Raw genomic sequence first — 71,101 nt, 5'->3', positions numbered from 1 at the left:
TAGTAGCCCTATCTCTGCTGGCCTTAGATTTCTCCTCCTGTCTACTTCTTGACAACTCAGATGAGGTGGCCGAGTGGTTAAGGTGATGGACTGCTAATCCATTGTGCTCTGCACGCATGGGTTCGAATCCCATCCTCATCGGATGTATTTAGTCTTCACCCTCCTTTATAGACAACCATCTCCCCATTTGGTACAATGACAGATCCAGCAATGTTGCTTCTGTTACCCAAAATTGGGCCAGATAGTAAGCTTAGGGAGGACTAATGACCCCCCCCCCCAGAGTTTGGCAGAAAGCAGCATGTTTATTATACTAACAGCTAAGCTCAAAAGAAGACGGGGGGGGGGGGGTCACACACTCACGCTCCCAGGACAGGCTCAGCACTGGAGATGTCAGGATTCTGTGCATAGTAAGTGTCCCACAGCGCCGCAATGGACGGTGCGATGAAGGTAAGTCTTCCTGAGGCACAATGAAATGCAACATGGTGAACCACTGGCCAGGCGGTCGGGGTGAAGGGCATTCACTGGAGGTACAAGCTTGTGAGTGACTCCTGAGCACAGGGCCCCTTCCCCTTTTAAGGACCTGCTCCTCATGGCCTGCGACTAGAGATGACTTGGCTGCATCTGGTGGGTCACACTCCACCTCAGCCAGTGTCCATGCTCTGGGTGTGAGTGCTGCCTAATGAGAGTCCCAGACACCTTGTCTATCTAGGAGCTCTTCTGCTCTGCCAGCTGTTCAACCAGCCCATTCATCCCACAAGCATTGCAGGAGTGGGGGGAGGGGGGAAGCCACTTCACAGGCATTCAGAGAGGGAGAGGAGACAAGCGGGAGGATGGGGGAGTGTAACAGACCTTCTGGGCATACAGGTGATACGGAGCACACAGATCACTGCTGCTACTACAACAGGGTAAGTTCTCAAGCAGCATGTTTCTTACTTTGCCCATCTGCCAATTTTGATGATTATCAATGGAAATATTTTGCCATTGGGTTGTGTATTTACACAGAAATTGACATTTACCCACAAATACGTAATTCTTCCAGTCCTGCCTAGTCTGCAGTTGGTGGGTTTAGAGAGACACATTCACTCGCCCCAGGCCAGGCCTGTGCTCTCAACTTCCCACACTGCTGGGATCCTTCCCTGGTCTCCCCCCAGACCTCTGCCCCACCCCCACTTCTGGGATCCCCTCCCCACACTGTCCAACCCCCCTGCTGGCAGGATCCCTCCCTGTTCCTTTCATTTCCTGTCTCCACTCTGGGCAAAAGCTCTGCACGGTTCCCACAGCGGAAGTTGAACCCAGGTCCCCTGGGTGAAAACCAGGAATCCTGCCCACTAGCCCATATGGGACTATTGGTGCATCTGACGAAGTGGGGATTCACCCACGAAAGCTCCTGCTCCAATACGTCTGTTAGTCTATAAGGTGCCACAGGACTCTTTGCTGCTGTTATTACTACAACTCTCTAAGCCAACCCCTCATGAGCGCAGCAAGGACTAGCGTGACCGGATGTCCTGATTTTGGGGCCTTTTTCTTATATAGGCTCCTATTACCCCCACTCCCTGTCCCGATTGTTCACATTTGCTGTCTGGTCACCCTAGCAGGGGCTGCACACAGGGCTGCATTAACCCTTCAGGTGCTGAGGTTTCCCTCTCTCCATCCCCACTGCCTGTGATCAGGAAACAGACATCAGGGCTCCCAGGGGCTGCACAGACCATGACTGAGATCGGGACCCCATATTGCACTAGGTGCTGTACAATCCCTGGCCAACACTGGACACCCAGGGGGTTCCCCTCAATTTCCCTGAGCCTCTGCTGCCCAACTGCTTCTGACTCCATCTGGATCACCCAGGAGCAGCGACAGGGTTTCTGGTGCCCTAGGCAAAATTTAGGGACGGCATTTTGTGCGCTACCCACGGAGCGCACAGGAGCTTCAGTTCCACTCCCATTGCGCTGCCGAAGAAGGACTCTCCGCCGAAATGCTGCAGGTGACAGCGGCAGTCATTGAGCTGCTCAATTGCCTGCTGCTGTTTCCGCGGCATGTTGGTGGAGAGTCCATCTTTGGTGGTGCAACGGGAGCGAACCGAAGCTCCCAGGTATCCGTGGGAGCGCACAAATGCCACCCCCAAATCCTGCCACCTAGGCAACCGCCTAGGGTCGCCTAATGGAAGCGTCGACCCTGGGATCACCCCCCCCCCCCCCAAAAACCCACCTTTCCAAACAGTCCTTTTCCCACCCCCAAAATCTGCTTTCACACCCGGGGCCCAACTCCGAACATCGTCCCACCCCCCATCCCCCCACGTGAGCAGAGATGGAGGGAACTTCAGTGGCTGGAGCCAGCCCCAGCGAGCGCTGCAGCCCGCCCGGAGGGTGTTTGCAGACACAGGAAGGGAGCAGCTGGGAGCGGAGGGTGCTGGGAAGGAGGCAGGAGAACAAATCGCAGAGATGCAACACAGGCAGCTCCTGTGGGTGGGGCTCTGGCACTGGCGGGGGGGGGGGCAGCTCCGGGGGGTGGGACTATGGCACAGCCTGGGGGTGGGGGCAGCTCCAGGGGGCAGGGCTCTGGCACAGGCCAGGGGCGGGGCAGCTCCTGGGGGCGGGACTATGGCACAGCCCGGGGGCGGGGCAGCTCCTGGGGGCGGGGCTCTGGCACAGGCCAGGGGCGGGGCCGCTCCTGTGGCCGGGGCTCTGTCACAGGCCGGGGGCTGGGCAGCTCCTGGGGGTGGGGCTCTAGCATATTGTGATGTGGAGCCCGGGTGGAGCAGCTGCTCCCTGGTGACCACGTGCTGCCAGCAGCGCTGGAGCCGCCCGAGGAGCTGCTGTTCTCAGCTGCAGCCAGGATCTGCCACAGGTGTGATGACACATTGTGCAATGCTCCCATTTTGCAACCAGGTGCAGTTTATGCTGCGCAACGTGACCATCTGTGCTCCTGCTCAGGACTTGCTGCCGCCTGGTCCATGGGGCTGTGAATCAGGAGGGACAGGGTTTGTGGTCGAAAACACTCACATTCTGCTTCCTCCTGGCTAATGTGCCACATTGACCTATTGCAGGGGTCTGGGGGGTTCTGCATTTTAATTTAATTTTAAATGAAGCTTTTTAAGCATTTTAAAAACCTTATTTACTTTATATACAACAATAGTTTAGTTATATATTATAGACTTATAGAAAGAGACCTAAAAATATTAAAATGTATTACTGGCATGTGAAACCTTAAATCAGAGAGACTAAATGAAAACTCGGCACAGCACTTCTGAAAGGTTGCCGAACCCTGATCTTTTGGAAGATTGAGGCATGCTCTTTCACTTTTCTGTGTATGAATACATGAAAAGGGAGGTAAGGTTTGGGGGTACAGAGCACACCCCTGACCTCAAGGTGATAACCAGAGTGGCCCCTTTCATTGGTCCGGGGACAGTTGTGCACTTGACACTGGTCCAGGGATGGTTGCAAATTGGGAGGGATGGGATTTGTGGTCGAAAACACTCACGATCTGCTTCCTCCTGGCTAATGTGCTGGCCTTCTACCTGTACCGAACCAGGCTGTTCAGGAAGTCCTTGCAACTATTCCTTGCATCAGCCAAGCGGATTAGGGGGCAACCAGTTTCCATCCAGCGCATTTCCTGCTGGATCACCTTGTGCATACGCACGTGTTACGACTTGGCAGGGGTTACCCCACCGCCTATAGTGAAGGCGCATTCTACGAGAGCGCAAGCCTCGTTGGCCGCCTATGTCACCCACGTCCCTATCCAGGACATATGTAGGGCTGCCACGTGGTCATCTGTCCACACTTTTTCCTCGCACTATGCGATCGTCTCCCAAGCACAGGATGACGTCGGGTTTGGTAAGGTGGTACTCCATCCTGATAACCCTTAAACTCCTACCCACCTCCATCAGATATAGCTTGGAGTCACCTACTGTGGAATACACAGGAGCAGTCACTCGAAGAAGAAAGGACAGTTACCTGTTCCGTAACTGGCGTCCTTCGAGATGTGTTGCTCTTGTCTAGTCCACATCCCAGCCTCCTTCCCTTCTGTCGGAGTTGTCTGCCAAGAAGGAACTGAGGGTGGGGGGAGTGCGCAGCTCCCCTTATAGCGCTATAGAGGCGCCATTCCAGGGGTCACAGCAGTGCTCCAAAAATTTCCGGCACTGGTGCATGTGGCGGGCACACACACCTACTGTGGAATAGGCCGGAGCAACACATCTCAAAGAACACCAGTTACGGAACAGGTAACTGTCCTTTTTAAAGGATGTCTAGATTTCATTCCTGTAGTAACAGAACTGGTGATAGGAAAGCAGGAAGAGAGAGGGGTGTGTGTGTGCGTGTACAGCTTAAATTGGTTAAATAGTCTAACTTTCAGTACTCAGTGTTTCAAAAAATGTCAGACTGCCAACCTGTGTCGTAGAGATGTCTTCTGTTTTTTAAAAAACCCATGAATAAAGCTACTTTAAGGGAAACTACTGCTTTGTCCAACCCTGAAGAGCTATTAGATCTTTGCTCACCAATTCTCAAAATCTCGTATTTGCTATGCCTTTTTGGTGACTTTAGTATTATGATCTATTATAAATAAAGTGCATTTCATTGATTGATTTTAAAATGAAATTAGTAACTGGAAAAAATGGCCGGTATTTTTTTTAAACCTGTGACAATTATAAGCTACTGTATTCTGTCGTTTAGTTTCTAGAATCAAAAGTATATCTAAGTACAATCTGACGTTCTCCTGCAAAATGCCGGCTGTGCAAATCCTTCTGTGGCTGGATCATTCTTGGGTTTTTATTTTAAGTACAAAGTAAATACGTATAACACATTTAAACGTATGTAATTAGTAATTTGATATGTTGGGTGGTGCCTCTTTTTATGTGTTTACTCCCCTGATGTTAGAACCTGGCTATGCCACTGCTGTAGAGGGCTCATCACCCAGCAGCTGGGGGCCACCATGCGGGCTCAGCAGGGCTGCTGGCCACAGGGCTAATGGGTGTGGGTGGGCTGGGTGGGATCTCGGGAGTCACGTCTCAGGGATCTGCCCCACTCCCCAGCACTGCTCCAGCTCTGAGCTGTCTCCACTGCCTGGGACCTGTGGGGCTCACCTGCCTCCCCGGGGGAAGAGCCACCTGGGACTGGTGCAGAGGCTGGGCCAGTCTCAGCCAGTCACAGGGAACAGTGGGGGTGGGGGGAGGCTCAGCTGGGTCCTGAGGGAGCCTGGCCCGGGTAGGCGCTGCTCCTGCTCCAGCCTGGCTGCTTCCACCACTCCCAAGGGGCCGGAGTTCTCCTGCCCCAGGACCAGCTCTGGCTGCGCTGCCAGCTCAGCCTGGCAGACACAGTCACCTCCCATCAGGGCTGGCTACTGTGGCTGGGGGTTAGGGTGTGGGAGAGCAGGTCTCTTGTGGGTCTGGGTAGGTGCTGGGCACAGGGGGGTGAGGAGATCTGTGTGTGTTGTGGGGTTGTCAGTGGGGGAGATCTGTGTGTGTCAGGGGCACTGGGAAGTGTGGGGGGTCTGTGTGGGGCACTGTGCAGTTGTGGCAGTGGGGGGCCACAGGGCAGTGAGGGGATCTATGGGGGGACTCTGGCCTGGTCTACACTACGCGGGGGGGGGGGGTCGAACTAAGGTACGCGACTTCAGCTATGCGAATAGCGTAGCTGAAGTCGAACTACCTTAGTTCGAATTTCCTACCTGTCCAGACACCGCGGGATCGAACTCTGCGGCTCCCCAGTCGACTCCGCCACCGCCGTTCGCGGTGGTGGAGTTCCAGAGTCGACGGGAGCGCGTTTGGAGTTCGAACTATCGCATCTAGATTAGACGCGATAGTTCGAACTCCGAGAAGTCAAACTCTCCGCGTCGACCCGGCGGGTAAGTATGGACCTACCCTCTGGGTGGGGAGGTGCAGAGCACTGTGCAGCTGTGGGGGTCTGCAGCTAGGGGGGCACTGGGCAGTGAGGGGATCTGGGGGGGGTTCTGAGTGGGTGGGGGAGTGATCTGGGAGGGCCCTGGCCAGGGGGATGTGTGGGGTCTCGGGATGGGGCGGCGCGGGGCGTCGGGAGCGGGCGGGGGGCCGGGCAGGGGGTTTGGGGGGGGCTCTGGGTGGTGCGGCGCTGGGCGTAGGGAGTCGGAGGGGTGCAGGGCAGGGGGGTTTGTGGTCTCTGGGTGGTGCGGCGCTGGGCGTAGGGAGCTGGAGGGGTGCTGGGCAGGGGTTTGTGGGGTCTCTGGGTGGTGCGGCGCTGGGCGTCGGGAGTCGGAGGGGTGCAGGGCAGGGGGGTTTGTGGGGGTCTCTGGGTGGTGGCGCTGGGCGTAGGGAGTCGGAGGGTGCTGGGCAGGGGTTTGTGGGGTCTCTGGGTGGTGGGGCGCGGGGCTTAGGGAGTCGGTGGGGTGCGGGGCAGGGGTTTGTGGGGGTCTCTGGGTGGTGTGGCGCTGGGCGTAAGGAGTCGGAGGGTGCCGGGCAGGGGTTTGTGGGGTCTGTGGTTGGGGCGGCACGGGGCGTAGGGAGTCGGAGGGGTGCAGGGCAGGGGGGTTTGTGGTCTCTGGGTGGTGTGGCGCTGGGCGTAGGGAGCTGGAGGGGTGCTGGGCAGGGGGGTTGTGGGGGTCTCTGGGTGGTGTGGCGCTGGGCGTAGGGAGGTGGAGGGGTGCCGGGCAGGGGTTTGTGGGGGTCTCTGCGGGTGCGGCGCCGGCGTAGAGTCGGAGGGTGCTGGGCAGGGGGTTTGTGGGGGGGCTCTGGGTGGTGCGGCGCTGGGCGTAGGGGGTAGCATGGTGCAGCATGGGCCCGCCCCCAAGGGGAAGAAGCACGATGGCAGTGCAGGGCTGGGCTGGACAGTGTGGGTCTGGCAGCTCCCGGTTTGTAAACAGGGCCCTTGTACTGGGCTGGGTGGAGTGGGGCTGTCTCTGCCGTGCCATGACCCATCTCCCGTTGCCCCAGGCCAGCCCCTCGCTCTGAGGACTCTGCCCCCCTGCCCCATGTCCACATTTCCCCCATGGGGAGCCACAAATATATTTAGCACCAGGCTCACAAAAGGTTAATCCGGCCCTGTTTTGGGGTGCTGGCTGTGGGTGGGTGTTGGGGGGGGGGTGGGTTGCAGGCTATGGGGAGGTTGAGTGAGGGGGCAGGCTCTGAGCTGGGGCAGGGGATGGAGGTGCAGGGGGGGTGCGGACACGTGGGCTCGGGGAGGGAGTTGGGGCGGGTGGGTGCAGGCTTTGGGGAGGTTGTGTGAGGGGGGCAGGCTCTGAGCTGGGGCAGGGGATGGGGGGGCCGGGGGGTGCAGACACGCAGGCTCTGGGAGGGAGTTGGGGCGGTAGGGTTGCAGGCTATGGGGAGGTTGAGTGAGGGGTGCAGGCTCTGAGCTGGGGCAGGGGATGGGGTGCAGGGGTGCAGACACGCAGGCTCTGGGAGGAGTTGGGGCGGGAGGGTTGCAGGCTATGGGGAGGTTGAGTGAGGGTGCAGGCTCTGAGCTGGGGCAGGGATTGGGGTGCAGGGGGTGTGGACAGGCGGGCTCTGGGAGGGTGTTGGGGGCGGGAGTGGTGCAGGCTATGGGGAGGTTGAGTGAGGGTGCAGGCTCTGAGCTGGGGCAGGGGATGGGGATGCAGGGGTTGTGGACACGCGGGCTCGGGAGGGAGTTGGGGCGGGAGGGTTGCAGGCTATGGGGAGGTTGAGTGAGGGGGCAGGCTCTGAGCTGGGGCAGGGGATGGGGGTGCAGGGGGTGCAGACACGCGTGCTCGGGGAGGGAGTTGGGGGGCGGGAGGGTTGCAGGCTATGGGGTGGTAGATTGAGGGGGGCTGGCTCTGAGCTGGGGCAGGGGATGGGGGGAGAGGGGTGCGGACACACGGGCTTGGGGAGGAGTTGGGGGCAGGAGGGTTGCAGGCTATGGGGGTTGAGTGAGGGGTGCAGGCTCTGAGCTGGGGCAGGGGATGGGGTGCAGGGGGTGCAGACACACGGGCTCTGGGAGGGAGTTGGGGCGGGGGTTGCAGGCTATGGGGAGGTTGAGTGAGGGGTGCAGGCTCTGAGCTGGGGCAGGGGATGGGGTACAGGGGGTGCGGACACACGGGCTCGGGAGCTTGGGGCGGGAGGGTTGCAGGCTATGGGGAGGTTGAGTGAGGGGTGCAGGCTCTGAGCTGGGGCAGGGGATGGGGTGCAGGGGGGTGCGGACACGCGGGCTCGGGGAGGGAGTTGGGGGGCAGGAGGGTTGCAGGCGCTGGGGAGGGTGCGTGAGGGGGGCCGCCTCTGAGCTGGGGCAGGGGCTGGGGGTGCAGGGGGCAGACACGTGGGCTCGGGAGTTGGGGGGGGGAGGGTTGCAGGCTATGGGGAGGTTGAGTGAGGGGTGCAGGCTCTGAGCTGGGCAGGGGATGGGGTGCAGGGGCGGACACGCGGGCTGGGGAGTTGGGGTGGGAGGGTTGCAGGCTATGGGGAGGTTGAGTGAGGGGTGCAGGCTCTGAGCTGGGGCAGGGGATGGGGTGCAGGGGGTGCGGACACGCAGGCTGGGGAGTTGGGGGTGGGAGGGTTGCAGGCTATGGGGAGGTTGAGTGAGGGGGCAGGCTCTGAGCTGGGGCAGGGATGGGGTGCAGGGGCGGACACGCGGGCTGGGGAGTTGGCAGCTCGGCGCTGCACCAGGGAAGGGGCTGCGGGGTTTCACACGGACACAGACACTTTCCCACAGTCCCGGGGCGGGGGTAGAGCCGGGGGCGGGGTCGGGCCGGTGTGTCCTGCACTCGGGCTCCCGGCCGGAGCAGGGGCCGCCCGCAGCGCTGGCACAGACCGAGCGGCGCTGCGGGGTCGGGGCTCGGACAGGCGGGGGCGGTGCCTGGAGCCCCGGGAACCCGCCCCGGGCTGACACGCGGCAGAACCGAGACAGCCGGTGCCCCCGCCCGGCCCCCAGATCTGCGCGCGCAGCGGGGGCTCGGCCCGAGGGCCCCTGTTCCCCAAACGGGGTTTGTCCGCACAGGGTCTGGCAGCGGCTCCCCATTTCCCCAGCTCCCTGTAGCAGCTCGACCCCCCCCGGCCAGTGAATTTCTGCCCCGCTCAGCCCCTGTCAGCCCCGCCCCCCCGCTGCGATTTGCCCCCCGGGGCTTTTCACCCCCCGCGGAGCGGGCAGCGAAGCGCCGGGAGCGGTGAGGGCAGAGAGCGGGCAGCGGCCACAGCGGCGGTTACTGCGCATGCTCCGTTCGGCTGCGCATGCTCAGTGCAGCCCAAGTAGCGAATCCGGAGCGGGGGCTGTTTCTGGCGTTACACCGGCCCCGTCACGTGACTCCTCCCCCGCCCCCCCCCCGCGGGGTGCGTCACTTCCGGCCGCGTCGGGGGGAGGCTCCGGGCGCGCGGTAGAACCGGTCAGAGCCGAGCGGGGCGCGGGGAACAGACACCTGGGCCCGAGACCCCCCCCCCCCGCCCTGGGCCCGTCCGGGAGCTGGGGCGGGGGGTCCCGGTGCGGCCACCGTAGCGGTGGGGGGGGGGTGAGTGGGTTCTCACTGCCGCCCCCTCCCCCGGCTCCCTGCGGCCCGTGTGAGGGGGGGGAACCGTCACTGCCCGCGTGCGCGGGAGCGTCCCGTAAAATCCCCCCCCCCCCGGGCCCCTCACCCCGCCCCCGCCCCGCGCTGGGGGTTTGTCTCCCCGCTGCCGGGGGCGGAGTCTGTGACCCGTTTTCCCCCCAACGCTCAGACCCGGATATAAAACATCCCAACCCCCCCCCGCCCCGTTCTCCCGCCTCCGCTGCTGCCGCCGGACCGGGCCGAGCGCGGGGCCCCGCCTCGGTAACGGGACCGCGCGAGCCACCGCCCGGATCGACCCTGTGCCCGGGTCCCGCGGGACGGGGCCTTGGGGGCCAACGGCGCCGCTTTTCCCCCCGCTCCTCGGCCAGACCCTGGTGGGAACCGCTCAGCTCCTATCCCTGATCGACACCTGCCCCCCCCCTCCCGTGTGTGTGTGTGGGGGGGGGGGGGGGGTTGGTTTTTTCCCTGAATTGCCTGACGTTCTGTTGTGGTGGGTTTTATTCTGTGTGATTTGAGGAAATCAGTAACTTTTTATTAATGCAAATGACACTCAGCAATAAGAGAACTTTTCTTCTGAAGTATTGTGAGCATCACACACCAGTAACACTCAGAGAGAGGTCAGGAATCAAAGCACCGTAGCCCTGTAGGAAAGAGAATTCTGGAACAGGCACCTTTTATAAGCAAGATATTTTACTTACAACTGGGCTTTAATTTGTGTGGAAAGAAATACTTTACGCAGCACAAAGGAGAGTTACAAAAATGTATTACTCTTCATTGGCTCGACACACAATATCCTCCCCCAAATTCACCTCAGGAGTGTTGATTGGAACTCGTGTAGATGAATTAATTTTCTTGTTATCAGTTGCTTACCTTGTGACATGTATTCTCTGCAAATCTCAAAGATTCATATAAAATACCCTAAAAATTTGCCCCACTTTCTCTCAACTTGTCTATTTCTAAGTGACTATGCCCTGAGTTTTTCTTTGTCTCTATTTATAAATTACTAAAAAAAATAAATCTCAGATTTACACCTTTTCTCAGATTCTTGACTATGGATACAAAATGTGTCCTTATGTTGTCCATTTCCTCTTTATTCGTTTATCAAATATTGATGTGAACTACACTCAGATTTTACCTCATATCAACAACTGATATAAAATCCCTCTGATGTTCCACTTTCCTTTCACTAATTTACAAAAATGGATCCAAAAATCCCTCTGATTTCCACCCTTTCTTTTTCATTTCTGAACACTGATCTCAAATCTCAGGTTTTCCCTCTTTCTATGTCATCATCAAATGTCAATTAAAAATCCTCTCCGGTTTGGGGCTGTTCCCCATGTCTCTAAATCCCAGCAACTTCTTCATTGGAGGGAACCTGTTGCCCTGAGTCATTCTCCATCCTGGTTGTTGCAGGGAGTTAAATTGCCCAGAGATCATCTTTCCCGTCTCCTTTGAGAATCATTTCTTCCTCCTTTATCTCTGTTAAAATGTTTGCCGAAGAAAGAGACCAGACACACGTTTAATACCCATCAAATTCAGAGGCCACCCCATGTTTGGGGATCAGTGTTTCCCAGCTGATAACAGGAGAGTTGGCTGAATCCTTTTCTCCAGCTGGCACGGGATGAGGAGGTCTCTCTGAGTGCAGTGTGCATCCAGAAGTTTCCCAAATCCCATGACAAATGCTCTTCAGGAGGGGTTGCTTCCCGCAGTGCTAAGATGTAGCCACCTTGGGGTTGGATCCCTTTTCTTTTCTCCAGCTGGCACGGGATGAGGAGGTCTCTGTGAGTGCAGTGTGGGTCCAGAAGTATGCCAAACCCCATAGCAAATGGCCTCTGTGAGGGGTTGATTCCCCCTGTGCTAAGATGCAGCCACTTCTGGGGTGGATCCATGGTGGCCATTATTTGCTAGTGACAGGCCATGGAAGTTTCTTACCTTTCTTGCCCTCCAGGCCTTCCATTCTCCTCTTAAAGAAGCATCCCCCAGGGCTCCCTCTGTCTGTGCGACTGGCCAGCAGGAGGCGGTGATAACTTTCTATCCATTTATCAGACACTGTGAGGTAACACTATTGCTCTGGGGGAAGGGGTGTATGTATGAGGAGATTGCAGCTGGATATGAAGATGCATTGTGGTGGGGGGAGGTGTTTGGGTGGCTGGGCAGGGGGTACCCTAGTCAGGTTGGTGGGTTCTGGAGGTTTGGGGTTTTGAGGGTTGTTGTGATGTGCCCCGCCCTGCGGCTTGGGGTCCTGACGGGGGGTATCGCGGGGGCCCTGTTGGCTGCAGAACCGGGGGAGGGGGGTGTCTCGGGGGAGGCGGGACAGGAAGTTAGAGGGTGCTGTGCCTGGGGCTCTGTCTGGGCTTCCCCAGCTGGCTCCTGGGATCGCTGCCGTGCCCAGTGCACAGAGTGTGTGTGGGAGAATCCCCAGCGCTAGGCCAGGGGGTGCCCCTGTAAAGCATCAAGGGATCCCGCAGGGGGGCGGAGGGGGTGCCAGGCAAAGAGCAGGGCAGATCCTGCTGGGGATCCTAGGCAGGCAGTGAGGGACTGAGTTCCCAGTGGGTGGGTCCCTGGCTGCTGGGGGCTCTTGGTGGGGGGAACCCTTTGGGATTCCCAACCTGACAGTCATGGCTTCCCTGGCCGGTGGGGCTTTGAGGAGTATTTGGGGTCCCTGGCTGGGGACTCTGGGGGTTGCGTCCCAGGGAATAGCTGTTGGGCCCCTGGCTGTGGGAACTTCTGCTAACCATGATCCTTCTCTCTGATCAACTTGTGCCAGAGTCCTGGCTCCAAGCACTGCCGGGCATTCCCCAGTCACAGGCCCTGTCACTGTGATAACTTTCTGTCCACTTATCAGTCACTGTTCGTGTGAAATCACAGATTTTGCTTTTCTCCTCTTTTGAAAACTGCAGGAACTTTTGGTTCCGTTAGGAAAATTTGTGCCCCCCAGTCCTTGTCCTCGATCTGGGGGGTGAGGGAGGTGGGAAGTGGGTCAGCACTGCCGCACAATGGTCTCTTCCACAGCGTTCTGGACTCATTCTTTCTGAACTCTGGTTTCATTGAGACCAATGTTAATCCAGAGTCACTGTATGGAAAGACAAGGAGTGACTCCGAATCGACAGTGGGGCAAATGAGATCAGCAATTCTCCCTGTGAGGAGGGGCTCTCATTAGCTGCTCTCCCCAGAGAGCTAAAGGAGGGAAGCTGCTCAAACGCTCTGTCCCTCTCTGCTCAGGATACTGGGGTTCAGCTTCCTGGGTCAGAGGCTGCAGCCTCCATTGTGATCTGGGAGACCAGGCTTAGCAGCTGCTGCTCCCCCAGTGGGGTTCTGTGCTGGGAAGTGACCTTAATTAAAGCTGCTTCTCTGCCCAGCCCAGGGGATGACTTTCTCCAGCTGGTCCTAGCCCCCTAGGGCAGCCCTGGGCCCTGTTAATACTAAATTCTGAGCCAGACATTCCAAGTAACTGAAAGAAACAAAGGGAAAGTGCTGGGGTCTGGCCTTAAAATGACTCTACACAAACAGACCCCCCTCGTTTCTCATCCAATTAACAATTGCAGGAGCAAATCCAGCCATGGGGGAGCAAACTACCCAGGAATGGGACTTTCCTACCAGACGGGCAGGGAGAGGGGAAAAGGAGATAGAAGGAGAAAGAAAAACTGAAAGGGGCTGTGGGAGAGAAGAGTTTGGAGAGAGATTTCCAGATCTCTAATCTGCCCAGACACATGTATTACTGCACCCTGGATAGAGTCACTTTCCTATGGAAAAGATGAGAATCAGACAGAGGAAAATCCAGTTCCTATCCCTCCTGCTGGGGTGTGGCTTCCGTGGGGTCAGTGTCTGAGGGGATCCCCCACAGTGACTCCTTTGGTTCTGCTTTTTTCTAGCCTTGTGTTCAGAGACTTTGTTAGGGGGTGGGGGGAGGGAGAAGGGAGGTTAAAAATGTCACTGTGGGCTTAGCCTGGCAGGAGAGGCCAGGTCTACACCGTATAAAGAGATCAAGCCTTTCTCAGCATGGCAGACTCTAGGGTGCCTGTCTGCAGGGAAAGGGCCTGGGGGAATCATGCTGTGAAATGAGTTAAAGCCTGTTCTGAAACCTTCACAACTGCCCTTCTCGCCCTGCCAGGCTGCGGAATAACGTCCATGTTTCGCTCCAGTTCATCCCGTCCTCTCGTTGGACAGGGGAGAGAAATGGCTGCAGAGGAGCCGGTTCAGGTAGGTATTATCAGGGGGTTGCTGGTGGGTTCCTTCAGCGGGGGAGAGGGACATCAAATACGTGGGAGATGGGAAGGTTTGCACAGGCTGGTTTGCAGGAAATGCACAGGGTGGAGAAAGGGAGGAGGACGGGGTGTGCTAAACCTGCTGGGAGTTATTTAATATGTGGCCTAGATTCTAGGAACAGACCCAGGAGGTTCGGCGGTGGAAATGCTCTAGTTTGTGGAGCAGAAAATAACCCAGCTGCATGGGGCTGGGAAAACTGACCAGACTCATAGTGCTGGAGCCCGACCTGACTAACCAGCGGCTGCTGTGAGATATGAAGGGGCACCCACCAGTGAGGCTTGAGGAGATTCCTCCTTCCCATCCAGCTCTTCAGAATGGGGAGGGTGTTGGGCTTCCTACCAGGAGCTGTCCCTGGACCCTGCTAGGGGCCCCATCTCCTGTATCAGTCGGTGGCTAGTAGGTGTGTGATGGGTCTGCTGGGAGAGAGGAGGGGCTCTCGCTTCGTCCCCTCCCCCTGGTGTTTCCTGGATGCTCTGAGCAGGGTGGGGGTGGGACTCTGTTGACTGCAATCCACCCAGAGTTTCTGTTTGGCTCCTGTTCTCCATGTATAGGGGGGCTCTGAGTGGGGCAGCAGTTACTGAGTGTTGGACTCTTGCTCTTTCAGGGGCCGGTGACCGTCGAAGAGGTGGCTGGGTATTTCACCAGGAAGAGTGGGCTCTGCTGGACCCCACTCAGAGAGCCCTCTACAGGGATGTCATGCAGGAGAACTATGAGAATGTGACCTCACTGGGTAAGGGTTACTCTCCCCTCTATTCTTGGAAGGGGAAAAGAAGAGACATGGTTCACGCCAGCCCCACAATGCCACCTCTACTCTGCCCTGTTTCAGCATCACCCCAATATGCCAGTAACACACAAGCTACCAGAGACCCTCCCCTGCTGCAGAACACTTTGGGAACAGAGCACAGGAGCCGTATCGCACAGTGTCAAATATCTCCTGTTTGTTCAAGTAAAACTGAGGGTTCGGTGCGGCATAATCAGCAGAAGCTTCCTACTCCTGATCTCTCAAACCGTGAGCCTTCTCCACCCAGACCACAATTATGCTTGGGGTGTAACGAGCAGGCTGCTGGAGTCAGCTGCTGATCCGGGTTACTTATCACACAGACAGTCCGGGCGTCCTTGAATGCTGGCTGGGGGTATCCAGAGAAGGAAGCTCAGTGGCGGATTTAGCGTTAGTGGGGCCCTGTGCTCAGCTCCATTTTAGGGGTCCCTCCTTGGGACATAAGCAACAAAAAGATCACCCTCTCTTATTTCCCTCCCACCCCCATTTTTCATTCTTTTTTTTCCCCCTCCTTCTCCTATAAGTAATAGGAAGTAAATGAAAATAAAGTGAGGTACATTGATTGTTTTTGTCGTCTAACCGATTTTTCCACAGACCACTTGAAAATGACCGAGAGTCTTGGTGCACCACTTAATGATCTTTCCATATATTGTTTGTGCCGTTAGCTAACTATTTTAAAGTGCTTTGGATAAGAGCCCTTTATTAAAAATTAAAAATGTTGGAGTGCAGGGTCTGGCCAGGAGTTAGGGTGTGGGAGGGGGCTGAGGGTTGGGGCAGGGGGTTGGAGAGTGGAGCACTTACCTGGAGCAGCTCCTGTTTCATGCGAGCAATGCAGGTGGGGATGTGGGGGGGCAGGAGTCAGGGCTGGGGGTGTGTGATGGGCAGGGGGTGGGGGATAAGTGGTTATGGGTGGTTGCAGGAATCAGGGAGGGCAGGGAACTGGGGTGTGTTTGAGAGGGGTGAAGGAGTAAGGACTGGGGGTGTGAGGGGGTGCCGGGGTCAGGGAGGGCAGGGTGTTCAGGGTGCAGGAGTCAGGGCTGGGGGTGCAGGGTCTGGGAGGGAGTTGGGGTGCAGGAGCAGCTGGAGATTGGGGTGCAGGGTCTGGCCAGATTTTAGGATGCAGGAGGGGGCTCAGGGTTGGGGCAGGAGGTTGGGGTGTGAAGTGCTTACCTGGGGCAGCTCCCATTTGGTGTGAGGGGTGCAGGTGGCAATGTAGAGGGGGGTGTGCAGGAGCTCCCATTTGGTGCTCAGGGTGCGGTTGAGGATGGGGGGGTGCAGGAGTCAGAGCATGGGGTGTGAGGGCTCGTTATGTGGGAGGGGATGCAGGGGTCAGGTCTGGGGGCTGGGAGGGTGGGCTGGGGTACTGGGGGTGCTCCCAGCCCCCTACCCTGAGTGGCTCAAGCAGGGGCTGGGGGGTATGTGATAGGGGAGTGCTTTGTAAAGCAGTGATCAAGTGACCAGGGAGCTTTTCAAACAGGGCTGCTAATGGGGAGTTTCATGAGGGAGTTTGGAAGGGGAGTGGGAAGGGGGTGAGGTACTCTTGCCATTCTTTAAAACACTTAAGCTATAATACAAACTTCTTGATTGAAACAAAACCCCTGTTCTTAACCTAGGTAGCTGTAAGAGAGAATGCAGGCAGAAGCCCAGCAGCAGAGTGGGGGCTATCCTGTTTATTGCTCTCAATGTAGCATGTATGATTACCTGCCCTGTGGGCGGGTGGCTTACGTGTGCATTCGGTGCAAGGAGCTCCTGGCCCGCAGAGACCGCGTGGAGGCTTTGGAGGCCAGGGTGGTGGAAGTGGAGACGCTAAGGGGGGCAGAGAAGTATGTTGATGAGGCTTTTCCGGGACACTGTAGATTTCTCCCACCTCCGGTCAGACAGCCACTGCACTGTTGAGGAGGATGAAAGGCCCAGGGAAGGAGAGCTGTCAATGGGAGCAGAGGGAAACCTTCCCATAATTGGGACCCTCCTCCCAGATGGTGTTGGGGTAACCTCTTGCACTGAGGTTACCCCAGGCATTAAGAAAAGGCAGCTGTTAGTAATGGGAGATTTGATCATTAGAAACAAGGATAGCTCGGTTTGTGATGACTGGGAGAACCGTATGGTGACTTGTCTGCCTGGTGCAAAGGTTGCTGATTTCTCGAGGCATCTAGATAGATTTATGTGTAGTGCTGGGGAGGAGCCGGTGGTTGTGGTACGTGTAGGCACCAATGACATAAGGAAGAGTAGGTGAGACGTCCTGGAGGCCAAATTTAGTCTGCGAGGAAAGAGACTGAAATCTGGGACCTCTATGGTGGCATTCTCAGAAATGCTTCCAGTTCCATGCACAGGGCCAGGTAGGCAGGCAGAGCTTCAGAGTCTCAATGGGTGGATGAGATGATGGTGTAGAGAGGAGGCGTTTAGATTGATTAGGAACTGGGGAAACTTTGGGGATGGGGGAGCCTATACAGGAAGGATGGGCTCTACCTAAACCAAAGTGGAACCAGACTGCTGGCACTTAACATTAAAAAGGTTACAGAGCAGTTTTTAAACTAAGAGATGGGGGAAAGCCAATGTCTGCAGAGGAGCTTGTGGATCGGACAGAGACTTGTCTTAGAGGAGAGTCTAGTGATAGAGATTTTCTAGTTCTAGTCAGGAAGAGAGGCTGAAAGAGGATAAAGTAGGGGCCAGATCATTCACACACACAAGAATCTGACACATCAGAAAAGGGCAGACAAATAAACAGTGACAAGTTTTTCAAGTGCTTGTACACAAATGCTAGAAGTCTAAATAATAAGATGGGTGAATTAGAGTGCCTCGTGTTAAAGGAGGATATTGACATAATAGGCATCACAGAAACCTGGTGGAGTGAGGACAATCAATGGGACACAATCATTCCAGGGTACAAAATATATCGGAAGGACAGAGCAGGTCATAAGAACGTCCGTACCGGGTCAGACCAAAGGTCCATCTAGCCCAGTATCTGTCTGCCGATAATGGCCAATGCCAGGTGCCCCAGAGGGAGTGAACCTAACAGGCAATGATCAAGTGATCTTCCTCCTGCCATCCATCTCCATCCTCTGACGAACAGAGGCTAGGGACACCATTCTTACCCATACTAGCTAATAGCCATTTATGGACTTAGCCACCATGACTTTATCCAGTTCCCTTTTAAACATTGTTATAGTCCTAGCCTTCACAACCTCCTCAGGTAAGGAGTTCCACAAGTTGACTGTGCGCTGTGTGAAGAAGAACTTCCTTTTATTTGTTTTAAACCTGCTGCCTGTTAATTTCATATAGTGACCCCTAGTTCTTGTATTATGGGAACAAGTAAATAACTTTTCCTTATCCACTTTCTCAACATCACTCATGATTTTATAGACCTCTATCATATCCCTCCTTAGTCTCCTCTTTTCCAAGCTGAAGAGTCCTAGCTTCTTTAATCTTTCCTCGTATGGGACCCTCTCCAACCCCCTAATCATTTTAGTTGCCCTTTTCTGAACCTTTTCTAGTGCTAGAATATCTTTTTTGAGGTGAGGAGACCACATCTGTACACAGTATTCGAGATGTGGGCGTACCATGGATTTATATAAGGGCAATAATATATTCTCAGTCTTATTCTCTATCTCCTTTTAATGATTCCTAACATCCTGTTTGCTTTTTTGACCGCCTCTGCACGCTGCGTGGACATCTTCAGAGAACTATCCACGATGACTCCAAGATCTTTTTCCTGACTCGTTGTAGCTAAATTAGCCCCCATCATATTGTATGTATAGTTGGGGTTATTTTTTCCAATGTGCATTACTTTACATTTATCCACATTAAATTTCATTTGCCATTTTGTTGCCCAATTGCTTAGTTTTGTGAGATCTTTTTGAAGTTCTTCACAATCTGCTTTGGTCTTAACTATCCTGAGCAGTTTAGAGTCATCTGCAAACTTTGCCACCTCACTGTTTACCCCTTTCTCCAGATCATTTATGAATAAATTGAATAGGATTGGTCCTAGGACTGACCCTTGGGGAACACCCCTCTCCATTCTGGGTATTTACCATTAATTCCTACCCTTTGTTCCCTGTCTTTTAACCAGTTCTCAATCCATGAAAGGACCTTCCCTTTATCCCATGACAGCTTAATTTACGTAAGAGCCTTGTCAAAGGCTTTCTGGAAATCTAAGTACACTATGTCCACTGGATTCCCCCCATACTCAGGGGGTGGGGAGGGGAGTGGCACTGTATGTTAAAGAAAATGTGAACTCAAATGAAGTAAAAATCTTAAATGAAACCACATGTTCCATAGAATCTCTATGGATAGTAATTCCATGCTCTAATAAGAATATAACAATAGGGCTCTGTTATCGACCACCTGTCAAAGACAGTGATAGTGAGGATGAAATGCGAAGGGAGATTAGAGAGGGTATCAAAATAAAGAACTCCATAATAGTGGGCGATTTCAATTATTCCCATATTGACTGGGTACATATCACCTCAGGACAAAATGCAGAGACAAAATTTCTGGATACTTTAAATGACTGTTTCTTGGAGCAGCTGGTACAAGAACCCGCAATGGGAGAAGCAACACTCAATTTAGTCCTGAGTGGAGCGCAGGATCTAGTCCAAGGGCTAACTATAACAGGACCGCTTGGAAATAGTGACCATAATATAACAACATTTAACATTCCTGTGGTGGGAAGAACAGCTCAACACTGGCATTTAATTTCAGGAAGGGGAATTATGCAAAAATGAGGGGGTTAGTTAAACAGAAATTAAAAGGTACAATGACTAGAGTGAAATCCCTGCAAGCTGCATGGACACTTTTCAAAAACACAATATTAGAGGCCCAACTTAAATATATACCCCAAATTAAAACACACAGCAAAAGAACTAAAAAAGAGTCACCGTGGCTTAATGACCATGTAAAAGAAGCAGTGAGAGATAAAAAGTCATCTTTTAAAAAGTGGAAGTCAAATCCTTGTGAGGTACATAGAAAGGAGCATAAACACTACCAAATTAAGTGTAAAAATGTAATAAGAAAAGCCAAAGAGGAGTTTGAAGAAGGGGCTAGCCAAAAACTCAAAAGGTAATAACAAAAGCAGGAAGCCTGCTAAACAACCAGTGGGGCCACTGGACGATTGAGATATGAAAGGAGCCCTTAAAGACGATAAAGTCATTGCGGAGAAACTAAATGGATTCTTTGCTTCAGTCTTCATGGCTGAGGATGTTGGTGAGATTCCCAAACCTTTTGTGGGTGACAAATCTGAGGAACTGCCACAGATTGAAGTGTCACTAGAGCAGGTTTTGGAACTACTTGATAAACTTTACTGTACCAAGTCACCGGAACCAGATGGTATTTTCCAAGAGTTCTGGAGGAACTAAAATGTGAAATTGAGGAACTATTAGCTATGGTTTGTAACCTGTCCTTTAAATCGGCTTCTGTACCCAATGACTGGAAGATTGCTAATGTAACGCCAATATTTAAAAAGGGCTCTAGAGGCGATCCTGGCAGTTGCAGACTGGTAAGTCTAACGTCTGTACCAGGAAAATTAGTTGAAACAATAGTAAAGGAATAAAATTGTCAGGCACATAGAAGAACAAAAATTGTTGAGCAAAAGTCAATATGGTTTCTGTAAAGGGAAATCATGTCTTACTAATCTATTAGAGTTCTCTGAAGGTGTCAACAAACATGTGGACAAGGGGGATCCGGTGGACATAGTGTACTTAGATTTCCAGAAAGCCTTTGACAAGGTCCCTCACCAAAGGCTCTTACATAAATTATGTTATCATGGGATAAGAGGGAAGATCTTTTCATGAATTGAGAACTGGTTAAAAGACAGGGAACAAAGGGTAGGAATAAATGGTAAATTTTCAGAATGGAGAGGAGTAACTAGTGGTGTTCCCCAAGGGTCAGTCCTAGGACCAATCCTATTCAACATATTCATAAATGATCTGGAGAAAGGGGTAAACAGTGAGGTGGCAATGTTTGCAGATGATACTTGTGATGATGCGGTTCTGGTGGGACCCAACTGAGAGTGACAAATCGCTTAAAACAGGGCAGTTACAGCCCCAGGCTGGGGTTTTTCCACCTCTAAGGCAAACCAAACCAGCCAGACAAAAATGACTTTAGTTTCACCCTACTGGCTAACCACAAGTCACACAAGCAATTTCCTTAGACACTGCAGTCTCCCAGTATCACCACCAGTCCCACTCGTCCTGGGGACGAATGGGTTATGAAAACCAACACCCCAATAAAAGAAAAAGGTTCTCTCGATCCCAAAGAATCAAGCCCCAGACCCAGGTCAATATACACATCAGATCTTACCCACAAATCATGCTGTTGCCAATCCTTTAGAATCTAAAGGTTTATTCATAAAAGGAAAAAGATAGAGCTGAGAGATAGAATTGCTTAAATGGAATCAATGACATGCAGTAATGGCAAAGTTCTTAGTTCAGGCTTGTAGCAGTGATGGAGTAAACTGCAGGTTCAAATCAAGTCTCTGGAGTACATCCTCTGGGATGGGTCAGTCAGTCCTTTGTTCAGAGCTTCAGTTTGTAGCAAAGTTCCTCCAGAGGTAAGAAGCAGGATTGAAAACAAGATGGAGATGAGGCATCAGCCTTTATAGGCTTTTCCAGGTGTAAGAACATTTCTTTGTTCTTACTCTGGAAAATTACAGCAAAATGGAGTCTGGAGTCACATGGGCAAGTCCCTGCATACTTTGCTGAGTTACAAGGCGTATCTGCCTTCTCTCAATGGGTCAGTTGAATAGCTGATGTCCTTAATGGGCCATCAAGCAGGCTAGGCAGAGCTAACACCAACTTGTCTGGGATGTCTCCCAGAAGCACAGCATAAGTTGGAAATACAGACAGTAAAGAGCCAATACTCATAACTTCAACTACAAAATGATACATACATATAGACACCATAATTATAACCAGCAACCCATAACCTGGTCTTGGACACCTTATATGACCCCCTTTACATAAGATTTGTTGCCACTACAGGACCTTGGTTGCAACCATGTTCTATATGGTCCCAGATTATATCAATAACGTCACAATACTAAACTGCTGAAGATAGTTAGGACCAAAGCAAACTGTGAAGAACTTCAAAAAGATCTCACAAAACTAAGTGACTGGGCAACAAAATGGCAAATGTGTATAAATGTCAAGTAATGCAGATTGGAAAAAATAACCCCAACTATACATACAATATGATGGGGGCAAAATTAGGCTAATCAGGAAAAAGATCTTTTTGTCATTGTGGATAGTTCTCTGAAGACATCCAGCAGTGTGCAGCGGAAGTCAAAAAAGTGAACAGGATGTTAGGAATTATTTAAAAAGGGATAGACGGTAATACAGAGAATATCTTATTGCCCTTGTATAAATCAATGGAAATAACTAATTTAGACCCCATCATTTTCTATGTATATTTGGGATTATGTTTGCCAATGGGCTGCACTATGTGTTATCCTGACATCTAGTACTGCTGAGATCCTGCATTCAATAATATCCCTGCCCTTCCTGTTCCCGTTCTCCACTGAGCCCCACGCTTATGTTTCCAGCTTCCCCAGGACTCTGTCTCTGGACCCATCTGTCAGCAAGAAGCAGTGCCAGGGAGACTTTGATTTCTGGGACGTGGATTTACTTTCTGTGTGTTTTAGGAGACTCTTTGAAATGGAGTGTCTGTGACATTAAGCACAGTACAATCTGGACTGTTAACAGCTGTGCCCCCTCAGTTCCCCAGGCTGGGTTGCCTTTTACACTGCTCTACTGTGAGAGCAGCCACTCCTGGGCAGTTCACACGCAGTCTCCAGCATGTAACTCGCTCCCAGCTACACAGTATTGAGTGCTGCTAGTCAGTGACTCACAAATTACAGTACCCCACAGGAGAACCCCAGAAAATTCTCTGCTCCCAGACTTCCCCCAGAAATGTGCATCTTGCACTGTCCAGCACACTCCTGAACAATGGGAGCTCATATGAAATCTGTTGTTTCATCAGTGGAAAATGACATGCACCAGCCTTCCAAATGGAGTTTCCAACACACTTTAATCCAAACACACTGGTTAGATAAAAAAAGGAAACAAAATTATTAACTACTGAAAAAAAAGATTTGAAGTGACTACAAGTAATGAGGCATAAAAGTCAGAATTGTTTATGAAAGAAATGCAAAGATAAAACACCAACTAATGTTTAACCTAACAAGCTAAAAGGGATTTAAAACAAATGTTTCTCTCACCATGTGCTGAGACAGGCTGGTTTTCCTTTCAGCCAGGACTCCCCCTAACCTGCCCCTGCCGCTCACATTAAGTTCTTCAGGAGTTGTCATGAGCAGAGGGAAAAGGGGGAGAGAGAGAGTCTCATGCATTTTCCTCACCTCTTTTTATAATTCAGTCCTTTGTACTAGAAACCACTTCAGTTCCCAGCTGAGTCGTGTTGACAGGCTGTCATAGGTATGTCGAAGAAAAACTCAGTTCTCACTTTTTGTTTGGATGCAGCAAAATCAAATACTTTATTATTTCTCCAGTAATTACCATGGAGGGAGAGAGTGCCATAGGACACAGGGTCCTGGACAGGTCTCTCAACTGGTAAACAATCACAGCAAGCCTTTATACCTTTTACAGACAATTTCTAGCAATAATACAGACAGTAAAAAACAACAAATACATTTTGTTTATACATAAGCTTTCCTGCTATCTCACTAGAAAAACAAGACTGCAAGACTGCACATTGCAAGGTCGTAATAACTTTCACACAATTCACTCTGTCTTACATTATCTTGCTTCCTCACGTCACCAGGGTCACAGTTAACCTAACTCATGCTAACTAACATTCATTAAGATCTCTTCAAAACCTTGTTAATTATTTACTGGCTTCCACAGGTACGAGCTTCAAGTGTCCCTGTGATGGAATGTAAATGTCATCTTCACACCTTCCCCCTGGTGGAGAATGGCTATTTGACCAGCTGTTTGCCTTGCTGTCTCTGAGGAACTTAGGGTTAGGGTTGCAGCTTTTTCAGTAATATCATACCGTAAAATCTCATCACTTTCCATACAATGTTGCTACACAGTTTAACAGGAGGATATTCAGTAGATTATGTCTTTTCAAATGGTACCTAACAAGCCATACAGTGATAAATGAAGGGGAGGGGAGGGATCTCCCTTATAAACACCCAGCCAGCCAGTGGGCTGTAAAATCCCTGTTGGTGCGAGTTCTCTGCTTGCTCTACCTCTAAAGGGTTAACAAGCCAACAGGGTTTAAAAAAAAAAAAGCATTGGGCACCTGACCAAAAGAGCCAATGGAAAGGCTAGAACTTTGTTAAATGGGAAAGTAACTTTCCCTTTGTCTGTTGTTCTCCGGAGAAGGCGACATGGAGTAGCAATGCTATGTATGGCTTGAAGCGGGTATGAAAATTCATCTTCCATACCTAGAAGAAATGATTTGGATAGGGAATGTTTAGACAGACACAATCAGGTTTATTTTTTATTTTGGCTTTTGGATCTCCTCTATGCTATCCCAGATGCTTTTGTTTGCTTGTAAGCTTTAAGCTGAACCCCCAAGAAAGCTATTTTGGGTGCTTACAAAAATTTTCTTTTAAGATCTAGCAAAAGCCTAAGTTCCAGATGTATTGTTTTCCTTTTCAATTTTAATAAAATTTACCTCTTTTAAGAACAGGATTGGATTTTTGGTGTCCTAAGAGGTTTCTGTGTGTTGTTTGATTAGCTGGTAGCCACAGCTAATTTCCTTTGTTTTCTTTCTCAGCTCCTTCCCGGAGGGGAGGTGAAAGAGCTTGAGGGTGCCCCAGAGGGAAGAATTCTCAAGTGCTCCTTCCTGGGTCCAAGGGTTTGGGGTTTTTTTTGCATTTGGGTGGTGGCAGCATTTACCAAGCCAAGGTCAGAGAAAAGCTGTAACTTTGGGGCTTTAATACAAGCCTAGAGTGGCACAAATTAATTTGTAGAATCCTGTCGGGCCCCCACTTTCTGCACTCGGAGTGACAGAGTGGGGATTCAGCTCTGACACATACTATGAACAAAATTGATCATAATTTTCTAGACGAGTGAACATAGGGGAACAGACTAGCACAGTGTCTGTGTGTTCCCAACATATATGTGGGTATTCTAGTCCCTCACAAGCAAGGTGTTCGGCATCTTCAAACACCTGAGGAACCGGTCCTGGGAATTCACTGGTTTATTAAGTGACACTGTATGGAATTGAGAGACACTTTATATTATTTTATTATAAATACTGTGGCAAATTGCCGATACTGTTATGCTGGGTCTCGCGCTTTCTCTTCTTTGGGGAAGGTTCAGGGTGCCATTGCTTGCCTCTGAATCGGTATTTTAATTACCCCACTAGTGTCCTTGAGGAGGGGAGGGGAGAGGGAGGGACCTGGGCCCGCCCTCTTCTCCAGGTCCCAACCCAGGGGCCCTGAGGTTAGTGGTGAACCACTTGAACTGGCGGTTCCTTCCCCTGGGCTACTTCCCTCTCCTGCCCTTCAGCTTGTGGAGGGGCTTCTTGCCTTCCTTCTACACAAGCCAGGTGCCCCTTACCTAGGGTCTTTGGATTTCTCAGCCCACCGCAGCACTCCTCCAAACTTTCCTTTTGTCTCTCTTCAAAACTGTTCTCTGCTCCAACTCCTTCAAACTGCTCTCTGCTCCAACCAAACCTTCCTGCTCCAACTCCCACACTGTCTGACTGAAGCAGGGGTTTTTATCACCTGACTGACTGCTGGTGCTCTAATTGGCTTCAGGTGCTCTAGTTAATCTATAGCAAACCTTCCTCCTCTACAGGAATAAGGCTCCTTCTAACCCTCTCCTGCTGCCCTCTGGCCATGCTGTATCACACTGTGTACTGAGAACTCCAAGGCTTTTCCATGCCATGTGCTGTGAAGCTTGTGTTTGGGACACAGGAATTAGAAGCCACTTGGCAAAAGGAATATAAAGGGCAGCTGCATCATCTCCATTTTGTCTTCAATTCCTCTTCCTACCTCTGGAGCAACTTCTCTACAAGCTGAAGGCTTGAACAAAGGACTGAATAATGTGGATGTTTACCAGAGAGCCTTTCAAGCCAGAAACTCACCAATACTGCTAAGAACCAGATATATAGATTTCTGAATGTGTCTGACTGCTTTCCCATTTAACAACTCCCTTTTTCTTTTTCTTTTATAATAAACCTTTAGTTTAGATGCTTTCTTGCTTATAAACCTTTAGTTTAGATGCCAATGATTGGCTGGCATCGTAGTATTTTGAGTAAGATCCAAACCTATACTGACCTGGTAATGTGGCTGACTCTGGGGTCACAGGAACACTTTGTTTATGTGAGTAGAGTTTTTAAATAACCTCTCACTGGGCTGGACCTAGGTGCTGATTAGGAGTCAGAGAACTGGGATGCAATAAAGGGGGCCATGTGATTTCTTTTTTCAGTTTCTCGATAACCAGTGTGGGGGATCAGAAGCACAGTTGGTGACTGGTTGGTGAGTTTAACTTCCGTGTTAACGACCAGTTTGGGGAGCCTCTGCTCTCCGTTTTTCAGCCTGCCCTGGTCTTGGCATTTTCAGTGAGGACTAGCCCAGGCACACTGGGTCACACTAAGTATTAAAGTTAAATTAATAGAATGTTTTTATGAGAAAGTTTTATGAAATCAATGGAACTCCTTTGTTTTCTTTCTTCTGAGCAGGGTTTCCATTTTCCAAACCTGATGTGATCTCCCAGCTGGAACAAGGGGAAGAGCCGTGGGTCTCAGACCTGCAGGGTTCAGAGGGAAAACAGACCCTGAGATCTCCCTGCAGAGGTGAGGAAACATTAAACCAACTCTGAGTGTGAAAGTGCCTGAAGGAAACATCTGGGATGCCCTACCAAGCCCTTGAGAGGTGTCTCAGTTCATTATTGTTGCCAGCAGGGGTCATATCCTCAGGGTAACTATAGCTCATGGCTTCCCGTAGATCCTAGCAGACACCAGCAGTAGCTTCCTCCCTTCCCCCTGCGTATTTGGGTGGGATTTGAAAGCCAAATTGATCCCCTCCTCTCTCCTGTTTTGGGGAAGAGTACGGGGGAGTTCAGTTTGTGATTTTTATTTGACCTCCTCCAGCACTTAGTTTGTTTTGGCTTTTCACTTTTCATCCCTGTTTGATGTTTCTGTCTTTTTCACAGCAGGTGATGCAATGGCATGTGAGAAAGAGGAGCAGAATTCTCAGCAGAAAAATGTTCAGCAAGTGGATAAACACAGAGCATTATTGCAAAGATCAAAAAGCAATGTGTCCAGGAGTCATGAGGAGGAAAAATCCTGTGAGATTCAGCACAGACCAGAGAGAGAACAAGGAAACCAGCCGGGGGTGAAAATGGGTAAACGTATTTCCTCTCAGGGAACTCAGAAGGACCTCAAGGAAACCACAACAAAGCAGGAAATCATCATTGGAAAGAGAAAAATACATGCACAGTGTGTGGAAAAACTTATGTGACTACTCAGCCCTTCTTAATCATCAGAGAATCCACACAAGGGACAGGCCCTACGAATGCCGTGAGTGTGGGAAAAGCTTCACTCAAAGATCAGTCCTTTCTAGACATCAGAGAATCCACACAGGGGACAGGCCCTATGAATGCTGTGAGTGTGGGAAAAGCTTCACTCACAGATCAGACCTTTCTATACATCAGAGAATCCACACAGGGGAAAGGCCCTGCGAATGCCGTGAGTGTGGGAAAACCTTCACTAACAGATCAGACCTTTCTAGACATCAGATAATCCACACAGGGACAGGCCCTACGAATGCCGTGAGTGTGGGAAAACCTTCAATCGCAGATCAGACCTTTCTAAACATCAGAGAATCCACACAGGGACAGGCCCTATGAATGCTGTGAGTGTGGGAAAAACTTCACTAGCAGCTCAGACCTTTCTAAACATCAGAGAATCCACACAGGGGGAAGGCCCTGTGAATGTCGTGAGTGTGGGAAAAGCTTCACTCACAGATCAGCCCTTTCTAGACATCGGAGAATCCACACAGGGGACAGGCCCTACAAATGCCGTGAGTGTGGGAAAACCTTCACTCAAAGATCAACCCTTTCTGTTCATCAGAGAATTCACACAGGGGAGAGGCCCTATGAATGCCGTGAGTGTGGGAAAACCTTCACTCGCAGATCACCCCTTTATACCCATCAGAGAATCCACACAGGGGAGAGGCTCTATGAATGCCGTGAGTGTGGGAAAAGCTTCACTCACAGATCAAACCTTTCTAGACATCAGAGGAGCCACACAGGGGACAGGCCCTACGAATGCCATGAGTGTGGGAAAAACTTCACTAACAGCTCACACCTTTCTAGACATCAAAGAATCCACACCGGGGAACAGGCCCTACGAATGCCGTGAGTGTGGGAAAACCTTCTCTTGGCACTCAGCCCATATTAGCCATCAGAGAATCTGCAAGGGCAGTGAACACCATAAAAACCTCTAGGGCTATCAATTTTTTTTCTTTAATATTTTTTCCTGATTCCAACATAGTAACTTTTTAAATCTGTTTGAACTGTTTGCAGCACTGTTATCCCTCAGCTTGGCCAGATGAGTGGCCCATTTATGCCTTTTGTAGTTTGCCTTCTTTTGAGGTTGGCCCATTTGTCCTTTCTATCAACTCAATTATCCCACAAGTAACTGGACTGTGCCCTTCCTATGAGGAACCAGGGAGCATCACATTTATACCATTGCTCCTATTGCAAAGTGATTGTTAGAGTCGCCAGTGACACAGATTGAATCCTTGCCAGTTGTTCTCACGTTGCTCTGGGTTGTGCTAAAGAGCAGTTACATTGGGAATTTTTCATGTTATAGTTAAATAAAGAGGAGCAGGGGAAAAAAGTGTCATTTCAGCCTCTGTGACACTGGAAGGAGATGGGGTGGTTCAGAGATTCCCTCCTTCCCCATCACTCCAGAACTGTTACATTTTGGCTTCTCTGTGCAGAGTTTATTTTCATCACATTCTATCCCTCCACTTCTCAAAATGTCATGTGAGGAAGAGTTCTCAGCTGTCTGTGCTTGGAGATGATGCTTTGATTTCTTTCCTCCTATATCAGAGTCGCTATGACTGGAGATGAAAGTGTCAAAGACCTGGAAGGGGAATTTGAATGGATCCCAAACATAGTGTGATTATTTGGCGTTTAAATTCCAGGTTTCATCTATTGGTAAAGCCACTTCTGGCAAGAGGACTATTTTGTCCCCCATTATGGGATGCTGGGATACTTACAATTTTGTAAATAACATAACTGACTATTGAGAGAGTGCTGAGTGAAGCTGCTTTGAATGGATCAGAGGAGAATGTGATGGGAGAATCTCTTGTCCTGATTCTAACTAATCAGATGTAACCTGCTCTGGAATTTCTCTTGATACTTTCATTGCCATGTATTCTGTCTCTCTGTGATGTGGGTTTCTCTCTTTCCTGAAGGCTGTTTGCTCACCCAATTGGATATTAGTTCAGTTCGATAGGACGTAGCTCAGATTTCTTGGAGAATTGAAGACAAATGACCGATTTCCTAAAGTCCTCATTTGTCACTTCAGCTTTGCTTTTTCCCCACCCCTCCATGATGACACGGAGAAAGTTCAAGTGCAGTTCTGTCAACAGTGGAGAACTCTCCAATTTACTGCACATGCTAACAAAGAAACAGCAGTGATTTAAAATCTCTATTCGGAAATGGTGAACAACAGCAGAAGCCCAACTAACTGAAGGAAGTGCATATGATCACAGTGTAGTTCAATTATTTGTCAGTATTTTCTCGGATGATTTGGGGAGAGAATTCCACATTAAGTGATTTTTAACTTGGCAAAATGCCCATGTATTTGATTCCCAAAGCATTTTTGTAACCCATGCCCCACAGAAGATCTTTCCTATTCGGAATGCTCCCTTTCATGATGCAGATGTTGAGGAAAGAGAAGTGGTATTTTTGTTCAATTTATCCTTAATAGATGCTCAAAATGTGTATAAAATGAAATCAATGTTGGAAATCTAATAGCAGCAGAAAAATATCTCTTTTTAAATAGGAATTCTTGCTCTGGTAACGAAGATTCTGATCCAGGCCTGTATCCAGTCCCTTGCCTGGACCTGTGTCACCAAATTAAAGAAAAGCTGGGCACGTTTCCGGAAGCCATTGCTTACGACACTGCTGAGATTTTGAGTGGTTTTGTAAAGGATTCTACTTCTGAGAAGTGTAAATTTACCCTAAAAAGGGCAAGGAAACAAAGGGCATGAGGAATGTATGTTTTTTCGGATGAGGCAAGAAAAGGGAGTAGCATTATCCCTCTTGGGTAGCCCCTGTTCAATTCCAGGTCAGAAAGCAAAACTCTTCTGCAAGAATATCCAAAAAATATTGTGTTTCACTTCACTTCATAAGTACAGTTGTGTGGCAATTAAATGATGACCCTAAAATTTCATAAAAGCAAAGAACGCTGAACAAAAAAGTGTGGGAAATACGGATGTATCTGAGAAAATGGCTTGGAATGAAGGAAGACAAAAATTGATCGGTCGAGAGAAAAGGCCCTGTTTCCCCCTAGTTTGGAACTTCTCTCACAACTACTGGAATAGAAAAGCTAAACAAATGGTGTCCTATTGTTGCAAAGGAGATTGAAGTGAGGCCATTTTCTCCAGATAAAAGAAAATGGTCATGTCAGGAGTGGGATTTGAAACCACGTCTCTATGCAGAAACCAGAACACCCAAGAGAGAGGAAAAAAGAGCCTTAAAATTGGCACTTTGGACCAGTCCACAATCCTAACGCTACAAAGAATGTGACTTATCAACCCTAGTTTTCATTAATATTTGATGACACTCTTTAGGGAGGCCAAGATGGCACATCTCTTTCAACTCCTAGAGACCTTCTCCAGCACAACTGATTTTTAGGCACACTCACCCAGACCTAAAGTTACACGTTTCCTGGAGTTCCATGAGTTCTGTGGTGTTGGAATCTCCCTGCTCACGTTTTAAGCGAACAAAAGATGGGTGCTGGCATTCTGAGACCCTCAAAATCCTGCCCTGGGGGCCAGACAGTTAAGCAACCAGCATCCACAACCTCTGTCTGCTGGATAATTAATTTGTTGGGTGTAAAGCAATTCAGGTCGTGGGGTATAACTGGTTAGATAATCATGTTACAATATGTTAGGATTGGTTAGTTACATTTCAGTAAAATGATTGGTTAAGGTATAGCTAAGCAGAACTCCAGTTTTACTATATAGTCTGCAGTCAATCAGGAAGTAAGGGGGGGAATGGGATTGGGGGTAGGGGAATTGGAGTTATGTTTTGCTAAGGGGGGGAATAGGAAGAGGGAATGGGAACAGGGACACAGACAAGCCTCTGTGGTGTCAGAGCTGGGAAGGGCGATACCAAGGAAGGAAATTGGAATCATTGCTTGCTGGAAGTTTACCCCAATAAACATTGAATTGTTTGCACCTCTTGAACTGCGGGTATTGCTGCTCTCAGGTCATGCGAGAAGGACCAGGGAATGGGGGCGTGATGGGATAAACCTCTAAGAAGTACGTCTTTCAGGGTGTGAAAACCCTGGAATCAGTATAATTAAGCTGATCTAAGCCGTGGTTAAATAGTGCTAAATGAAAGGAAAGATTGTTCTGTCAATGTAGCTATTACAGGGATGGAAAACCCCTCCACTCACTGTAGCAACTGTCTACTCCACAGTGCTGTAGCACTGTCACAGCAGCATTTTAAGTGTAGACAGCCTCAGAGTGAGACCAGGTCTGGCTCTGTGGATGCTCAGGCACTACAACAAGAGCAGTGACAATACACTAATGCTTCCGTAGTTGGCAGGATTCAAACTTGCCTGGGAGACCCCAATGGATTTTGAGTCCATCGCCTTAACCACTCGGCCACAACTACTTGGTGTATAGGTGCTCCACTACACAATGATTCTGTTCTCATTGAATTGTCACTTCACATTGCTCTGACGAGCTCCCCCAGCACACTCCTGGCTGTGCATTAGTGTAAGTGTGTCCATGGCTGAACAACAAGGGTTTCTGCCCATTTCCCTTCCAGCTGGAGCATGATTAGAGTGTGTTTGTGGATAACGACATTGCTATAGATTGTTGTTCATTCCCCACACTGACAATTCAGACCGTCCTGCTCCTATTCGAATCTCCACCAGATCATGCCAATAGCCGGAGTCAGGATTCCTCTAGGGCACTGAAATGTTTCAGGGGGTTGGTGCATGAACTCAGCCTTGCATCCATCCCTGATGTTTCATGGACTAACAACAGCAGCGTAAAGAAAGAGCTGATCCAATATCTCACTGTCAGAGGTGAAGGTGGCCTCATCCTGTCTGCATGACCATTGCCATTGCAGGAGAGAAGGTGTCAATGGAATCGAATGCCCTGGCTCAGACAAGAGACACAGGGAGGTTTTGCTGTTCATGGATCTGTGCAAGGGAAATTGTGTCTCTGTGTGAAATTGAGGAGGGAAATGAAACGTCCACATGGTGGCCCAATGCCCTAAGGAATGTGGGCGATGGACTCTGGCTGGGAAATGATTTCACAGGATCAGTGTATTGCCCTGATTAAAAGCTATGGCTAAAAGGCAGCCACTGTTGTTAGTACCTGAACTTGGGTAGGGACGCCCGAGTGCGTATCAAGTCCATTGCCGTAACCAGGGGTAGTCGATTATTTTATCAAGATTCAAATTTCTTGGTCAAAGTATAGTCAATGTATAGACGCCAGAGAAAATAATACACTGATAAGAAGAAGAATATAGAAATATTTTGCAGTCACTATGGGTATAACTATGATAATTGTTTTGTGTTTCACTCTTTATTATGGCACCACCTTCCTTGCCTTTAGACTTCTAGTTTACCAAGGGTAAAACTAAACATCTCTTCAGGTACCAGGGAGTGTTTGTGTTCATTCCTGCTAGCTACACAGGTATTTGATGTAGCTGCTTTCAATCCTCCGGCTCTGCCGGGATAAGTAACATTTCAGGCTGTCACTGAACTGAAGGAGGGAGATCATTTTTTGACAGGTTACGCCTCCTCTTAAAGGTGTTTATCTGGCAGCCTTGGTTCCCAGGTCTCTCCTGAGGGAAGAAAGTTTCTGTGCAAAATACTAAACCTTTTAACAGAGCGGAGGGAAAGGGAACGGCCACATGATGAGGCCAATATGTACCACAACATGATTCTTTTATGTGGGATGACTCTGAACACTGACTGATCTGCACTCTCTTGTGTTTGAAGAGATGTTTAGTTTTGCACTTGGGAACCTATAAGGCTGAAGCAATGTTATGGATAGTGACACTGCGATTGAAGGGTGATTTAAGGTTGTAAAATTGTTAAAAACACTGAGCTTAAACTTGAACTGCCTGTTATTAAAGGCTGGTTTCCCACGTCAGGTCCATAAGCTCTGCTAGAAAGGCCCTGGGTTCTCTCCTGCCTCGGTGGGAACTCGAGGGAATCGTCCCCTGCTGCCCTTAGCTCCAGGCTGATTTTTCTGTGGAGGGGGCGTGGAATTGAGTTGTTTGCTGTTGAGAAGGGAGCCAGGCCAGTTCTCAGGGAACGAGAACTTCCAGCATCTGCCCAGCACAGCCCAGGCTGCTGCCCTGTCCCAGCCTCTGTTCCCCTGGGGGCCCTGCATGTTTGACTCTAGAGCAGGCCGAGCAGCAGCTGAGGCAGAGGACACCTGGGCTGGGCAGATAGGAGGGAGGTTAGCAAGTGGAAATGGTAAAACCGCAGTGAAGTATTACCTTGGACTCGACGGCATTTCTCCATTGGTCTGTCTGCTTTGGGGCTGGGACAATGACATGTCCTGCTGCATTTGTCATTTCAAAGGGTGGTTTAGGATTTTCATTCTCAGACACGGTGCACAGAGCAGGACTCAACCCAGGGTGCAAATGAAATGAGCCACTCAGGTTCTTGCGGCCCCAATGAGCATTTGGTGAGAGAGCTCAGACCTGCCCCTGTCCCAGAGGGAGGGGGGGTGTCTACAAGGGGCTTGGACCACTGATCTATCAGCGCCTAACTCCCAAACTTTCAGTAACTCTATTATCAGTGCCCGTGAGTGTAATTTAAACCATGAGAAAAACCACACTGGGCTAGACCAAAGGCCCATCTAGCTCTGAATCTTGTCCTCTGACAGTAGCCAATAGCAGGTGCCCCAACAGCCACCACTGGGAGTTGAACCCATGATCACCTATTTACAAAGCAGGGGCTTTAGTCAGCTAAGCCATGCTGCCTGCCTGGGTGTAAGACATAGTGTCTGCCCACACCTGACTCCCTGCCATCTCCACCAGGCCCTGACAAGCTTTCCTTGTGTTTGGATTCTGCAAAGCAGAGGAGCAGGTGACATTTTCCTTGCAAGCTGTGTGTGTTGAGTGAATCTTTGGCCAGGTCTGCACTACAAAGTTGTTTCAGCAGAAATATATTGCTCGGGTGTGTGAAGAACACACAACGCTCCCTTGGTCGGCAAGTTGGTGTGGCTGGTGTACACACTGCAATGCCACGTCTGGCAACAAAACTGCCCTGTTTTGGTGACAAAATAAAACCACTTCGATGAGAGGCCTAGAGCTTTTTGCAGCAAACTTACAGTGACAGAGTGCCAGTGTAAATGCTGCTGGTCATTAAATCACCATAACTGGCCTCCGCCAGTATCCCACAATGCCTGCCGTGAACTCACCTGCCCTGCATTCCTGCTAAAGAGGCTGGGCCCCTCCCCTTTCCTAGCTCCAGGAAGTTCTGGCAGCTGAGCCTGCTGCTCTGCTCTGGCAGCCAGGAACAAATCACTGCCATGGAATGCTGCTCTCCGGCCCTGCGAACACAGAGCAGGGGGCGGGAACTTCCATACATGGGGGGGGGGGGCACCGGCATCCAAACTGTGACACCCCATGACACCCCTTCCCTCGAGGAGGCTCTTAACGTTCTAAATAGGGATGGCTGTTTTCTAGTAAAATCACTAAAAGGAAAGGAGAAAACTTGAAAGAGGTTCCTCCTGGCGCTCACGTCCGTGAACCTGAATACTCTCTCAGTCCTCAAAGAGAGACCTGGAGAAGGAGACTTGCTGAAGCAAAGCCACAGGGGTCTCTGAGGTTTCCCTGGCCCCTCGCCCCTGTCCTGCCTGCCTGATGTCAGCATCTCTCTGTGAGGTCACCACCTCCGACCAATAGGCTGAGGTCCTGCCAAAGGCCTTTGTGATATCACTGCCGCACCCCTCCCTTGCTGTGCCAATGTCCTGCCCCGGCCAGGCACTTTGGAGGTTTGAGCTACTCCCTGTGGATCACCCCACTCAAGGAGCGTTCGTTCTAGGCAGCAAGCCGGCTAGACAGGGAAACATCAGACGTTGCTCCTAATGCTACACTCAGTTTTTCAGAAATTAGTCGACTTTATGGCCAGAAGAGACCATTAGAGCATCTAATCTGACCCCCTGCATATCACAGGCCTCCTGTATGACACAATAGCTACTTTGGGGGCAAACACATTCCAGAAAGGCATCTTGTCTTCATTAAATGACCTCAGGAGATGGAGAATCCACCACTTTCCTTGGTAGCTTGTTCCTGTGGTGAATCATCCTCGCTGTTGAATTTTTGTGCCTTAGTTGTAATATGAATTTGTCCCTTTTCACCTTCCAGCCATTTGGTCTTGTTATGCCTTTCTCTGCTCAATTAAAGAGCCCTTTAATACCCAATCTTTTCTCTGCATGAAGGCACTTCAACACTTCAGTGAAATCACCTTTCAATCTTTTGATAAGTTAAACAGGTTGAGCTCTTTCAATAGCTCCCTAGAAGGCATTTTTCTCCAGCCCTCAGAACATTAGGTGGCTCTTTGCTGCCCCAGCTCCAATTTCACAACATCTTTTTCAAATGAGGACACCAAAACTGGAGGCAGTTTTCCAATATCAGTCTCACTGATGCCGTGTCAGCTCCTGTGATGTTATTGACATGATTTGTAACTGTATAGATCACCATTGCAACCACTGTTCTATATTTGCAGCCAATATTGTAGAAAGGTTGTCGTGTAAGGGGTCCATGGAGAGGTTCTGACTGGCTGATTATAATGATGCTATCTCTAGTTGTGTATCATTTTGTAGTTGACGTTATTAATATTGGCTCTATGCTGTCGATATTTCAAACTTGTGATATGCTTCTGGGGAACACCCCGACAAGTTGGTGTCAGTTCTGCCTAGCCTGCTTGATGGCCCATTAAGGACTATCAGCTACACAATCGACCCACTGAGAGAAGGCAGATACACCTTGTGACACAGCAAGGTCTGCAGGGACCTGCCTATGGAGAGAACTCTAAGGTTTTTCTGTGCCACGTGCTGGATAGAGTGTCCTTGTGACAAAGAAAGCAAAGACCACATGGCAAGAAACTATAAAAGGCTGATGCCTCGTCTCCAATCCTGCTTTTTACCTCTGGAGGGACTTTGCTACAAACTGAAGCTCTGTACAAAGGACTGACTGACCCATCCCAGCTGTGGATGGACTCCCGAGACTTGATTTGAACCTGCAGTTTATTCCATCACTGCTACAAGCCTGAACCAAGAATTTTGCTATTACTGTATGTGAAGGGTTAAAATCCATGTGCATTTTATATAACAACCTGGTCTATGGCTTGTGCCAGCTCTTTCCAGACCCAAAATCCAGAGTATGGTCAGGGACGAGAGGCCTAGCAAATAGTGATCAGCTAAGAGAAAGCTGGGTAAACAGAAAGCCTTGCTTGCTAAGATAGGCCTGGTCAGCAAATTGGCAGGTGTTGGAGCTAAGAACTAAATAATTGTGTCTTATTCAGAGTTGCAGATTGAGCAAAGAATCCCTGTTCCTATTGTGTTAGTCTCTTCTGTAGGGAGACGTTTTTCCCACAGAGCCAACCTTGAGTTTATGAAAAGTTGGCACGTCAGTATAAGATATGGCATCCTTCCACCTCCCTTCCGAGGGACCAATGCCTGCCTTAAGACACACAGAAAACAATCTTTATTGCCATATACTTTCACTCTTTCTTTGCTTTAACCCCTAGGAATGTACCTGTTGGACAATCAAAGGAGTTGCTCCATTCCTATGGACCTCAAATCAGAATTCAACATATATATTTTATACTAATAACATATTATCAAAGTATTAATGAAATGTTAACTTGGTAACTTGAGACCATGGGTGGAGACATTATGTGACCTGTTAACCATTGGCTACTGTGCTATCTTGTCTTGCTGCAAAACCTATCCTAGGTTTTGGAACTGCCTTCGCCGTCACTTTCCCCCACCCATGGAAAATCTATATATTCTATTGTAATTAATTAATTAACAGTGTCTCTGAGCCTAATAAGCCCACTCCGCCAGCGCTGTGTGTAATAAACTCCTATTCTTTTCCTCTACACAGTGGAGATTTGTGTCCTTCAGAGACACCTGCTGAAGAAAGAGGAGATTCAGCATCCAGCTTGGCTGAATGTGTCTCCTCTCCCCACAGCTTGGTGATTTTTGAGGAAATGGAGAAGACTGCCTTTGCTTAGCTGTACATTGCTTGCAAAAGAAACAGGTCTTTTTGGTGACAAGAGTTGAAAGGAGCCATTAGACAAATGTGGAGATAGGAAAAATGTCCCCTAACTGAACTGGCATCTCTGGATGCTGAAGCCACAACACAAAGTGCTAAACAGTATATGAGAATGGCTGGTGTCAGAAGAGTCTCTACCAAAGCCTTTCCCACCAGCGGGGGCCTCTCTGTGCACAGAACTCCTGGTAGCGTGATGGCTGCAGGCAGTGGAGAACTCCATTTTGGCATCTCTTTGTCAGTGAACATCTGCAGTGGCTGTTTAAAGGTCTCTAGATAGTGATCTTTGGGAAGAGCTGGCTGAAGTGACTTCCTAGTAACCAGGAGATCCTGGCTTGGCCTGCCAGTTCTTCCTTGCAAGTCTTGAGGGAAATGGGGAACGTCTGTAGTTTGGAATTTGCAGGTGTTGTCCTGGACCATCAAATGGAACAGTTGCAAGTATGTTCTTGAGGCAGGCACCATGGCTTAGCTGGCTAAAGTACCTGTCTAGTAAACAGGAGATCCTGGGGTTAACTCCCAGTGGTGCCTTGTTCTATGACTTTTGTCTCCTCTGCTCACATTTTCCTGTCTCTTTCCAGGAAACAGAAGAGACCTCCCTTGGTATCCAAGTAATTGCTTGCTAAGGAAAAGGTTTCTTTGGAGAGAAACATTGGAAAGAATCAGATCACAAGCTTGGAGCTGATGAAAAGGCTGCTGTGACTGGCATTAGCATGGTGGTTGCTTCAACTACAATTGCTGCAACACAAGAGCCTGCGCCACACGTCCTTGTGATTCGCTGAGGATATCTGCACACAGATGTCATGTCATCTTCCTTTTGATTGTCACTGATGAAAAATGGAGCCGCTGGGAGAAAAGTCACAGAGGCACCTGCCAGATAAAGTGGAGGTTAGAGATGCAGCACCCAGTAGTGCCTTGCCAAATGTGTCCACTCCTCCCACCTTTTGGTCAATCTTTTGAGGAAACAGAGAGGACTGCCTCTGCCTTGCAATGCAAATGCTTCCAAAAGAAACCGGTCATTTTTTCTGACAAGTGTTGGAAGGAGGCACCTAAGAAATGTGGAGACAAGGAAAAGGTCGCCATAACTCAACTTGCATCCATGGCTCTTGAGGCCACAACGCAGAGCACTAAGCACTGTATGACCACAGCTGGGGACAGAAGGGTCTTTTCCAAAGGCATTTTCCACTTGCAGGGTCCTCTCTGTGCGCAGAATTCCTGATAGTTTGATGTCTGCAGGCACTGGAGATCACTATTTTGCCATCTCTCTCACTGTTTCAGTGAACATCTGCTGTGGTTGTTGAAAGTCTGTGATGGGATCTATGGGATGCAACCTGAACAGTGGGACCCCTGAGCTCCCTCTCACACTATGATGCTGTGAGGAGCTGTGAATCTCTGGCAGATATTGCACTTACACAGACATCCACAGGTAGGGACACATCCAGCTGAGTTGCATGAATGCTTCTCCCAGCCACTCATAACACTAATGGTAGATAGAGAGCCTCCCGCCAATTTCCCCCTTCTCTGCAGCCTTGCGCCCCTGGATCATACCATCTTGCCTTAATCAGAAGCCTGATCAGTGTGAGTTTATTACGCAGGGTCCACCCCTCCCTCACTGTGAATCGTACATGAACCAGCCTTGTAACGGAGCTGCGATTTCCCAAGAACTTCAAGCAAAATACACCAGTTTAAGTACAGCATAAAACAGATTTATTAACTACAGAAAGATGGAGTTTTAAGGATTATAAGTGGTAGGCATAAAAGAGCAAAGTAAGTTACCATGGAAATTAAAGATAAATTCACAATCTAAACTTTACACCTTATTACACTAGGCCGTAGTTAGGTTATGCACGCAGGAAGGCTTAATGCTCGAGCTGCAGTGCATGCTGGGCAGGCTTAAGGCCGGGCTCCCCATGGCAGGAGAGAAGAAGATGACTCGGCCCCTGGAGGGGCAGGCTGGGGCTTCCTGGATCCCATTTGCTCACAGCCAGCGCCCTGCCCCCACTCCCATGTCATCAATGGCGCCCCCAGGTCAGCCAGAATGGAGCAGCGGTTTTCACTGCACCAAGTCCACTTATGGCTTACAGGCAACTCCCAGACCCACCATGTCAGCCAGAAAGGAGCCCACTCAGCCTCGCCATTGCTGCTTTTCCTTCCCCCCAGAACCCCGCTTCTCCTGGGCTGCAAGGAGCCATCCCTGGGAAGCCAAGAGGCAGGCACAGGATTCTGCCTCCCAGCAGCCAACCGCACCTCCCTCGGCTTTGCAGAACGAATGGTGACGCTCTACTAACCCCACTTAGCCGCACTGAGGTGCTTCGCTTCTGCCCTGCCTTCCTCAGCTCGACTTTCCTCTTTTCCCCCATTCCTGCCTCACTTCCTCCTTTGGCAAGTCACGCAGAGGAGGCCAGCAGGAAGAGCCGGCCTCCACCGGCCAACCTCCAACAGCAGAGGAGGCCAAGCCACAAGCCTCCAAAAGGTGACACGCCGCAGACCTCTAGGTTCTCCAGCCTGACGCCAAGGTGCTTTCTCCACTGCTGTCAGCACCCTCTGTCATGCGGGGGTTGGAGTTATCCCACGGACAGGCCAATAGGAGAAGGAGGAGGCCTTCCTGAACAGCAAGGGGATCTGGGAAAAAGAAGGCAGCATGTTTCTGCCTGGTTTTGAACCAGGGACCTTTTGCGTGTTAGGCAAACATGATAACCACTACACTACAGAAACTCCATCTGCTTGGCTTTTGCTCACCCTGGCACAGACCGATGGACAAACCTGGAGAAAGTGGTGACAGCCCTTCGATGGGTCAGCTGGCAGAGCAGAGCACTGGAGCCGGCACTCAGGAAGTCGTCCTTACGTTGCCCTTGTGACTCCAGCTTGAGGGAGAGCTTCTTTTTCTTCCCCTTGCTGACAAAGAGCAAGAGAAGAATGAAAGGTCAGGTGGGCCAACTCGGTGCAGAAGCCCATGCTGCCTTTTCCTGCTGCATAGCCTGAAATGAGGGACTCGTGGCAGTTAAAGGCACTGCTGCACTTTCAGAAAACATCCCACCCGTGCACACAGGGGGACAGAAGAGCCTGTTAGTCTAGCACGCTCCCAACTGAACTACTTCAGCAGCTGCTTGGTTTCTTTTTGGCCTCCTGCTTTTCTGTCTGGGATGTTGTTGTCAGCTGTGGCACAGAGAAAGGACGTCATTGCGAGCGGCCCATGAAGACAAGATTCACTTTTGCCTTCCTTGCTCAGCTTTACTTGCTTCCTCGCTCTATTCCTGCCTCAGTTCCTGGGTTACCTGAAGGTGACGGGGGGCCAGCAGTACCAGGAGGAAGTTGGGCAGCTAGACCCTGGTGGCAAAAGTCCTGCCGCCACTTGCAACCCCACTCTCTTCTCCCAGCGTCACATATTGGCCACCAGGGACTTGGGGCCCAGCAGCGCAACAGAAGGCAGTGGACAGAGCCACCCTCGCCTTGAAGCTCTGGCTCATTAAACCACATCTTCAGGCGCTGATGGCTAATGAGAGACAGACATCGCTTTGCTATTTTAGCACTTGGAAATGCCATTGGTCAGTCATTGGATCTCTGTAATGCTGTTACAGAACAAATGAACATAGAATCTCAGTGTGACATTCTATACCTTTGGGGGAGCGGCTGTAACCCCCATAATCCTCATTTTCATATCATCGTGATCTTACATATAGAGCATGACTTGTAAGGTATCAGGGAAAGTATATGATCTGCTGAAAGTCACTTCTCTACCCATAGATGTAGACCACTCATGCATATGAAGTTATGAGAATTGTGCAGTGTGGTTGTCACTGTGCTGCAAGGTGGGGGAGTCAGCCAAATATTAGCTCCCCAGTGGCAACAGCAAGGAAAATAACCAGCACCCGGACAGGGTGTCAAACAACCCATCGACAGCCATTGTCCAGCAAGGGAGCTACAATGCAATGACTCACCTGCATGAGGACACCCCAGGGGAATTGCTCAGACTTGCTTGGAGAGACGCAGTGATGCTCACCTGACTCTGAAGGGGGAAGGGGGGCAAAGCCATGAGGGAAGAAAGGACATGATAAAAGGAGAGACATTTGCCAGGCTTTATCTCTCTCTGCCACCTGCATCTACAGACACCCCCACACCAAGCAACTGAAGCGCTGATGAAAGGGGAGAGCCTGGCTGAAAAGCCACCAGCCAGCCTGTGGTGAGAAGCATCTGAGTTTATAAGGGTACGGAAAGGGTTAAGATCAGCTTAGAATTAAAAGCAATGAGGAGTCCGGTGGCACCTTAAGGACTAACAGATTTATTTGGGCATAAGCGTTCGTGGGTAAAAAGCCCACTTCTTCAGATGCATGGAGTGAAAATTGCAGATAGAGGCATAAATATAGATTGGAACATGAAGCGACGGGAGTTACCGTACAAGGGGAGAACCAGTGTTGAAGGCTAATTCAGTCAGGGTGGATGTGGTCCTCTCCCCATAATTGATGGGGAGGTGTCAATACCAAGAGAGGGAAAAATGGCTTTTGTTGTGAGCCAGCTACTCCCAGTCCTTATTCAAGCTCAAATTAATGGTGTTAAGTTTGCAAATCAATTGTAACTCTGCAATTTCTCTTTTAAAGGTTTTTATTGTTTCTCTTTTGAAGGTTTTTTGAATGGCTACTTTGAATTATTAGGTGTGAATGTGTAAATGTGCTATTGATTATACAAGTCCCATATGGTCTTGTGATTTGGATTCCTGGTTTTCACCCAGGTGGCCTGGGTTTAATGCCCAGTGTGGGAACAATGCACAGCTTTTGCTCAGAGGGGAGGCAGGAAATGAAAGGAATGGGAAGGGATCCTGCCAGCAGGGGCGTTGGACAGTGTTGGAAGGGGACCCCAGAAGTGGGGGTGGGGCAGTGGTCTGGGGGGAGATGAGGGAAGGATCCCAGCTCTGTGGGAAGTTGACATTCTGGAGAGCACAGGCCTGGAATGTGGGGTGGGAAGAGTGAGTGTGTCCCTCTAAACTCACCACCAGCAGACTAGGCAGGCTTGGAAGAATTACGTATTTGTTGGTAAATGTCAATTTCTGTGTAAACACACGACCCAATGGCAAAATCTTTCCATCGATAATCATCAAAACTAACAGATGGGCAAAGTAAGAAACATGTTGCTTGAGAACTTATCCTGTTCTAATCCTCTAGGGTTCCCTTTTGCCTTAGGCACCACCACGTGGGCATTTCATATCCCTCCTCATTTTCACACAGACACACAATTTCCTTTGCACAGATCCATTAACAGCAAAACCTCCCTGTGTCTATTGTCTGAGCCAGGGCATGCGATTCCACTGAAACCTTCTCTTCCACAATGGCAATGGTCAGACAGAGGGAATGCATCCACCTTCCCCCTGGCAGTGAGATATTCACTCTCCTCTTCATGCTGCTGTTGTTATTCCATGAGTCATCAAGGATGGAATAAAAAGCTGAGTTTCTCCAGGGTGAGGAAAGAAAGGAGCCACCAACGCCCTCAAAAATCTCAGTGCCCAGAGAAAACCTGCCTCTGTTATTGGACTCCCAGAGGTGCTGGCAATACAACGGGAAAAGGGACTGTCTGAATTGCCAAGGCAGGGAATGGACAATCTACAGCAACATCATTAACCACAAACACACTCTAATCATGCTCCAGCCAGTAGGGAAATGGGCAGGAACTCTGGCTGTTCAGCCATGGCCACACGTACAGAGCTGCACAGCAGTGAGTGTGCTGGGGAAGCTGGTCTGAGCAAACAATTGGAAATGACCCTTCAGTGAGAACAGAACCAGAGTGTAGAAAGGCCCCTGTGTTAAGTGGTTTTGGCTAAGGCCTTAGTTAGCTGGGCTAGAAAACCATGGGTGTCTTTTTGTGAAGGTTTGATCCTTGCCAACTAGGCAAGGTTGGTGTGTGGTGTCTCCATGGCTGTACTGTCAGGGTCTGCTCACAACAGTGCCACAGGGAGCCAAGCCTAGACATATTCAGAGGCTAAGGCCAGGTCAATGTTTCAAACAGTGAGTCTAGGCTGCTGCAGCTCAGTAATGGAGATGCTCTGTGCCAGGGTTTCTCAAACGTCCTTTCACTGCAACCTCCTTCTGCCAAAATAACTTAATACGTAGCCCTGGAAAGAGGGACCAAGCCCCTCCACTCGGGGGGAGGGAGTGCCAAAGACTGAGCCGCAGTGGGGGGAGGGCAAAACCAAAGCCTGAGGGATTCAGCCCTGGGTGGGGGTCTCAGACTTTTGGCTTCAGCCCCAGGACCCAACAAGTCTAATGCCAGCCCTGGTGACCCCATTAAAACAGGGTCACGACCCACTTTGCGGTCCTGACCCACAGCTTGAGAACCACTGCTCCATGCTGAGGGGAGAGAGTTCGCCTGTTGGTGTAGTCAATCCACTTCCCCAGGAGGTGGCAGCTCTGTCATGGGGAGAAGCTATATCAGTGGGTGTGCAAGCTGTGGTGTTTACCACATTCAAGAAGTTTAATCAAACCCCATTTTTAAAACCACCTGTGGTCTGGGAATGGCAAAGGAGCTCGATGATGCAGGGTCTGTCCTTCAAAGTCCTGGAGACCACGATTCCATACTCCTGTTGTAATGGGGGTATAGCTCAGTGGCAGAGTGTTTGATTGCAAATCAAGTGATCCTTGGTTCAAATGCAGGTGCCCTCTTAAAGAAAAGAAAAAAGAATTCATTTCCATTCTCCATTATGTTCAGGAGCTCCACCATACAAGGATGCTTGAAATGAATGTGAACACTCAACATTTTGCTGTCCAAATGCATAAAAACCTAGCAAACCTGTCCATCAGCTGAAATCAGTTCCAATCCTCTAAGTGTCTAGTTTATGTTTTCATCAATTAAACAAAGGTATCATTCCCTGAAGCAGAGCACAAGTTTGAAATACAGGCAGCATAGAGCCAATATTCATGTCAACTACAAAAAATGATACACATCTAGAGATAGCATCATGATAATCAGCCAATCAGAACCTCTCCATAGACCCCTTACACAACCACTTCTCTGAAATATTGGCTGCAAATATAGAACAGTGGTTGCAATGGTGATCTATACAGTTACAGATGATGTCAATAATGTCACAGGAGGTGACACAGCATCAGTGAGACTGATACTGGAATACTGCCTCCAGTTTTGGTGTCCTCATTTGAAAAAGATGTTGTGAAATTGGAGCTCGGGCAGCAAAGACGTTCTGAAGGCTGGAAAAAATGCCTTCTAGTGAGCTATTGAAAGAGCTCAACCTGATTAGCTGATCAAAAGAAGATTGAAAGGTGACTTCATTGAAGTGCCTTAACGGAGAGAAAAGATTGGCTATTTAAGGGTCTTTAATCTAGCAGAGAAAGGCATAAGAAGACCCAGTGGCTGGAAGGTGAAAAGAGACATTCATATTACAACTAAGGCACAAAAATTCAACAGCGAGGATGATTCACCACAGGAACAAGCTACCAAGGAAAGTGGTGGATTCTTCATCTCCTGATGTCATTTAATGAGGACTAGATGCCTTTCTGGAATGTGTTTGCCTCAAAAGTAGCTATTGTGTCATACAGGAGGCCTGTGATATTCAGGAGGTCAGATTAGATGCTCTAATGGTCTCTTCTGGCCATAAAGTCGAGTAATTTCTGAAAAACTGAGTGTAGCATTGGGAGCAGCGTCTGATGTTTCCCTGTCTAGCCGGCTTGCTGCCTAGAACGAACGCTCCTTGAGTGGGGTGATCCACAGGGAGTAGCTCAAACCTCCAAAGTGCCTGGCAAGGGGCAGGACATTAGCCCAGCGAGGGAGGGGTGTGGCAGTGACATCACAAAGGCCTTTTGCAGGACCTCAGACTATTGGTCCAAGGTGGTGGGGAGGTGGTGACCTCACAGAGAGATGCTGACATCAGCCAGGCAGGACAGGGGCGAGGGGCCAGGGAAACCTCAGAGACCCCTGTGGCTTTGCTTCAGCAAGTCTCCTTCTCCAGGTCTCTCTCTGAGGACTGAGAGAGTATTCGGGTTCACGGACGTGAGTGCCAGGAGGAACCTCTTTCAAGTTTTCTCCTTCCCTTTCAGTGATTTTACTAGAAAACAGCCGTCCCTGTTTAGAAGGTAAGAGCCTCCTCGAGGTTTGAAACCTGTTCAGTCTGATCCATCTGTTGACAGTTGAATTCTAGGCATGGAAAACATGAGCTTAAGGAGGCAGAATTTTATTCCACACCTGGGATTTTGTCCCTTAGAATCACTGGGGACATTGGGGTTTGTCCTTTTTGTTTGACCTTTTCCTCCATCCCTCCTTCCTTTCTCTTTATCTCTTGCTTCTTTTGTCCTTTCTCCTGTTCCCCTCCCAACACCAGGAGAGGTGGTGTGTGTGTGTGTGTGTGTGTGTGTGTGTGTGTGTGTGTGTGTGTGTGTGTGTGTGTGTGTGTGTGTGTGTGTGTGTGTGTGTGTGTGTGTGTGTGTGTGTGTGTGTGTGTGTGTGTTGCGGGGGAGTGCTCGGCAGCTCTCACTGTGGGAGGTCCACACAAAAATGTGGGGCTGAAATAGTGCTCGGGCAGTGATCCCCATCAGTGACCTGGGCCATCCTTTGGGCTCTCTGGTGAGAACCCTCAGCCTCCCGCCCTCAGTCTCTACCCTGATTGGCTGAGCAGGGGGTTATTGACAGGGAGGAGACTCAGGTCCTTGTTGTTCTCTTTTAAGACCAAGGAAATAAGTCAGAACCAGTTCTATGTTTGATGGATTTTGCTGCTTCTCTGCATTAATGGTCTCTGAGCAGTTCATGATTCTCTCTAACATTGCAGTTCTCCTCAAATACTTGCTGAATAATTCCTGTGCACTGTTGTTGGTCTGGAGCTCATCACAGAGCTCTTTATTCAGGTCATTCAATGTCTGAAATTCAAGATCCGATGGTTAGTTAGAAAATCAGGGCTCTTGGGTTCTATTCCCAACTCTGCCACTGACTGGCTGTGTGACCTCAGACAAGTCAATTCTCCTTCCTCAGCCTTAGCTTCTCCCTCTTTCATGTAGGGATAATAATGATCTGCTCCTACCTAGCTCAACACACTCACTCTTCCCCAGCACACGCACTGTCTCTCCCCACACACACACAGTCTCCACACTGCAGTTGAAAAGCAGCTGGCAATCTAGTAGGATGCCCAGGGAACAATGGTGGAGAGAAACCTGCATCACTGAAAGTGCAGCCATGGAGACACCACAGCAGCCTTGCCTAGCAGGGGCAGGGGGGCGAGAAGGGACGTCATCCGACCTCCCTGCATCCAGGTCACTCCCCTCACAGCCCAGCCCAGGTGGGGAAAGTGACCAGGACGCATGGAGCACATAGTGTTGCTCCTTGCTCCCCACAGCCTCTGTGGGGCCATGGAGGAGCATTGGGGCAGGGGAGAGCAGTGAGCACCTTTGCACGGCCACACGGTGCCCTTTGACCCCCTGGAGCCCTGGGCGGCTGCCGGGGGCCCCACCCCTAAGGCCGGCCAGGCTCCCCAGCACGAACAGCAGAGACACAGGGAGACTGGCCACCCACTGAGCAGAGGTAGCCTGGGCGGCTCGTAATGGAGGCTCGGGGGGGCTCAGCCTCCCCAAACCTTGCGTCGCCAAGGGGGCAGTGGGGCCCATGACTAGGGGCCGGGGTAAAGGAGTGACCGGGTGGGGCCAGTGGGGGAAGGGGTGGAACAGAGGTGACAGTGGGTGGGGCCGTGGGTGGAAGGGGTGGAAGGGGGCGGAGCCACACACAGCCGTGGGGGGGGGTCATGGTTCCGGTGCTGGGGCCCCCGCACTTGTTCTCCCTTTCCCTGGGCTTTGGCATCACTAGCCCCTGCTTAGCGAGTAGGGGTCAGTGGTCCCCAAAATGTGGGGCGTGACTCCTAGGGGGACACAGAGGAAGATTGATGGGGGCACCTCAGGGCCTGAGCCAGCCCCCATGGAGGGCAGGGAGGGAGCCCCACTCAGCCCCACTCTGTCCCAGCTCTTCCCCAACCCCCCCCTCAGCCTGGGCCCCTGGCTCCCAGCCCGGCCTCGACCCCCTTACCCCTGTCCGCACCCCTCTCCCCAGCAAGCACCGGCCCCACTCCCAGCCCCGGTTCTCGACCGCGGCTTCCGAGGGGCCACAGCCATGGATACGAGGGTGCAGTGTGAAATGTTTGGGGACCACTGGGTTAGGGTGACGTCCTCAATCACTTCTCTGCAGTCCAATGAAAGCGATTCCTGCCTCACCCACCCCTCCGTCAGGACGGCCTAGGTACGTTCCGCTGCCCTTCACTCATACAGGGAGGAGAATAACATTTCATTCCACTCAATCCTAAAGTGATTTGCAACCCACCATCCTCCCAAACTGGTCATTTTGAGGAAGCGGCCCCATCATGCTGCATAGCTAGGCAGAGTAGGGGTGTCTGTGCAAACACGGCCTGTTTCTGAAGTCTTCCCCCAGCTCCTCACTAGATGTGAGGGGGGAGCTCATTCAGCCCCTGATTATGCTTAGTATTTAAAAACTCCTTAGTGTCCCTATCTCTGCCGGCCTTAGATTTCTCCTCCTGTCCCTGTCTTAGCAGCTGAGATGAGGTGACCGAGTGGTTAAGGTACTGGACTGCTAATCCATTGTGCTCTGCACGCATGGGTTCAAATCCCATCCTCATGGGCTGCATTTAGTCTTCGTTCTCCTTTACAGACAACCATCTCCCCCTTGGTACAATGACAGATCAAACAATGTTGCTTCTTGCAAACAAAAACCTCAGAATCTCAGCTGCCCCTCCCCCCTTGCTTCAAATAAAATATCTAAATCCCAGATTTCTAAAAAAATTCTCTAGTCCTGCATTTCTTAGTTTTTATCTCAAAAGGGAACAGCCTCATAATCTCCCCCAAACACCCTGGGACCTCCCCAGATAATTAAAATACCCCCAACCTGAGCAAGGCCACAACAGTGAACCAGACCTAGTGGCTAGGCCAAGCTGTTCTGAAGGAGACAACTCAACCATTTTCTCCCTGCTTCCCTTGGCAAAGTCTGACTGAGAAAACAAAATTCCCCAAACTGAAAATTTTCTGCTGAAAAACCACTACTAGTCTGTTTGGGGACTTTGGTTTGAATGTACTATTATTATTCTCTTCTGATTTCTGAATCAGTTTTGTCGTCCAGGTGTGTTTCCAGCTGTTGAGTTGTGGGGGAGAGAGGCCAACTCATGATGTCTCTACCCCCCCTTTCATAGTTTCTTCCAACTGGCTAGGAAGTACCTTTGCTAGGATGTGAGCCAAGCAGTGTCCACTGTCGCTGTGCTATCTCGGAGAAGTCTGCATTGTACACGGTTCCTGGGATAGTCCTTGGCAGTGTGGAGCCCAGCAGCGGGTCTGGCTCCTCCCTTGTCACACCTGTGGAAGCAGGGAATGCTTCAATAAGGATTTGAAGGGGATTTTAATGCGTGTCAGTCAGTTAGCAAGAGTCAGGCCATACTGTAACCCTAATGACGTGAGACTTGTAGGAGCAAAGATAGTGCGAGGCGAGAGGACAGGAACTGTGTACAAAGTTATTACAACCTTGCAATCACTAACCAAAATGCAGGCTTGTTTTTCTTAGGAGTGAGACAATAAGATAAGCCTTTCTGCTATGTATAAACAAAATGTATTTGTTGCTTTTTACTGTCTCCATGATTGCTAGAAATTGTCTGTAACAAAGGTATAAAGGCTTGATGTAATTGTTTACCAGTTGAGAGACCTGTCTGGGACTGAGGCGACCCTGTGTCCTATGGCACTCTCTCCCTCCATTGTAATTACTGGAGAAATAATAAAGTATTTGATTTTGCTGCACCCAAACAAAAAGCGAGAACTGAGTTTTTCTCCGACAATTTGGGGGCTCGTCCGGGATGGCAACGCCCACGGACCCACAGACGGCTACTACGGATCATTCCCCTTCGAACCCCATGGCGCCACATGAGAGGTATGAGACGTACCCTGAGAGTCCATCTCTCCTGGGATAAAGAGGGCAGCAGGGCTGGCCTGGACCAGCTGACCTCATGAAGCTAAAGCTGAGAGGCTAAAAACTGTGGTGCAGATATTTGTGTTCACACTGAAGCCTGGGTTCGGAAACCCTCACCCGTCGTGGGGTCTCAGAGGTTGGGCTCAAGACCATCTGTCTGCACTGTAATTTTATACTCTTGCAGCCCAAGCCCCATAACCCTGAGTCAGCTGACCCGGGCTTTGCGACAGGTGCCCTGGGTGTTTTAATCGCAGTGCAGACATAACATTAGGCTACGTCTCCAGTGCAATGAAACACCCACGACTGGCCTGTGTCACATTAATCTGGTCATGCGGCTTGGGCTGTAAAGTTGCAGTGTCCGTGTCTCGGCTCAGGCTCCGTCCCCTGCTCCAGGAGCCCAGACGGTTGGGAGGGGGTTTAGCAAGTGGAAATGGTAAAACCGCAGGGGAGTATTACCCTGGACTCATGGCATTTCTCCATTGGTCTGCCTGCTTTGGGGCAGGGACAGAAACACGTCCTGCTGCTTTTGTTATTTCAAAGGGCGGTTTAGGATTTTCATTCTCAGACACGGTGCACAAAACAGGACTCCACCCTCGGCATAAACTAAACGAGCTGCCCACAGATTCTGACAGCCACAATGAGCATTTGGTGTGATTGCTCAGACCTGCCCCTGTCCCAGAGGGACGGGGTTGTCTGAGAGGGGACTGGACCACTGACCTATCAGCTCCTAACTCCCAAACTTTCAGTAACTCTATCCTCAGTGTCTGTGAGTGTAATTTAAACCATAAGAAAAACCACACTAGGCTAGACCGACGGTCCATCTAGCTCTGAATCTTGTCTTCTGACAGTAGCCAGTACCAGGTGCCCCAAAAGCAACTCAATAAGGTACCACTGGAACTTGAACCCAGGATCTCCTGTATACAAAACAGTGGTTTTAGCCAGCTAAGCCATGGTGCCTAGAGTTGCTGAAGGGATCATGTCTGCACACACCTGACTCTCTGCCAACCTCCATCTGGGCCTGACAAGCTTTGCTGGTGTTTGAATTCAGTAAAGCAGAGGAGCAGGGGAAGTTTTACTCCCAAGGTTCTTTGGACAGGTCTACACTACAAAATTAGATCGGTGTAACTACATTACTCAGGGGTGTAAAAAATTTACCTCCCTAAGCAATGCAGTTATATCAGCCTAACCCCGGTGCAGATAGCGCTGTGCCAACAGGAGGGCTTCTCCCAACAGCATAGCTTGGGGAGGGGCTTGGTTAGTGAAGATGAAGAGAATAGGTGGCCCATGGCTCTTGCATTTGGGGAGGCTGGGTGTGAGCTCTGGAAGCTCCCTAGAAGTGGGGGGCCCATTGGTGCCAACCATGGCACTGCCCCCACCACCCTTCTCCTCTCTCTGAGGCCCCACCTGTGCTCCCCCCTTGCTCCTGTTTGGCCACTTCCCACCCCCGCTCTTCCTCTTTGGCTGAGGACGGCTGAGCCACCTCTCGCTCGCTCCTCTCCTCCCCCAAGGCCTTCCTGCCTCCTGCTCGTGCCTCTCCACCCCCTACCACAAGGTCTGCCCACCAGCCGCCACCTCCCTGACCCATCCCTGCAACCCACCCTGCCCACCACCCACACCTCTCTGCCTCTCCCTTGAGACCTGCCCTGCCCACTACCCCCACCTCTCTGCCCCTCCCCTGAGACCTGCCCTGCCCACTGCCCGCACCTCCGAGACCTGCTCTGCCCACCGCTCGAACCTCTCTGCCCCTCCCCTGAGACCCACCCTGTCCACGTCTTTCTTCGGTCGTCTGTTGCTATTCCATGAAACATCAAGGATGGAATAAAAAGCTGAGTTTACTCCAGGGTGAGGAAAGAAAGGAGCCACCAACCCCCCGGCATTGCTGCTTTAGTTAAAGTGTTTTAACTAAACAGCTATTGAACGTCCTCCCTATGCCCCTTGTGTCACCAGAGCACATCCATGCTAGCAGTTCTTGGATGGCAACAGAGAGCAGTGCACTGTGGGTAACTATCCCACTGTGCAACTGGCTGCAGGGTGTTTTGGGAAGGGTTTGCAATGCCTCACGGACTGGTACAGCATCACATGATGCAGGTTTCTCTATCCCACCATTCCATGGGCATCTTACTAGATTACCAGCTGCTTTTCAACTGCAGCGTGCGTGGCGGGATAGAGACTGTTTGTATGTGGGGAGAGACAGTGTGTGTGTCTTGGGGAAGAGTGAGTGTGTTGAGCTAGGTAGGAGCAGATCATTATTATCCCTACTTAAAAGAGGGAGAAGCTGAGGCTGAGAAAGGAGAATTGAGTTGTCTGAGGTCACAAAGCCAATCAGTGGCAGAGTTGGGAATAGGACCCAAAAGCCCTGATTTTCAAACTAACCATCGGATCTTGAATTTCAGACACTGAATAACCTGAAAAAAGTGCTCTCAGATGAGCTCCAGACCAACAACAGTGCACAGGAATTATTCAGCAAGTATTTGAGGAGAACTGCAATGTTAGAGAGAATCATGAACTGCTCAGAGACCATTAATGCAGAGAAGCAGCAAAATTCATCAAACACAGAACTGGTTCTGACTTATTTCCTTGGTCTTAAAAGAGACCAACAAGGACCTGAGTCTCCTCCCTGTCAATAACCCCCTGCTCAGCCAATCAGGGTAGAGACTGAGGACGGGAGGCTGAGGGTTCTCACCAGAGAGCCCAAAGGATGGCCCAGGTCACTGGTGGGGATCACTGCCCGAGCACTATTTCAGCCCCACATTTTTGGGTGGAGCTCCCACAGTGGGAGCTGCAGAGCACTCCCCCGCAACACACACACACACACACACACACTCCTACCTCCTGGTGTTGGGAGGAGAAAAGGAAAAAGGACAAAAGAAGCAAGACACAAAGAGAAGGGAGGGAGGGAGGGAGGGAGGAAAAGGGGAAACAAAAAGGACAAACCCTAATGTCCCCAGTGATTCTAAGGGACAAAATCTCAGGTGCAGAATAACATTCTGCCTCCTTAAGCTCATGTTTTCCATGCCTAGAATTCAACTGTCACCAGATGGATCAGACTGAACAGGTTTCACACCTCCAGGAGGCTCTTACCTTCTAAACAGGGACGGCTGTTTTCTAGTAAAATCACTGAAAGGGAAGGAGAAAACTCGAAAGAGGTTCCTCCTGGCGCTCACGTCCGTGAACCCGAATACTCTCTCAGTCCTCAAAGAGAGACCTGGAGAAGGAGACTTGCTGCAGCAAAGCCACAGGGGTCTCTGAGGTTTCCCTGGCCCCTCGCCCCTGTCCTGCCTGGCTGATGTCAGCATCTCTCTGTGAGGTCACCACCTCCCCACCAACTTGGACCAATAGTCTGAGGTCCTGCAAAAGACCTTTGTGATGTCACTGCTGCACCCCTCCCTTGCTGTGCTAATGTCCTGCCCCTGCCCAGGCACTTTGGAGGTTTGAGCTACTCCCTGGGGATCACCCCACTCAAGGAGCGTTCGTTCTAGGCAGCAAGCCGGCTAGACTGAAAACATCAGACGCTGCTCCCAATGCTGCACTCAGTTTTTCAGAAATTAGTCGACTTCATGGCCAGAAGAGACCATTAGAGCATCTAGTCTGACCTCCTGCATATGACAGGCCTCCTGTATGACACAAGAGCTACTTTTGGGGCAAACACATTCCAGAAAGGCATCTAGTCTTCATGAAATGACATCAAGAGATGGCGAATCCACCACTTTCCTTGGTAGCTTGTTCCTGTGGTGAATCATCCTCGCTGTTGAATATTTGTGCCTTAGTTGTAATATGAATTTGTCTCTTTTCATCTTCCAGCCATTGGGTCTTGTTAGGCCTTTCTCTGCTCAATTAAAGAGCCCTTTAATACCCAATCTTTTCTCTCCATTAAGGCACTTCAACACTTCAATGAAGTCACCTTTCAATCTTCTTTTGATCAGCTAAACAGCTTGAGCTCTTTCAATAGCTCCCTGGAAGGCATTTTTCTCCAGCCCTCAGAACATTTGGTGGCTCTTTGCTGCCCCAGCTCCAATTTCACAACATCTTTTTCACATGAGGACACCAAAACTGGAGGCAGTATTCCAGTGTCAGTCTCACTGATGCCGTGTCACTTCTTGTAATGTTATTGACATAATCTGTAACTGTATAGATCACTGCTGTGACCACGGTTCTATATTTGCAGCCAATATTGTCGAAAGGTTGTCGTGTAAGGGGGTCTATGGAGAGGTTCTGATTGGCTGATTATAATGATGCTATCTCTAGATGTGTATCATTTTTGTAGTTGACGTTATGAATATTGGCTCTATGCTGCCCGTATTTCAAACTTGTGCTCTGCTTCCAGGGAACACCCCAGCCAGACAAGTTGGTGTCAGTTCTGCCTAGAACGAACGCTCCTTGAGTGGGGTGATCCACCTGGAGTAGCTCAAACCTCCAAAGTGCCTGGCCAGGGGCAGGACATTGGCACAGCAAGGGAGGGGTGTGGCAGTGACATCACAAAGGTCTTTTGCAGGACCTCAGACTATTGGTCCAAGGTGGTGGGGAGGTGGTGACCTCACAGAGAGATGCTGACATCAGCCAGGCAGGACAAGGGCGAGGGGCCGGGGAAACCTCAGAGACCCCTGTGGCTTTGCTTCAGCAAGTCTCCTTCTCCAGGTCTCTCTTTGAGGACTGAGAGAGTATTCGGGTTCACGGACGTGAGCGCCACGAGGAACCTCTTTCGAGTTTTCTCCTTCCCTTTTAGGGATTTTACTAGAAAACAGCTGTCCCTGTTTAGAAGGTAAGAGCCTCCTGGAGGTTTGAAACCTGTTCAGTCTGATCCATCTGGTGAGAGTTGAATTCTAGGCATGGAAAACACAAGCTTAAGGAGGCCGAATTTTATTCTGAATTGTATTTGATCCCCACCAGTGAGCTGGGCCATCCTTTGGGCTCTCTGGTGAGAACCCTCAGCCTCCCTTCCTCAGTCTCTACCCTGATTGGCTGAGCAGGGGGTTATCGACTGGGAGGAGACTCAGGTCCTTGTTGGTCTCTTTTAAGACCAAGGAAATAAGTCAGAACCAGTTCTATGTTTGATGAATTTTGCTGCTTCTCTATATTAATGGTCTCTGAGCAGTTCATGATTCTCTCTAACATTGCAGTTCTCCTCAAATACTTGCTGAATAATTCCTGTGCACTTTTGTTGGTCTGGAGCTCATCTGAGAGCACTTTATTCAGGTCATTCAATGTCTGAAATTCAAGATCCGATGGTTAGTTTGAAAATCAGAGCTCTTGGGTCCTATTCCCAACTGTGCCACTGACTGGCTGTGTGACCTCAGACAAGTCAATTCTTCTTTCTCACATAAAGTTTCTCCCTCTTTCAAGGAGGGATAATAATGATCCGCTCCTACCTACCTCACGGTAGGTGGAGGATGGGGATCCATTGGAGAGTGTCACTAGGAGTAGTGCATAATATGAGGTGTCCTATCACATTTACTCAGAGCAGATTATGACATAATAGAATAGCTGAAATACTCTATTTGATTTGGTTTTTTTTAATTTTGAAATTGTTAAGAGCAGCAACGACTTAGCTCAGACTGAAGCATCTTATCTAATGTTTGAGATCGAAGTGTCTCCTCTTTGTGTGTGACGAGAATTTAATGCACTGTGACAAACAGGAGATGCTTTTGTTTTGCAACAAAATATTTTTGCAAAGAACTTTCATCCCACTTGTTATGATTTCGAGAAACAAACTGGTTTAGTCTGAATGGGATTTTCTGACAAACAGTTTCAATGAAATTTCCCCACCATCTCGATTCCTGGGCTCCATCCCTGCCTCTGGGGGTTTGCTGTTTGTTAGAACAGGAGTAAGGACTGGTGGCTTCTCTTTCTGGCTCTGCCACTGCCTTGCTGGCCCTTGGGTAGGTCACTTTCCTTCTCTGTGCCTCAGGCTCCTCCCCATCTGTCCAATGCGAACAGGGACAATTCTCAAGCTCTGGGCAGTCGTGAGCCTGAGTGAGATAAGGGGCGATAAAGCCCTCTGTGAAGGAGAAAGGGGAGTTTCTTGGTGTTTGCACCAAGGAATTCTAAAGTTTGCTAAAATGTCTAGTCTGTGGAAACAAGAAATGGTTGGGGCCAAACTTTTTAACCACTGCTTTTTTTTTAAAGTCCATTCAGGGATGTGAGTCCCTGTCTTTTAGGTACCTGGGGTTCTTTGCCAGCAGGAGAGAAGAGGTTCCTGCCTCCATTTTTGTGGCCTTAACAAACCATGTGTTGTGCCCCAGTTCTTGTCTGAGATCCCTGAAAAAGAACATCTTCCCATCCATGAACAAGACAGGACCTATCTTTCAAAGGGGAACAAAGAGACCCCTGGGACTTACAGACTAGCTAGCCTCACTTCTATAGCTAGAGAGATACTGGAATATATTCTTAAACAATCAGTTTTCCAGCAGCACCTACAGGATAATTTGGTTCTTAGGACGAGGGAGCATGGATTTGTCAAGAACAAATCATCCCAAACCCATCCTCTTTCCTTCTTTGGCAGGGTTCTGGGCCTAGTGGAGGTGGGTAAACAGTAGATGGGATCTATCTCGGGGTTACTAAGGCTTTTGACACAGTCCCGCAGGACATTCTCACAAGCAAACCAGGGAAATGCGGTCCAGCTGCAATCAGTGTCATGTGGGTGCAGAGCTGGTTGAAAGCCCAGACTCCAAGGGCCCTTCTCCATGTTTGGCTGCCCAACGGAGAGGGGGCACCTCGTGGGTCCGGCAGGGATCAGTCCGGGGTCCGGTACTATTCAATAGTTTCATGAATGATTTGGAAAATGGAGTGGAGATCATGCTTCTAAAATGTGCAACTGACACCAAGCACTTTGGAGCTCAGGACGGGAATTCAAAACGCCCTTAACGAATTGGAGACTTAGTCTTCTTGAGCCAAACCCCATGGCTGGGCCCCTCTCTCTAGACTGGGCTGAAGTGAAACCCCAGAGCCAGACACTCCTCCTCCTGGGCAGTGCGCTCTGACCTTGAATGGTCAGATGCTGCTTAGCTCTGTCAGAGCAGCTTTGGCTGGGGGATTCTTCCAGCACTTTCCAATAGCGGGAAGGTACGAAATCCCCATTTGCCTGCTGGGGACGGAGCCCTAGAGGGGGGAGCAACTTGCCCAAAGTCCCACCGGAAAAGGAAAACAACCAGCAGTGGAACCAATAGGGGTGTCAGGATCTTGGAGGCGCTGTCACCCCCACACTAGGGCGGTGTTATGCACCCCCTGCGGCTGGCTGAGTTTCTCCGTGCCTTGGCAATAAGACAGCCTAGAACCCCATCCAGGATTATTCTATCTGCTACCCAAGATCCATAAACCTGGAAATCCTGGATGCCCCATCATCTCAGGCATTGGCACCCTGACAGCAGGATTGTCTGGCTATGTAGACGCTCCATCATCATTCCACACAAAGATGGACTACAAGCCGTCAGGAACAGTATCCCCGATAATGTCATAGCTGAACTTTGTGACTTTGTCCTCACCCATAACTATTTCACATTTGGGGACAATGTGTACCTTCAAGTCAGCGGCACTGCTATGGGTACTCACATGGCCCCACAGTATGCCAACATTTTTATGGCTGACTTAGAACAACGCTTCCTCAGCTCTCGTCCCCTAATGCCCCTACTCTACTTGTGCTACACTGATGACATCTTCATCATCTGGTCCCATGGAAAAGAAAACCCTTGAGGAATTCCACCATGATTTCAACAATTTCCATCCCACCTACAACCTCTGCCTGGACCAATCCACACAAGAGATCCACTTCCTGGACACTACTGTGCTAATCGATGGTCACATAAACACCACCCTATACCGGAAACATACTGAACGCTATACTTACCTACATGTCTCCAGCTTTCACCCAGACCACATCACACAATCCATTGTCTACAGCCAAGCTCTAAGATACAACCGCATTTGCTCCAACCCCTCAGACAGAGACAAACACCTACAAGATCTCTATCGAGCGTTCTTACAACTACAGTACCCACCTGCTGAAGTGAAGAAGCAGATTGACAGAGCCAGAAGAGTACCCAGAAGTCACCTACTACAGGACAGGCTCAACAAAGAAAGTAACAGGACCCCACTAGCCGTCACCTTCAGCCCCCAACTAAAACCTCTCCAGTGCATCATCAAGGATCTACAACCCATCCTGAAGGACAATCCCTCACGCTCACAGATCTTGGGAGCCAGGTCAGTCCTTGCTTACTGACAGCCACCGAACCTGAAGCAAATACTTACCAGCAACCACACAACAAAAACACTAACCCAGGAACCTATCCTTGCAACAAAGCCCATTGCCAACTCTATCCCCATATCTGTTCGGGGGACACCATCATAGGACCTAATCACATCAGCCATGCCATCAGGGGCTCATTCACCTGCATATCTACCAATGTGATATGTGCCATCATGTGCCAGCAATGCCCCTCTGCTATGTACATTGGCCAAACCAGAGAGTCTCTACATAAAAGAATAAATGGACACAAATCAGACATCAAGAATTATAACATTCAAACACAGCCAGAGAACACTTCAATCTCCCTGGTCACTGATTACAGACCTAAAAGTCGCAATATTACAACAAAAAACCTTCAACAACAGACTCCCACGAGAGATGCTGAATTGGAATTAATTTGCAAACTGGACACCATTAAATTAGGCTTGAATAAAGACTGGGAGTGGGTGGGTCATTACACAAAGTAAAACTATTTCCCCATGTTTATTTGTCCCCCTACTGTTACTCACACCTTCTTGTCAACTGTTGGAAATGGGCCATCCTGATTATCACTACAAGTTTTTTTCTCCTGCTGATAATAGCTCACCTTAACTGCTCACTCTCATTATAGTGTGGATGGCAACACCCATTTTTTTCATGTTCTCTGTGTATATATATATCTTCCTGCTGTATTTTCCACTGTATGCATCTGATTAAGTGGATTTTAGCCCATGAAAGCTTATGCTCAAATAAGTTTGTTAGTCTCTAAGGTGCCACAAGTACTCCTCTTATTTTTGCAGATAAATTAATGGAGGTGAAGTCCATTAATGACTATTAGGCAGCCTGGGTAAGGAATGGTATCCCAAGCCTCTGTTTGTCAGAGGGTGGAGATGGATGGCAGGAGAGAGATCACTTGATCATTACCTGTTAGGTTCAGTCCCTCTGGGGCACCTGGCATTGGCCACTGTTGACTGATAGGTTATGAGGTTGGATGGACCTTTGGTCTGACCCAGTCTGGCCATTCTTCTGTTCTTATGAAGGGAAGGGCAGAGCCTTGTAACAGAGTTTCTGTAGTGTAGTGGTTATCACATTTGCCTAACACGCGAAAGGTCCCTGGTTCAAAACCAGGCAGAAACATGGTAGATAATTTTTCCCAGCTCCTAGTGGCCTGTCCCTGCTGTTGTAGGAGCAGCAGTGATTTCTATGCTCAATAGGTCTGTTATACTTCCCCCATTCCCATTTTTGTCTCCTCTGCCTCTCTGAATGCCTGTGAAGTGGCTTTCTCCCTCCCCCTCCCACTCCCTCCTGCCATGCTTGTGGGATGAAGGGGCTGGTTGAACAGCTGGAAGATCAGAAGAGCTGCTAGATAGACAAGGTGTCTGGGACTCTCATTAGGCAGCGATCACACACCCAGAGCATGGACACTGGCTGAGGTGGAGTGTGACCCACCAGATGCAGCCAAGTCATCTCCAGTCGCAGGCCATGAGGAGCAGGTCCTTAAAACGGGAAGGGGCCCTGTGCTCAGGAGTCACTCACAAGCTTGTACCTCCAGTGAACGCCCTTCGCCCCGACCGTCTGGCCAGTGGTTCGCTGCGTTGCAGTTCATTGTGCCTCAGGAAGACTTACCTTCATCGCACCGTCCATCGCGGTGCTGGGAGACACTTACCTGGCAGAATCCTGTGCCTGCCTCTTGTCTTCCTAGGGGTGGCTACTTGCAGCCCAGGAGAAGAAGGATGGTTCTGGTGAAAGGACGACAAGCAAAGCACTGGGAGGAAATTTGGGTGTGGGCTCTGCGCTGGGGTGGGGGGGGGGCGCAGCTCCCAAAGTGACCGGTACACACAACCCTCTGGCAGCAGCTCCTAGATGAGTGGGGCCAGGGGATCTCCATGTGCTGCTGTCTGCAGGCTGCCCCAGAGCTCCCATTGGCTACAGTTCCTGGCCAATGGGAGCTGCAAAGTTGGTGCTCGGGGCAGGGGCAGCACGTGGAGACACTCCCACCCCAGGGGATGCTGGGACATGCCAGCCACTTCTGGGAGCGGCACGGAGGGCGGATGTAGAGTGGGCAGGAGCCACCTTAGTGCTGCTGGCACATCTCTGCACACCCGTTGTGGGGAGGGGAGCAGAGGGCCTCCATGTGCTGCCTGGGGTAGGGGCAGTGCACAGAGCTGCCTCCTCCCGGGTCTATTCCAGGAGTGGGTGGGTGGGGTCTTTTGGCCTGCAAGGTGCAGCAGGTCAGACTAGATGATCACACTGGTCCCTTCTGACCTTAAAGGCTCTGAGTCTAAAAGGGAGAGGGAAGTAAAGGAATTTAAAAAAAAAAATAAACCAAGCATTGTAATACCAGGATGACTCCAACTGCTCATTATATAGTCCCACCCCTTTCTTCCTCCACTGGGTGTTTAATGACCTGTTGGGATTTGGGACACTGATTCTCTCATTCCATTGATAAACTGATACAACATGACTGAAATTAAACCAATTCCCAGTGGAGGAATCATCATATCATTGCATTAGCTGGGAATTGAACCCAGGTCAATTGCTTGGAAGGCAGCTATGCTCACCACTATACCACCAACGCATCTAGTGAAAGTCTCTGATTTTTCACACTTTGTGATTGGTCACCTTACTTCTCAGCATGAGGCGAATGTCTCTGTGGTCTCTGCCATTCATCGTGGGGAGTTTCCCCACTGATAACAGTTCTTGCTGGGTTGGGGATGGGAGACAGAAGAGGCGTTTATTCTGTTTCATTCCTCTCCATTTTCTGTTCCTCCCCTTCCCTTCCAGGGTCCTCCCTTCCATTTTAGACTGTGCAGTGACACCCTCCTGGCACCCAGGACTCTCGAGCCTCTGGAGCAGCACGATCCCATGAGATCCTCAGTGACCAAGGGTCTTTTCCAACTTCCAGGAGACCCAGCTTGAATCTAAAGGAAGCTCTGTTCCTTCCTGGGGATCCTCTCTCCCTTCATGGAGATCAAGAGCATGAAGCCTCTCTGCCTTGCCTCCTGGGTCTGAATTAATGTCCCATTTCCCACTATGTGCTCGAAAGAAACAAATGTTTCTAACCCAGGTGAGTGGAGTTAATTCAGCTGGAATCCTTCACCCACATTCCTTAGGAGATACAGACTCTCTGTGACACAGACTGACTGGGGTTCATCTCTGTATGTCCCCAATGGGGAAGGAAAGACACTGAGGGCGAAGGAAGAAGATGGACAGAAGGAGTCAAATGGGGCTAGACCAGAATAGGACATTTTCTGCCTGTTAAAATGTACTAGACTCTAATTGCTTAAAACAAAACAAAACCCCACCAGCTTCTGTTTGAACCATCAGCTTTTTACAGAGCAGCCAAAGTGGTGAACCATAGACACACGTAACCACCTCCAGCCCAATTTTGTCTAAGAAGCACCTACAGTGGCTCATGCAGGAGGAAATACAGCTGTGGGTGTGAGTTCAGGCCTCACCCAGAGCGTTGGTTTTCATTAGCCACGGAGCTTCCCCCACTTGCTTTGCCCAATTCACATGGAAAGTGCCATAGGAGGGTGATGAGAGTAAATTCTAAACTCTGAAATGCGGAGGCTGGCCCAGAGATTGGGATAAGGGGTTTGAAGAGAAAAAGCTCTAAGAGTATAAAACCATACAGTCTCCAGGGGCAGGTCCGGTACAACGCCTCAACAGGGAGCCATTCGGGGGAGGGGGGTTTCACTTCCTCTGTTCAATGTCCTGAGAGGTATTTGAAGATGAAGATAACGCCATGGCTAACAGGTGACTGGCATGTCCTGGGTTAAAGAAAGGGACCTTGGTTAATAGTCGGAAGATTTGCGTTACCGTCACTGTCTGACCCCCCTTCAGTGCGGAGCAGGTGTGTGCGTTGCTGGGTGGAACGCACAGACTCCTGCAGAGCAGGGGCAGCTGTTTCCATGGCAGAGAGCCTGGCACTTAGGAGACTTTCTACACTTGCTGTTTTGAAGCAATTCAGTAAAATAACAGTGGAGCTACAACGTCTGGTCCAAAATTTCAGCCCCCCTGGTGCAAAAACGCTATTTTAGGATCTACATCGGAGGCTCCCGGCACTAGGACACCTGGCCAGAGAGCTCAGTGGGGGCGTAACAGCTGCTGACTCTGAGGGTCCCGGGCTAAATCCACTTGCAGGGGGAAGTGTTTTGATTTAATTGATGGATAATGAGCACCAGCTACCAGGGGAGAAGCCCTGAGAGTCGCTGCCACTCCAGCTGCTGCTAGGGCAGGGGGGAGCCCCAGGGGGCCAGCTGCTGCTCTGGCCACCCCAGAAGTGCTGCCAGAGGCCACCAAGCTGTGGCTGCTCCTGCTGCCCTCGGGACCACTGGTAAAGTGGTCCCCAGGGCCAGCCGCATTGGCCGCTGCTTGGGCGGTCCCTGGAGCCAGTTGATTGAGTGGCCCAGGAGTCAGCCACTGTGCCCACTGCAGAAGTCACGGAGGTTGCAGGAAGTCACAGAATCCGTCACTTCCACCACCTCCGTGACAGACACGGAGACAAACCCCTCCCTGCTGTGACTGCAGTTCCTGGAAGGAAAGAGAAGAACAGAAAGTGAAGAGAGAAGGAAAAAGAGAGATTCCCTGTCAACTCTCTCCCTGCTGCCTCCCCCCTTGTATTCTGTAACCCCATTTCACTGGGTTCCCTGTGCTGGTGCCATGGGTGTGACACTAGAGTTCTGGGGATTTGGGAGGCTCTTCATTTCTCAACATTTCACACAAATTTGTCTTTTGGCTGAAATTTCTCCTGTGAGGCCTCTCAGTCAGAGCTGTACCCCACCCTGTTTGCGGGCGGGGGGAGAGGGGAGATGTAAATTGCAGAGCAGGCAGAGAAGTCGCCCATAAAGGGTCATATTGATCTGGTGATTGGTTCTGACCAGGGTCACACGTCCTCATGTGCAGAACATGGGAGCTCTGGCTTGTCCTAAATGCTGTAGACTGAGAGTTCCTGGAAAGGGCAGGGGAGAGGGAGCAAGAGGAGAAAGGCAGAGACATTGGAGACGAGGAATTGGGGGGCGAAGAAGGAGAGAACAGAGAGACAATAAATGATTGAAGCAGAACAGGTGTCCCAACTCCATCTTGCTCATCACAGGTGTTCAGAGAGACAGGTAGTTGCGGGTTTTCCAGTGTCAAGTCTGAACTTTGATTCTAACAATGTGTGTTGAACTATCAAGGGGATCTCCACATACCTGATCTCTTCCCCCCTCCCCTTTTTTAGTATTAATTTTTATTTTGACGTGTTTGGCTTAACCGTGATCGTCTCTTTCCCCACCTGTATTGCAACTTGGGGGTTATGTTTATTGTGCCTCCCTTTTGTTCATGTCATTATAATTGTAACAGCAAAGGAACCTGCAGGAGCAAAAACTGACTCAAAACTTCATTTCCCCACCATGCCGGAACATCCTACAAACAGCTCACGGAGCTGGAATCATAACACGCAAGGCCAGGGGATGGGAGATGCAGGTTTCCAAGGGTTCTGTCTTTCTCAGATGACACATTCCAGTCCCTTGTGTTCCTCCATCCTGAATGACCTGCTGGACTTAGACACATTTATTGTCTCATTCTATAGATAATGTGATTGTAACACAATGTGACTGAAATTAAACCACTTCCAGATGAGGAAACAACAGAAGAGAAAAGCCATTATTGCATTGGCTGGGAATCAAACCCAGATGAACTGCTTGGAAGACACCTACACACACCACTATACCACCAATGCATCTGGCAGAAGTAGCTTTCCTGCAGGCTGTGTGTGCTGGCAATGGGGTGACATATGACCATGAAGGTAGTGAGCAGGGTGGTTGGGCTGGAAGCTGCCTGACAGCTGGGAGCAGAGTTAGGATCCCAGAGTGACTGAAAGAGGACAAAGGTGAAAACAGATCTCACTGGGAGCTGGCCCCACACCTGCCCCGCCCATAGGAGAGGGGAACTGAAGCTCAACTTCAATCACAGAAAAATCTTCCCTGAGAAGGAAGGGGACAGCTTGTTTTAAAGACCAGGTTTGTGTTTGTTCCTGCTACATACGGAGGGGCTGGGTAGTGCTGATTCCAGCCCCCAGACTCTGGGAGGATAAGGAACAAATTCAGGCTGCCAGTGACCTGCAGGAGGGAGATGATCTTTTGACAGTGATGGACGCCTCGTCCTAAAGGCCTTTGTCTGCCCCCTTCCAGTGACTGTTTGGTACAGGAATGCAGCCCCCACTTCTGGGTCTCTCCTGGGGAAATAATGTTTCTGTGCAAAACACCAAAGTTTTTAACAGAAAGGAAGAAAAGGAAATGGCCACATGATGGGACTAGGACATAAGGAATGAAACACACATGGGCGGCGAGTTATATACCCACGTGGTGCCCGGGTACCAGCAATATTCAGAGCCCTGGGGCCCAGCTCCACCAAAGTTTGGGGCCGGGTCTCCCCTCAGGCCCCACCTGCCACCCCCCGTGCTTCCCCCGACTGTCCCCCGGACCCCCTTGCTGGCCCCATGCATGTCCCTGGGCCCCGGAGGGAGCAGAGCGTCCCTGCCTCTTCCACGCAGCTCCATGCTGCCTCCCTGCAGCAACTGCTGCCACAGGGTCCTAGTGCCCCCCCTTCCAAACTCACTGCCAGGGCAGACTGACTCTGAGCCTGCCCTTCCACCTCAGACCCTTCCCTTTTCCAGCGGGACCCTCCACCATCACAGCCCCCCCACCCCTGCAGTCACCACTCCTGCCCCATGCTGGGCAAGGAGACAGCCCCATCCCCCACCCCAGTGAGGCTATAGTCAGGGGCAACAGCAGGGGAGGAGGTGCATGCAGCACCCCCCGGCCCCCATCATGGGGGAGGCGAGGGAGATTCCTGGACCTGAGAAGGGCCCTAGGAGCACCTGCAGTGACAGTGGTGGGAGTGAGGGTGCTGCTGGGGGGGGGGAATGAGGGGTTCCTCCCCCAGAGCTTGCTGCTGCCAGCAGGGAAAGGGCTGGGGGGAGTCTACCTTTCTGGCCCTTGTCCCGGAGCAGCCTGCCTGCACCCCAAACTCATCCCCAGCCCTGCCCCACCCCAGAGCCCACACCCCCAGTCAGAGCTTTCACCCCCCCACCACATCCTCAACCCTCTGCCCGAGCCCTGAGCCCCTCCCACCCCCCCACCCTCCCCGCCCCAGGCCCAGCCAGAGCCTTCATTCCCCCCACCACCCCAACCCTCTGCCCCAGCCCTGAGCTCCTCCCACACCCCAACCCTCCCATCCCCAGGTCCAGCCAGAGTCCTCATCCCCCCGCACACCCCCACCTTCTCCCCCAGCCGTGAGCCCCCTCCACCACCACACACCCCTCATCTCCCGCCCCAGATAGAGCCCTCCCACACCCCAAACACCTTATCCCCATCCCAGACACAGCCCTCATCCCCCTGCACCCTAACCCTCTGCCCCAGCCCGGAGCCTCGCCAACACCCCAAACCCCCCAGCCACAGACAGAGCCCTCACCCCCCACACCCCTACCCTCTGCTCTAGCACTGAGCCTCTCCCACACCCCAAACCCATCATTCCCAGCCCCAGCCAGAGCCCTCATCCCCCTGCACCCTAACTGTCTGCCCCAACCCTGAGCCCCCTCCTGCATCATGAACCCCTCATTCCCAGCCCCACCACACAGCCATCACCCCACACCCCAACCCTCTGCTATAGCCCTGAGCACCCTCCCACACCCCAAACCTCTCATCCCCAGCCACACCCCAAACTCCCTCCCAGAACCTTGGGCAGGTGGGGGGCGGAGTTTGGGCAGATTCTGGGCACCACCAAAATTTCTACAAACCTACCGCCCATGGAAACACAAGATGCTTCTCCCATGTGCATTGACTTTTAACCTTGCTTGTGGTGGTGTTGTATCCATGTTGGTCCCAGGGGTCCCCTGGGGCGCCGGGCATTGGCCACTTTCGGGAGAGTGGGCTAGATGAACTGGTCTGACTCAGTGTGGCTGTTCTTATGTTCTAACTGCTGGTTATGGAAGAGACGACCTTCCAGGCTACACAGAACTGAAGAAGGGTGCTGGGTTAGCTCCACAGCTTGTCTCTTTCACCAACAGAGGTTGGTCCTCTGCAAGCTCTTACCCTCACCCGCCTTGTCTCTCTCGGACTCTGAAAAGTTTTTTCTCTCCACTCCCCTTGGAGAGACGTTAAGTTTCCCTTTGGGCAACTATCAGGCTGAAGCAATTGTATTGACTGTGACACTAGAATTGAAGATTTAATATTATAAATGAATGAGTCTAAACCTCAGGTTCTGGTTTTCACATTGGTTTTTCTAGCTCAGTTCCCAATGCTCTTCTAGAAAGGCCTCCAGGCTGCCTGCCCAGCCCAGCAAAAGTGGCCAGGAGAAAGCCCACACTGCTGCTCTTTCAGGTAGTTGAAGGCTGCAATCAAACCCCCCTCACTCCGTCAGTCCCCAGGCTGTGGCAGTGCATAGGATTCTTCCATCCTAAGTGCAGGACTCTGCACTTTTCCTTGTTGAACCTCCTCAGATTTCTTTTGGCCCAATCCTCCAATTTGTCTAGGTCACTCCGGACCCAAACCCTGTCCTCCAGCACTTGGATTCTTTACATGCTTTCACAGAGCACAGAGCACATGTTCCATGATTTCATAGGGCAGAGTTTTGTGCTATCGGGAGCTTTCCCTGTGTGGATTTGACAGGTGGATCAACATAGAGACACATTGTGACCCTTCTCAGGGTGCTGAGGACTGTGAGTCTCCTTGTTGCCACCTGCCACAAGGAAGAGGGAGTTTTCCATTTGGCAGCTGGATGTTAGTGACCAAACTCACCAGCCTGCTGGAACTCAAGGAGCCTCCTCTGAGTTACAGCAGCCACCTTAACCCTTGAGTTCCTTCAATGTGTCCCCCTCTGGGGTCCAGCCTGGATCAGCAGATACTCGGTGAAATCCCAGATCCTCTCTTCCCCACGTATCCCAGGATACTAGTTTTACTGTGGACCATTGCTACTGTATGTGACACAGCACCTGACTACAGTTATCGAACAAGCAAAAAATTTATTTCACAACGGATAGAGATTTAAACAAACAAACGTGAGTGATGGAAACCAACTGTTACCAACTAAACCAGGGTAAATTAAATCTAAGGTTTGAGCTGCTAGTGAAGCATTTTCCACACTCACGGCATTCCTAGGGGCTGTCTCCTCTGTGGATTGTTTGATGCCTAATAAGGTGCGAACTGCGATTGAAGGTTTTCCCGCACTCAGTGCATTCATAGGGCCTGTCCCCTGTGTGGATTCTCTGATGTACAGAAAGGGCTGAGCTGTGAGAGAAGGTTTTTCCACACTCCCTGAATGTATTTTTTCTCTTTCGCCTGAGGATATCCTGCTGTGTTGTGGTTTCCATGAGGATCTTCTGAGTTCCCCAACAGGAAATAAATTTATCCACTTTCTTCCCTGGCTGGTTTCCTTGATCTGTTTCTGGTCTGTGCTGAATCTCCCAGGATTTTCCCTGCTCATGACTCCTGGACACATTCCTTTTCGATCTTTGAGATAATGCTCTGTTTTTACCCACTGGCTCAACATTATCAGGCTGAGAATTCTGCTCCTCTTTCTCACATGCCATTGCATCACCTGCTGTGACAGAGACAGAAACCTCAAACAGGGATGGAAAGGGGAAGACCAAACAAAAACAAGTGCTGAAGGCAGGTCAAATAAAAATCAGGAGCTGAACCACCCCAAACTCTTCCCCCAAATAGGAGAGAGGAGGGGGATGAATTCAGCCTTCACATCCCATCCAAATACGCAGGGGGAAGGGAGGAAGCTACTGCCTGGTGTCTGCTAGGATCTATAGGAAGCCATGAACTATATTTACCCTGAGGTTATGACCCCTGCAAGGGACAATAATGAACTGAGAGACCTCCCCAAGGGCTTTGTTGGGCATCCCAGATGTTTCCTTCAGGCACTTACAGATTCTGAGGTTGTTTAATGTTTTCTCACCTGTGCAGGGAGATCTCAGGATCTCTCTTTCCTCTGAACCCTGGAGGTCTGGGACCCATGGCTCTTCCCCTTGTTCCAGCTGGGAGATCACATCACGCTGGAAAACGAGAAACCCTGCTCAGATGAAAGAAAACAAAGGAGTTCAGTTGATTTCATACGACTTGGTCATAAAAAAACATTCTATTCATTTAACTTCAGTGCTTAGTGTGACCTGGTGGGCCAGGGGCAGTTCTCACTGAAAATGCCAAAGTTAGGGCAGGCTGAAAAAGGGAGAGCAGATGCTCCCAAAACTGATGGTTAACACTGAAGTTAAACTCACTGACCAGTCACCAACTGTGCTTCTGATCCCCCACACGGGTTATCGAGAAGCTGAAAAAGAAATCACACAGCCCCATTATTGCATCCCTGTTCTCTGATTCCCAATCAGCAACTAGGTCCAGTACAGTGAGAGGTTATTTAAAAACTCTGCTCACATAAACAAAGTGTTCCTCTGACCCCAAAGGGTCACAGCCACATCACCAGGTCAGTATAGGTTTGGATATTACCCAAAATTCCATCCTTCCAGACAATCCTTTAGCATCTAAACTAAAGGTTTAGACGAAAGAAAGACAGAAAGAAGTTAAATGGGAAAGCAGTCAGATACATTCCAAAATGGATATATCAGGTTCTTAGCAGTATTGGTGAGTTGCTGGCTTGAAAGTCCGTCTGGAACACATCCATAGCTTGGATGGGTCATTCAGTCCTTTGTTCCAGGGTTCAGTTTGTAGAGAAGTTGCTCCAGAGGTAGGAAGGGGGATTGAAGACAAAATGGAGATGATGCAGCTGCCCTTTACATTCCTTTTGCCATGTGGCCTGTACTTCCTGTGTCCCAAACACAAGCTTCACAGCACGTGGCATGGAAAAGCCTTGAAGTTCTCAGTAGACAGGCATACCCCGGCATGTCTTGCTGACTCAATAGGTGTATCCCCTTGGTCCTTTCCATGGGCTCATTGTACAGCTGATGACCCTGAATGGGCCATCAAACAGGCTAAGCAGTGTTGATGCCAATATGTCTGGGGGTGTCACCCAGAAATACTGCACAAGTCTGGAAATACAGATATACCCTACATATCTATAACTCACAATACAAAGGTGATACAAACGTAGAAACAAAATTATCATACTTGGCAAATCATAACATTTTCACTGACACCTGGCATGGCATATCTAGCACAATTCATTGCAAATTTATCAGATTATATTATTATTTTTATTATTAATACCAAAGTGTCTCAATTCCATACAGCGTCACACTTGGTAAACCAGTGAATTCCCAGGACCATTTCCCCAGGTCCTTGAAGATGCCGAACACTGTGCTTATGAGGGATTGAAATACCCACATATCTGCTGGGAACACACACACAGACACTGTGTCAGTCTATACCCCTGTGTTCACTCTTCTAGAAAATTATAATCAATTTTGTACGCAGTATGGCTTGTGAGGTATCATTTGAAAATGCATAATCTACTGAATATTACCCTCCTGTTAAAATGTGTAGTAACACTGTATGTAAAGTTATGAGATTTTAGAGTATGATATTACTGAAAAAGTTACAATTCTGGGGAACACCCACGGAGCAGTTCCTCAGAGACAGCAAGGCAAACAGCTGGTCAAACAGCCATTCTCCTGCAGGGGGAAGGTGTGAAGAAGACATTTACATTCCATCACAGGGACCTCTTGAAGCTGTTGTGGAAAAAGACCACACGATTGATTTTGAATCAGCTCAGCCTGAGGTTCTTTTCTTGGTTAAAAGTGCGCAGGGGGCGACAGCTATTGGAATACTCTCCCCCTGAGCTAAAAATCACACAAGCCTTTTAAAGCTTAAAACCCCAAACAATGACACATACGTTGCACGTTAATTTCCTTATTTGGAATATATTGCAAAATATGATGCAGGTCAAAAGCAAGCTGAACAATCAGTTTTCCATATTCGGCCTTTCCTGTTATTGTTATTACACCTGGTGATATGGGAGCAAGACTCTGCATGTCTCAAGAAATGTCACTACCAACCTAGGCCATTTTCACATGCTGGGTGCAATCCAGAGCAGTGAGGAGTTGTGTCATCTGTAATCCTGGGTGAGATTCAGTGTTCTGCTGCTGGAGATCCCCTGTCTGGATACTCCCAGCCAGCATTCAAGGACGCGCCGAGTGTCTGTGTGATAAGTAACCCTGGACCGGCAGCTCTGACTCCAGCCTCCTGCTTGTTACACCCCAAGCACATTCTGGTTTGGGTAGAGAAGGCCGGGGGTAGGAAGCTTCTGTTGGTTATGCTGGACCTAACCCCCAGTTTTACTTGAGTAAAGAGGAGCTATTTGACACTGTGCAATACGGCTCCTGTGCTCTGTTCCCAAAGTGTTCTGCAGCATGGGAGGGTCTCTGGTAGTGTGTGTGTCACTGGCATATTGGGGTGATGCAGAAACAGGACAGAGTAGAGGTGGCATTGGGGGGCTGGCATGAACCTTAACTCTTCATTTCCCCTTCAAAGAACCGAGGGGACAGGAACCCTTACCCAGCGAGGTCACAGTCTCATAGTTCTGCTGCATGACATCCCAGTAGAGGGCTCTCTGAGCAGGGTCCAGCAGAGCCCACTCTTCCCTGGTGAAATGCACAGCCACCTCCTCGAAGGTCACCGGCCCCTGAAAGAGCAAGAGTCCAACACTCAGGATCTCTGCCCCTCTCACAGCCCCACTATTTGTGGCAGAGAGGAGCGAATCAAATGGAAGATCTGGGTGGATCCCACTCAACAGAGTCCAACCCCCACCCCCCTCAGCGTATCCAGCAAATACCAGGGTGAGGGGACGAAGAGAGAGCCCCTTGTCTCTCCCAGCAGATCCATCACACACCTACTGGCCACCGACTGATTCAGGAGTTGGAGCACCTAGTAGGGTCCAGGGAGAGCTCCCTGGTAGGAAGCCCAATAACCTCCTCATTGTGAGGAGCGGGATATGAAGGGAGAGGCAGCTCCAATAAGCCTGACTCATGGGTGCCCCCTTCATATCTCACAGCAGCCGCTGGTTAGTGAGCTCAGGCTCCAGCACTGGGAGTCTGGTCAGTTTGACTAGCTCCATGTAGGTGGGCTATTTTCTTTCTTCACAAATCAGGGCATTTCCACCTCCCAACCTCCTGGGTCTGTTCCTAGAATCTAGGCCACTTATTAAATAACTCCCAGCAGGTTTGCCACACCCTGGCCTCCTGCTTTCCCCACCCTGTGCATTTCCTGCCCCGCTCCAACCTCCAAACCAGACTGTGCAAACCTTCCCATCTCCGGTGTATTTGCTTTCCCTCTCCTCCAGCAGGAACCCACCAGCAACCCCCCGATAATCTCTACCTGAGTTGGCTCCACTGCAGCCATTTCTCTTCCCTGTCCCACGCCAGGCTGGGATGAGCTGGAGCAAAACATGGACGTCATTCTGCAGCCTGTCTGGGGGAGAAGGGCAGTTGTGGGCGTTTCAGAACCGGTTTTAGTTAACTTCACATCAGAATTCCCCCAGGCCCCTTCCCTGCAGACAGACACCCTAGATCCTGCCATGATGGGAAATGCTCAATCTGTTTATTACAATGTAGACCTGGCCCCTCCTGCCAGGCTAAGCCCAGACACATTTTTAACCTCCCTTCTCCCTCCCCTCACCCCTAACAAAGTCTCTGAACACAAGGCTAGAAACCAAAGGAGTCACTGTGGGGGATTCCCTCGGACACTGACCCCACGGCAGCCACACCCCAGCAGGGGGAATATGGAGTCAGGAACTGGCTTTTCCTCTGTCTGATCCTTGTTTTGTCCACTGGAAAGTGGTTCTGCCCAGGGATGCAGCAATACATGTGTCTGGGTGGACTAGAGAGCTGGAAATCTCTCCCCCCTCATTTCTCACACTGCCCCTTTCAGTCTCTCCTTCCCGTCCTCTCTCCCTGCCCCTCTGGCTGGGACAGTCCCATTCCTGGGGGCTTTGCTCTCCCATGGCTGGATTTTCTCCTGGCAATTGCTACTGGGAGGAGAAATGAGGAGGGGC

At 50.2% G+C, this 71,101-nt stretch overlaps 6 non-coding genes across 6 annotated transcripts; 3 read left to right on the top strand and 3 right to left on the bottom strand.

Moving 5' to 3' along the window:
* The first annotated feature begins 59 nt into the window (after positions 1-59).
* Positions 60-141, top strand: TRNAS-GCU. Its single transcript has one exon. It is a non-coding gene; the product is annotated as a tRNA-Ser (tRNA).
* A 31,098-nt stretch (positions 142-31,239) lies between these two features.
* TRNAL-CAA lies at positions 31,240-31,320 on the bottom strand. Its single transcript has one exon. It is a non-coding gene; the product is annotated as a tRNA-Leu (tRNA).
* An 8,276-nt stretch (positions 31,321-39,596) lies between these two features.
* TRNAV-AAC lies at positions 39,597-39,669 on the bottom strand. The gene has a single exon. It is a non-coding gene; the product is annotated as a tRNA-Val (tRNA).
* Positions 39,670-47,480: 7,811 nt separating this feature from the next.
* TRNAS-GCU lies at positions 47,481-47,568 on the top strand. The gene has a single exon. It is a non-coding gene; the product is annotated as a tRNA-Ser (tRNA).
* A 10,605-nt stretch (positions 47,569-58,173) lies between these two features.
* On the top strand, positions 58,174-58,246 carry TRNAV-AAC. The gene has a single exon. It is a non-coding gene; the product is annotated as a tRNA-Val (tRNA).
* A 1,369-nt stretch (positions 58,247-59,615) lies between these two features.
* Positions 59,616-59,687, bottom strand: TRNAG-UCC. The gene has a single exon. It is a non-coding gene; the product is annotated as a tRNA-Gly (tRNA).
* Between the last annotated feature and the right edge of the window lie 11,414 nt (positions 59,688-71,101).

The sequence above is a fragment of the Mauremys reevesii genome, linkage group 14, assembly GCF_016161935.1.
Source record: "Mauremys reevesii isolate NIE-2019 linkage group 14, ASM1616193v1, whole genome shotgun sequence".
In the NCBI taxonomy this organism is placed as follows: domain Eukaryota; kingdom Metazoa; phylum Chordata; order Testudines; family Geoemydidae; genus Mauremys; species Mauremys reevesii.
Note: the sequence above shows the minus strand (reverse complement) of the source record. Positions and strands in the feature narration are given on the sequence as shown.